This window comes from Pithys albifrons, chromosome 26 (assembly GCF_047495875.1).
Source record: "Pithys albifrons albifrons isolate INPA30051 chromosome 26, PitAlb_v1, whole genome shotgun sequence".
Taxonomy (NCBI): Eukaryota; Metazoa; Chordata; class Aves; order Passeriformes; family Thamnophilidae; genus Pithys; species Pithys albifrons.
In genome coordinates, this window is record NC_092483.1 from 3,028,366 (window position 1) to 3,100,454 (window position 72,089).

The 72,089-nt window shown below is 45.7% G+C and overlaps 1 protein-coding gene across 1 annotated transcript; it reads right to left on the reverse strand.

Moving 5' to 3' along the window:
* Positions 1–3,780: 3,780 nt before the first annotated feature.
* On the reverse strand, positions 3,781–49,996 carry LOC139683010 (transitional endoplasmic reticulum ATPase-like). Its single transcript, XM_071577711.1, has 17 exons — positions 49,767–49,996; positions 46,419–46,530; positions 44,099–44,271; positions 37,004–37,146; positions 35,352–35,482; positions 32,721–32,852; positions 32,128–32,230; positions 25,682–25,815; positions 20,653–20,788; positions 19,165–19,277; positions 17,463–17,627; positions 17,230–17,352; positions 10,608–10,820; positions 8,443–8,751; positions 5,117–5,272; positions 4,622–4,776; positions 3,781–4,221 (listed from the first exon to the last, which is right to left on the reverse strand). The coding sequence occupies exons 1-17, from the start codon at positions 49,781–49,783 to the stop codon at positions 4,116–4,118; spliced, it is 2,421 nt and encodes an 806-aa protein (XP_071433812.1). The 5' UTR covers positions 49,784–49,996; the 3' UTR covers positions 3,781–4,115.
* Positions 49,997–72,089: the final 22,093 nt, after the last annotated feature.

Below are 72,089 nucleotides of genomic sequence, written 5' to 3' on the forward strand. Positions count from 1 at the left end.
TCTCCTCATTCATCCTGGCTAGCACAGGAACTGAGGCAATTACTACCTGTGCTCCTGTCCCATGAAGTGATCGGGCCAGTGCCTTAAAATCTTTTTTAATTACCCTGGTACTTCTTTCATTGATGTCATCACTTCCAACCTGGACAACCAACAGCAGGTAATAGCTTAGGAAGTCTCTTAGTAATATCCCTCACCCTGGCCCCAGGAAGGCAGCAAACCTCCCTGTGGAATGGGTCTGGCTAACATATAGGGCCCTTAGTTACCCGCCGAAGGGAGTCACCAATTACAACAACCCTTCTCTTTTTCCTTGTATCTGTAGTTGTAATCCGTCTGGTAGACTGGGAGTAACCTCAAGACCTTGTAGACAGATCTTTCTCCTGACTCTCCTCCGACAGGCTGTCCGAGTCCAGGGCCATATACCTGTTTTTTAAGGGCACCCCGGTAGGTGAAAGGGGTCTAGAGGGGGTGTTTTTGCCTCTACGACCAGGCACCTGTTTCCATTCCTTCCCATCCATATGATTTGTTCTATCTGCCTGACGGCAGGAGGGGCAGGGCTTCAGCACCTCCTGCTGGGCTTGCTTAGGAGTCGAAAGGGTGTGACTCCATCAGTCAATTTCCCTTTCACTCTCCCTTATGCTTCTGAGCCTTTCTACCTCTTCCTTTAGCTCTGCCACCAGACACAGCAAATCGTTCACCTGCTCACATCGCATGCAGGTGCTTCTCACGCTGTCCTCCGGTAACAGATCCAGGCTCAAACAGTCTGTGCAGCCAGAGGCCTGAGTGGCTGCATCCTTTTTAGAGGTTTCTGTCTGTGGTAACTGGTAACAAGAGCAACAGCTTTCATTTTTTCGGAAGTCATGACTGCCTTGCATTGTGGGGAAAAGGAAAAACAAAAAAGCCCACAAAACACCTAGGCTTGTGCCCTGCCTGCGTGAACTGCCGTGCCACACCCTTACTAGCATGCCATGCCCCTGTTCACCGTGCTCCAGGTCGCTCACACTCCCCAGAGATGTTTTTAAAGCCTTCTCAACCCACTGCTAATGAGCAAGCCCCGCCTCTCTCTCACCTGATAACAGTTGGAGGAGTAGCAGCCAAATCCTAGCAGGAAATGAGCAGAGCACTTCCCTTTTCTCCCTTATCAAGCCTTCTCAACTCCCTGCTAACGAGCAAGCCACACCTCTGACTCACCTGATAACAGTTGGAGGAGCAGTTGCCAAACCCTAGCAGGAAATAGACCTTCCACCCTAATGGACTATCAGCTGGAGGGGTGGAAGTCAGTTCTGAAAAGAACAAGAATTGTTGAAGCACAGGAAATAGATGAATATGGAATATGGGTTTGACGTCATATGGTATGAAATAAGGGGTGGACATTGTGGTAGTTTTAGTTAGGCCTTAGTTTTAGTAGGCCTTGGTAGGTGCTACATAGATATGAAGGGACAGGTATCACCTGACTTAAGCAACCAAAGAAGTATTTCATACTAGCTGATATCAGCTCAAGTATAAAAGCAAGTGTAGGGAGGTGCTTGGGTCTCTTCCTTCATAGCCACTTGTCCGGAGAGGATGTGCTGTGTTGTTCTGGGAGGACTGGGCCCCGGTACCACTGCTTACCGCTACATTGTCTCGGGGAAGTAAACGTTTTTATTGTTAGCTTTTCCCTTTTCTCCTGTTTGGGTATCTCTTGGAGAGGTTAGCCCTTATTGAGGTGTTCGGAAGGATTCAGTTTTGCTATTTGGGTAGGGAGGTGAAAGATTGTTATAATCTTTTACTCATATGTGGATGTGTTATATTGCATTTTGCTTTTAATTTTCCCTTTTTTGTGTAAATATATAAACCTTTCCATTTTAAGTTTTAGTTTTCAGGTTTTTTTCCTCCCTTTCCCTTGGTGTCCCTGTGGTGAGTACTGGGCATTTTTGCCAGGTTAGCCCACTACAGTGGGATGGGTGAAGGGGGATTGGATGGACATTATAAAAACCATGGAACCAATGTTCGGGCACACGCGCATCAGTGTGTATTCCTATAGGCCCTAGGCCTGGAATTAAAGGACCTACCCTTTTTATCTTATCTCATACACTAGTTGTAGTCCTGTTTTCTGTGGTCTCTTAAGGCAACACCCACCAGGATCCACATCCCACAGGTGGCAGAGGAAAAAATATGAGGGTTTCCAGCCCTTGTGATGGATTTAATTAGCATTTGCAATTATCAGATGTGGCAGAGAAGGCTTTGGGGAGCTGGGACACATACACCCTACTATCCTATACACTGCTTGTCCCAGCCCCCCACAGCACAGAGACACCAGGGTAGATCTGCTGGAGACTTGCTGAATGGTCACATCCTCAAACTGGCAGGAAGAAATTCACCCAACACCAGAGCTGGGGAAGGCTTGTGGAAGAGTCCTAGAGAGCTCCCAGCAGATCATCAATAAAGATATTAAACAGGACTAGGCCCAACACTGATCCCTGGGGGATGCCAGTTCCTCCATTCTCCACAGAAGTCAATAGCACATGACCACTCTGTGCATCTTATGGCTGATGCCTTAGGATTTTTATATATTTGTAGATTTTTATATAGCTGTATAGTTTCTCACACTTGAAGTAGCAGCTAACAGTTTTTAACAGTTTCTCACTGTTTGTGCCACATTCCTGAATTTCTGTTTAACTGTCTTTTCAACGGACAAGATAGCAGCAAGGACATAGTGTTTGGGACACATGCACCTGGACCAGAATAAGAAGATATATTGTATTCAAAACAAGATAGAAGGCTCAGAACCCTTGGAGGTGCTCCAACGGGGCAGTTCTAAGGTTGGTACCAGGGGCAAAAGGTTTTTGGGTTGGATGTACCCATTAGATATGATAATTAAGTAGTGGTATAAATTTGTAAAAACCCTATACTGGGCGTGCACCTATATACTCTGTGCACCTGAAAGCTTTCATTAAAGAACTGCTCTCTACTTTATCTATACTAATATGGTCTCAAAAGTTTTTTTCCTCAATTTTAGGCAACATGGCCATTGCCTCAAACAGACTCTCCCCTTCGGTTCATGGCTGAGTCATACGCAGCCTACCACACTGCTCCTGTGTGCAGTGATGGGACCAGACACAGGGCTTCTTTCATATAAAACACTGAAGTACAGCAGTAGCACATTGTTCAGTTCAGAGGAGGGAAAATAAATCAAGGAGCAAGGCAGAAACCTGCAAGCATAAAGGAAGGATAAGGACTATGATCAGCACCCAACTACTGAGTATGAGACAAAACAAGGGGCAGGCTGGCAGCAGAGAGCCATGCCTGTCATCAGAAACCCAAAGGGATGTATGAAACATTGTACGGGAGGGGGGAAAGTCTCTTCACAGAGCCTGATGAACAGTGCTGCATCTCCTCTTTCCTAATCATAGTGGGGTCATGCTGCCCCACAAACTTCAGAGACAGTCCAAGAGCTCCCTTGTGCCTGCCTTCAGGCAGGGCAGATGGAATGAGGATTACTGAAGTCCTTTGCTGCAGAGGAGCTAAAGCAGCAGGAGACCCTACAGCTCAGGGCCAGCATCAGAGAAGCAAGAGATATCTGCTACCAGGCTCTCTTACTTGGTGCTTCTTGCCAAATTTGGGCAGAGGAGAGAGAGACTGACAAACCAATTTCTTCTGTTAACTCAGGTTAAGAGACATAACAAGGAGCAATGTTGAACACACCAGGGAAGCATACATACAGATGGGCTCCACCAGATTGAGGAGTGACACATGGGGTTTACAGAGACAGCACAAGCTACACTGCACCAGTCACACACAAAGGAGTGTTGTGTGATTTTTATTATTTTTTATAATTTTTGTGGGATTTTTTTATACAGGCTAGCATTGTATTCTTTGCTAAAGTTGCTGATTCTGCCACATAAACTAGAACAGAAATTTCTCAGAAATTAAGTCGGTTTCCCTCCTTGTTAATTCAATGTCTGCTTCCCAACTGAACACCGTTCTGAATTTGTTTGCAGAAAACATTCCCTGTACAAAGTCTGATATGCAGCTACACTGTTCTGACTGAAGAATGAAGAAGCCAAGAGTCCACTGAATGTTGGATTTTTTTGCTGTACAATGTGGCCTGACGTGAAGCTGGTCCACCAAGGAGGGAGTTAACCATAGAGATCGTCATCATTGTCTTCGCTGTACACATTGCCCCCGCTGCCACCTCCTGTGCCTTGGTTTGGACCGGTACCACCCTGGTTACCTGATGGGAACCTGCATGCAATGGTGCAGAAGGGGAGAGAAGAGATGCTGTTCAAAAGTCTACTCGTGGCTCAGCACAATCCCCTCCCTCTGCGCCAATCCCCAGTGACACGTAGGACAGGCAGGAGAAATGGGATTAAATCTTATAGCAGATCACACAAAAGGCTTATACAACTTTCGGCTGTCACTTGTGTTAAAGGAAAAAGGGTTGTTGGACTTCAGGAGAACTAACAGAGCAGCTACAATCGACCTGCAGCACAGCCTATACCTGCTGCTGTACATGCTGGGGAGAATGGGAAAATGTAGCAGAAGAGGGAATTTGTTACCCAGAATCCAACAGAATGCTGCCTCAATGCTCTGTTCTGGGGCTAACTGAGCCATGCTGCCCTTCCCCCCACTCCACCATGGTTACCTGAAGCTGCCGAAGCCACGGCTCTGCTGTAGGGTCTGTGCAAACATCTCATATTTCCTAATGTCATTGTCACTGACAGAGCGGCGAGCAAAGCGCATGGCCTCCTCAAAGTGATCCCTGCGTATCTCAGGAACAGGGTCATCCTCCTCCACCTCCTGCAGTGGGACAGAGGACCCAGGTAAGCTGCATGCCCAAGCTCTGCAGCCCAACAGCCACTCAAAGCCTCCTGCTAGATCAGGAGGCTCCAACACCCACCGGAGTTGGGGCTGGAGAGAGACACTGTGGCAGGCTAAATCAGGGCTGCAGCAGGGGACTTCTGAGACATGCTGACAGTGGCGTACCCCAGGAAGGTCTTGTGCTCCCATTCCATGCTCTGTGCCAAGACCCCACTCATCCCCACATGAGGATTATGAAGAGGAATGCATCCCGCCTCACCACAGGCAGAGGTGGGCTGTCTTTCTCATGAGCAGGGAAAGCTCAGTGTGTCCCACTCACCATGGCAGAAGGGTTGGTCTGCCTCTCGCGCTCTCGCCTGATCTCGGTCTCAATGGATTCGCGGATGGCCAGTTTGCAGGCACGCTGGCAAATTTCTGTCAGGTCAGCCCCCGAAAAGCCATTGGTCATCTTAGCTAAGAAATCCAGGTCAACATCCTAGTGGAAAATAAAAAAACAAAACAACAAAAAAACCCCAACAAAACCCCCAAACCAAACAAAAAACAAACCCCAAGAGAGGCCTGTCCTTTACACCTTACACCCTCAGGTGACAAAAAAAGTATCTTTAGATTCCATGGTATAAAGGTGCTGCCTTAACTTTGGCAAATTTTGAAAAGATGAGCTGTTAAAATTCTTGGGTTTGGAAAAAGTTAACCACATACAAAGGTAGGCCATACTCCCTCCCCACCCAGCAAGACCTTCTGAAGCAGCTGTAAATCACAGGATGGTTTGGGTTGGACAGGACCTCAAAGATTATCTAGTTTCAACCCCCCTGCCATGGGCAGGGACACCTTCCACTAGATCAAGTTGCTCCATGCTCCATCTGTTGGAATTTCATATGGTATTTCACCTAAAAAGCAAGCTATATGCTGAACTGCCTATGTAAATTAGTGTAATGTAGCCTTAAGAACTAATTAATGTAATCAGAAATGGCTGCTGCCGACTTTCTCATCCAGATGTGCACGGTCAGCCAATTATGAGAAGTTTTGTAATGTAAAGAGCATTGTTAGCCAATAATCAGTGCCAAAGTGTCAAGCAGCCATGGACGAATACAGTTTTAAAGGTGTATATAAGTGTGTGTGCATATGAATAAAGGGGCCTGTTGCTGCTAACTCCTGTGGAGTCGTCTCTCAGGTCCAAACACCCGTCCCCCTCGGTTACATCCATCCACTCTGGCCTTGAATACTTCAAGGCATGGGGCATCCACGATTTCTCTGGGCAACCTGTGCCAGCATCTCACCACCCTCACAGTAAAGAATTTCTTCCCAATATCCAATCTAACCCTGCCCTCTGTCAATGTGAAGCCATTCCCCACTGTCCTGTCACTACACGTCCTGACAAATAGTCTCTCCTCATCTTTCCTGTAGTCCCCCTTTAGGTACTGGAAGGTGCTCTAAGGTCTCCCCAGAGCCTTCTCTTCTCCAGGCTGAACAGCCCCAGCTCTCTCAGCCTGTCTTCATAGGAGAGGGGCTCCAGCCCTCTGAGTAGGGTCTCACAGGAGTGGAATAGAGAATGCCTCTGCACTGTTCACCCTCAAGAAGAGGCAGGTTGACTTGTGGATTTAGGATATGATTTACTCAGGCCTCAGCATTAGGAGTCAAATGAAACACTGTCAGACTGGAAATGGCGCACAGGCAGACCAAGACAACCAACCTCCTGCTCCTTCCCTTAAACTGAGGGAGTAGTACTGCAACCTCCTTTGAAGCTTTCCTTCCCAACAGCATCTAAAAAGGTAAGCTTGGCATAAAAAAACTTGAGCTTTCACTTGACATCTGCTTTTCTCTTATTAACTATCAGTTGCATTATTGCCCTCTCCCTAGGCAAGGAACATAGCTCTTGCCTGTGATAAAAGTTCAGCAACAATTCACTGCAGTATCATAGAATCGATTGAGTTGGAAAAGACCTCCGGGATCATCAAGTCCAACCCTCGGTCCAACTCCAGTCCCTTTACTAGATCATGGCACTCAGTGCCACATCCAATCTGCGCTTAAAAATCTCCAGGGATGGTGAATCCACCACCTCTCTGGGCAGCCCATTCCAATGCCTGATTACTCTCTCTGGAAAGAATTTTTTTCTGATATCCAACTTAAATTTCCCCTGGCAGAGCTTGAGCCCATGCCCCCTTGTCCTATTGCTGACTGCCTGGGAGAAGAGACCAACCCCCACCTGGCTATAACTTCCCTTCAGGTAGCTATAGGCAGTGATGAGGTCACCTCTAAGCCTCCTCTTCTCCAGGCTGAACAACCCCAGCTCCCTCAGCCTCTCCCCATAGGACTTGTGCTCCAGTCCCTTTACCAGCCTTGTTGCTCTTCTCTGGACCCGCTCCAGCACCTCAATATCTTTCCTGAACTGAGGGGCCCAGAACTGAACACAATACTCAATGCAGAGTACAGGAGAAGGATCCCTTCCCGGGTCCTTCTGGCCACGCTATTTTTGATACAGGCCAGGATCCCATTGGCCTTCTTGGCCACCTGGGCACACTGTTGGCTCATATTGAGCTTCCTGTCAATTAGTACCCCCAGGTCCCTTTCTTCCTGGTTACTCTCCAGCCACTCTGTCTCCAGCCTGTAGTGCTGCATGGGGTTGTTGTGGCCAAAGTGCAGGAGCCGGCACTTGGTGTGGGGGCCCTGGCTGTGCTGAAAGACTGCGAGATCGAACAACAACTCGGGTGGGGGTCTCCTAAGGACAACGTGATGAGGGAGTCGCCCCAGGACGACAACAAACTTAGAGAAAAACAAGATACAAGTCTGGGATGGCCCCCTGGGACGGCTCCTGCCCTTTCCTCGATCAGGATTGGATTCTGCATATGGACAGCAGCTTGTAACCTATGAGATGGCTTGCAGAGACACGTGACACGCACGGGGCGTGGTTTTCGGGCTTAAATGTGTTGCCTACTTGTAATAAAGTTGGATTTTGCTTTCAACATCACATTGGTGTGTGCAATTCTCTCTGGTGGTCTGCAGCAACTTGGCCTTATTGAACTTCATCCCATTGGAATCAGCCCACCTCTCAAGTCTATCCAGATCCCTCTGCAGAGCCCTCCTGCCTTCCAGCAGATCGACACTCCTTCCCAACTTGGTGTCATCAGCAAATTTGCTGATGATGGACTCAATCCCCTCATCTAAATCATCAATTAAGATGTTAAACAGGACTGGACCCAACACTGACCCCTGGGGAACACCACTAGTGACCAGCCGCCAGCTGGATGCAGCTCCGTTCACCAGGACTCTCTGGGCCCGGCCCTCCAGCCAGTAGTTGCTCTTAAATTTCCATTTCCCACCTGTCTTCTAGATTTACTTTTCTTTTAGAGTACAAGGATCTTTTCCATCTAGCCATAACAGGCTTTCCTGTTCCCACACTGTGGGCAGAACTCCACCATGTGACAAAGACCTGCTATGCTTACACATCAACAACTAGCTTCATCACTACCTAGTTTCAGAGCTAAAGCCTCCCCCTACCTCTTCACTTCCATCCTTCAGGGACTGAAGGTTTCCCAGCTCTGGATTGCATGGAGCAGTCACCAGCCCTCTGCTCTATCCCCAGCTTGTGAGGAGCACGTACAGTCTACAGCAAACCCAATCTAGATGCAGTCAAAGTGCAGATCCTACCTTGGCAACTGGTGACTTCCTTAGGTTGGCCTTAAGAATTGCAACCCGGGACTTCTCATCAGGCAGAGGAATGTAGATGAGCTGATCCAGGCGACCAGGGCGCAAGATGGCTGGGTCAATGATGTCTGGCCTGTTGGTGGCACCAATGATGAAGACATTTTTCTTGGTGGACATGCCATCCATCTCTGTCAGGATCTGATTGATAACACGGTCTGCAGCACCACCACCATCACCGATATTCCCACCTCGAGCCTTGGCGATGGAGTCCAGCTCATCAAAAAAGAGCACACATGGGGCTGCTTGGCGGGCCTGCAAAAAGCAAATGGGAACAATTACTCCATGTTAATACCACTAGGCAAGGAGCACGCTGACTTCACTTTAAGTCTACCCTACAATTAAAGCAGCTCAGAGGAGTACACCAGAGCTCTGCTGCAACAAGGACAGCTTGGAGGAGTTGCTATGGAACAGTCTCCTGCCTCACAATTACATTCTCCTGAAAAACAAACTGCACTTCCCCAAAGCTAGGAGCACTTTGAACCAGGCAGAAAGGTGGTGTCCTAGTTCAGCAGCCGGAACAGGTTTATCACTCTGTGAGTGTGACCAAAGCTGTGTATTATCCACTCTCTATGTGATTTCTAATGAACTGTTAACAATGGACCATTTGCAGCAGCTGCCCAGGGCACACCTGACCCCTCAGGCTGCAAGCTGGGTGTTAAAGAAGCCTGTGAGATAGAAGCTGTGATAACTCCCCTCCAGGGAGTCATTAGCACCTTCACACCCAGCCTGAGGAGTCATGTCTGCTAATGGACCATCAATGATTCCAAAAATACTCCATGACTCAGAGTTAGATCATCCATTGTGGAACTCCCCACCCTGGGGGAGGTACTGGGCATTCTCACCTGAACCTGAGGGTATATAATCTTGGGGGTTGGAGACCTCTGGGACCACTCGTCAGATCCAGAGGACCAGAACTTCGACAGAAGGAGACCACCACTCTTGACCAGACTGCAACCATCATCTGCACCAACAGGGTTTTTTTTTCTCCCTTCCTTGTACTTTGGACTCAGGGGAACCACGTGGGTCTCAGCCCAGGGGCTAACAAACACCATTCTGTTTGTGCCTCAGGGTGCTGGGTTATACTTCTGGGTTTTGTGGGTTAAAACCAATTTCTCTTTGTGTCATTGCATTTATTGTAATATTTTTATTAAATTGTAACTCTGACATAATCTCTTTAGTGTTGGGTTCATTTCTTGTGCTGGTTTACCTTTAAACCAGCACAGGTGCTATCTCCAATGCCTAGCTGAAAAGCTGGAGCTAATTTGCCTGGACCAGAACTCTCCCTGCAGGATTTGGGGACATCAACTGGTTATTTAGGCCCTTGAGTATCAGTAGGTGAAAAATATCAAATGGAAGGGGGAAATCCAATCTCTGTCTTTAGCTACCTAATAGGTAGAGTTACAGGGGAAAAGCGAGCCATATCCTTCAAAATGCACAGCAAAAGGACGAAAGACCAGAGACACAAATGGCTGCAAAGAAAATTCCAGTTAGAAAGGGGAAAAAAATTCTTCACAATGAGAGCTCAAACACTAGCACAAGGCACCTTCTTTCAGCACCTTCCCTGAACATAGGAGTGAAGATTCCCAAGATAATCCATGCAGATACCTCCTGGGACAGGAGGTCACACTATCTATGGGGGAACTGAGCAGTGGGAATGAGCTCCCTTGCAAGCCATATATATTGCAGGACAAGAATAGAATAATTTCAGTTGGAAGTGACCTACAAGAATAATTTAGTCCAACTGCAGAAAAAGAAGAACCCATAGCATGTTTTCAAAATCTATAGAAGGTGATGTCTAATGTGGTCTTGAAATAAGTTTTTAGGGATGCAGAGAATATCTATGACATCTTAATGCTAGCCTCCCTGCTAAGACACTGGGGCATTTATAATCCTGTAACAACAGATACAAATTGCAGCAGGAGAAAACCATCTAAATAGCTATATTGCCAAAGAAAATTATTTCCCTAACATCAGGAAAGCAGCCTCTGCTCTCAGTGCAAGCAGGGGAAACAAAACAAACAAACAAAACCAGGCCAGTAAGACAGGTGCAGTGAAGGTTTTGGGGGTACCTCAGCACAAACAGCACAAGGAGCAGAAGATACACTTACCTTGTCAAAGATCTCACGAACGTTGGCTTCTGACTCGCCAAACCACATGGTGAGCAATTCCGGCCCCTTGATGGAAATGAAGTTTGCCTGGCATTCATTAGCAATGGCTTTGGCCAGGAGTGTCTTACCACAACCAGGTGGCCCATAGAACAGAACCCCTTTTGATGGGGTCATGCCAAATTTGAGGAACTTGTCTGGGTGTTCCACAGGATACTGAAAGAGAACAAAACAAACAAAAACCTCTCATGATGAGCCAGAACAGGACTGTAACTTAGAATCATGTAGTGGTTTGGGTTGGAAGGGACCTTCAAAAATCATTTAGTCCAACCTCCCTGCCATAGGCAGGGACACCTTCCACTAGACCAGTTTTGTTTCTGTTCCTACCAGAAGCACTAACTGAAATGACTGACATCATCTACCTGGACTTCTGCAAAGGATTTGATGCTGTCCCAGACAACATCCTGGTCTCTAAACTGGAAAGACATGGATTTGACTGATGTACCACTCAGTGGATAAGGAATTGGCTGGATGGTCACACTCAAAGAGTTCTGGTCAACAGCTCAATGTCCAAGTCGAGACCAGTGATGAGTGGTGTCCCTAAGGGGTTGGTATTGGGACTGGCACTGTTTAACATCTGCATCAGTGACATGGACAATGGGATTGAGTGCACCCTCAGGAAGTTTGGCAATGACACCAAGCTGTGCAGTACAGTCAACTCTGGAGGGAATGGATGCCATCCAGAGGAACCTGGACAAGCTTGAGAGGTGGGCCTGTGCAAACCTCATGAAGTTCAACAAAGCCAAGTGCAAGGTCCTGCACATGGGTCATGGCAATCCCAAGCACAAATACAGGCTGTGTGGAGAATGGATCAACAGCAGCCCTGACAAGAAGGACTTGGGAGTGTTGGTAGACACGAAGCTCAACATGACCCAACAATGTGAGTTCACAGCCCAGAAACCAACTGTGTCCTGGGCTGCATCAAAGAATAGCTAGCAGGTCAAGGGAGCAAACAGCTCCGGTGCAGGCACATCCTGCAGCAGAACAGGAGACTGCAGCAAACAGGGTGAGTTTCTAGAGTCAGAGCAACCCCAGGAGAGCGCCAAGACCCATGTGGAGCTTGCACAAGAGCAGTTGACTCAGCATGGGTGGGGCCAGGAGTGAGGGCAGCTGATTTAAGCTCCTTCTGTCACTCACAGAGGTGAACAGCTCAGGTACAGGAGCCCCCATGGAACATGAATAACCAGGAGCTCTGCAAAAAGAGCAGGCAAATAGGGCACGGCCTGTCAGCCAGAGTGGGGTGCAGCAGCTTGCACTGCAGCTGACAAGAAAGGGCACCTCTCCTTGAGAGGGTCAACACAGTAGCAGTACCAGAGAGCAGCAAACAGGAGAAACAGTTAACACTGAGGGGCAAAGGAGGCCCCTTCTTCCCCAGTCTTAGTAGCGTAAGCTCCCAATGTTATGGTGATGACATGCTGTAGAGCTCGTTCCCCAGTGGATGTTGGAGTTTCTGTATCAGTGATGTCAGAGGCTTCCACTGAGACAGACCTTCTGACAGTAGATGTAGCTCTGCAGGCCTCTGGTTGTAAGGAGCGCCTGGTGCCTGACTGGGAAGCTGTGACTGAGAGTCATCTCCTCTGCAGGTGTGCCCTTGTTGAGAAGCTATGTTGCCAGGTCAAGGAGTTAAGTGAGGAAGTAAGTAGATTGCACAGCATTCATGAAGATGAGAAAGAGATAGACAGGATATTCTCAGAGACCCTACAGTCTTGGGAGTCTCAGCTCCCCTCTACAAAGATGCAGGTGGGCTCTGCACCATGTCTCAAGACATCCAAAGTCAAAAGAAGAAGGCTGGAAACTGGCCACTCTCTGTACGAGGAATGCTCCTGCTCCTCCTGAAGACTTGCCATTAACAAATGGGTTTAGTGCCCTCCAAGCTGAGGAGGAGCTGGGTAAAGCTTCAAGCAAAGCAACTGAGTTGCTAGACCCTGTGCCAGACAAGATCACCCAGAGAAAGCAGTAAGTAATTGTCATGGGTGAGTCCCTACTGCAAGGGACAGAGGCACCTATCTGCTGACCTGACCAGTTGTCCAGAGAGGTTTCCTTTCTTCCAGGGGCTCGAATCAGAGATGTCATGGAAAGACTGCCAAGGCTTGTCAAGGCATCCAACTATTACCCCCTGCTGGTCTTTCACATGGGCACTAATGATACCAAGGGTAACTTGGAAACCATCAAATGTGATTTCAGATTTTTGAGGATGTTGGTCAAGGGTCTGGGGGCCCAGGTAGTCCCCGAACCTGCCAGTTAGGGAAAATGGCTAGAGGAAAACTAGATGCATTTACCAAGTAAATGACTGGCTACATCACTGGTGTTGCAAATAGGGGTTTGGTTTCTATAACCATGGCACCCTGTTTGCTGATGAACAGCTGATTGGGAGAGACAGGATCCACCTAGACATGTCTTTGCCAATAGAATAGCCAACCTGGTAAGGCGAATGTTAAACTAGGAAAGGTGGGGGAAGGGGAGAGTTATAGTGACTGCGCAAGTAGCAAAAGGAGGATTAAGTGGGGATACCTCGATGAAGCACAAACAGCCAGACATTATCACTAGACAGGACTATGGGGCATCCCCTTGCACCTCCACTGGGATATTGACGCACTCAAAATACCTCTATAAAGTGCCTGTACAGCAACACTCGCAGTATGGGGAACAAACAGGAGGAACTAGAGACCTGTGTGCAGTCACAGGGCTTTGATCTCATTGCAATTACAGAGACGTAGTGGGATAGCTCACGACTGGAATGTTGTCGTGAAGGGCTATACACTGTTTAGGAGAGACAGACCAGGAAGACGCAGTGGTGGAATTGCCCTCTATGTGAGGCTACACTTGGAATGTATCGAGCTTTGTCTAAGAGTGGATGACGAGTGAGTCAAGAGCTTCTGGGTTACGATAAAAGGGAAGACTACTAAGGGTGACACAGTTGCGGGTATTTGCTAGTCTGCCTGAGCAGGAGGAGGAAGTGGATGAGACCTTCTACAGACAGCCTGAAGCAGCCTCACAGTCTCAGGCCCTAGTTCTTGTGGGGGACTTTAACTACCCTGACATCTGCTGGAGAAGCAACACAGCAAAGCACAAACAATCCAGGAGGTTCCTGGAAAACACTGATGACAACTTCCTGTCACAGGTAGTGGAGGATCCCACAAGGAATGGTGCGCTGCTCAACCTCATACTAACAAACAGGGAAGGCCTTGTTGGAGATGTGAAGGTTGGGAGCAGCCTTGGCTGCGGTGACCATGAGATTGTGGAGTTCAGTATGGGGCAAAGAAGAAGCAGGGCAGCAAGTCGGATTGTAACCATGAACTTCAGGAGAGCTAACTTTAGCCTCCTTAGGGACCTTCTTGGAAGAATCCCATGGGAACAGGCCCTGCAGGGAAGAGGGGTCCAAGAGAGCTGGTCAATATTCAAGGGTCACTTCCTCCAGGCACAAGAATGGTGCATCCCAATGAGCAAGAAATCAGGCAAAAAGGGCAAGAGACCTACCTCGATGAACAAGGAACTCCTGTCATTACTCAAGCACAAGCAGGAAATGCACAGGAGATGAAAGCAGGGTCAGGCCACTTGGAGTGAATATAGAGAGGTGGTCAGAGTAGGTAGAAATGAGACAAGGAAGGCCAAGGCTCATCTAGAACTAAATCTGGCTGAGGATGTCTGGCCTGGTTTTAGGGTAAGCCTAAATTTAGGCTTTGATTTTTAGAGCAGGCCTTAGATTATCAGCTGACTCGAGTGGTGTCCCCCAAGGTTCAGTACTGGGCCCGGTATTGTTTAACTTATTGATCAATGACTTGGATGAAGAGGCAGACAGATGCCTCCTCAGCAAGTTCACTGACAACACAAAGCTGGAAGGAGTAGCCAATACCCCAGAGTGCTGTGCAGCCCTTCAGAAGGACCTCAACAGGTTGGAGAGATGTGCAGAGAAGAACTGTCTGAAGTTCAACAAAGGCAAATGCAGGGTCCTGCACCAGGGGAGGAATAACCCCAGGCACCAGTACAGGCTGGGGGTGACCTGCTGGAAGGCAGCTCTGTGGAGAAGGAGCTGGGGGTCCTGGTGGACAAGAAGCCATCCATGAGCCATCAGTATGCCCTTGTGGCCAAGAAGGCCAATGGTATCCTGGGCTGCATTACGAAGAGCATTTCCATCAGGTTGAGGGAGGTGATCCTGCCCCTCTACTCAGCCCTTGTGAGGCCACATCTGGAGTGCTGAGTTCAATTCTGGGCTGCCCAGTATAAGAGAGACATGGAGCTCCTGGAGCAGGTCCAGTAGAGAGTGACAAAGTTGATTGAGGGACTGGAGCATCTCTTTTACAAGAAAAGGCTGAGGGAACTGGACCTGTTCAACCTCGAGAAGAGATGACTGAGAGGGGACCTCATCAATGTCTATAAGTATCTGAAGGGAGGGTGCTAACAAGATGGAATCAGACTCCTCTCAGTGGTGCCAAGCAATAGGACAAGAGGCAATAGGCAGAAACTGATGCACAGGAAGTTCCACCTGAACATGAGGAAGAACTTCTTTACTGTGTGGGTGACCAAGCACTGGAATAGATTGCCCAGAGAGGTTGTGGAGTCTCCCTCACTGGAGATATTCAAGAACCATCAGGATGCAATCCTGTGCAATGTCCTCTAGGATAACCCTGCTTGAGCAGGGAGGTTTGACCAGATGACCCTGCTGGTGGTGCCTTCCAACCTGAACTGTTCTGTGATTGTGCCCCCCTGCTCTGCTCTTGTGAGACCCCACATGGAGTACTGCATCCAGCTCTGGGGCCCTCAGCATAAGAAGGACATGGACCTGCTGAAGCAAGCCCAGAGTGCTGGAACACCTCTCCTATGAAGACAGGCTAAGAGAGTTGGGGTTGTTCAGCCTGGAGAAGGCTCTGGGGAGGCCTTAGAGCAGCCTTTCAGTACCTAAAGGGGGCCTACAAGAAAGCCAGACAGGGACTCTTTACAAGGACAAGGACATGTAGTGATAAGACGAAGAATGGCTTCAAACTGAAGGAGGGTAGATTTAGATTAGATATTAGGAAAAAAACATCTTTACTGTGAGGGTGGTGAGGCAGAATGGCCACAGGTTGCCCAGAGAAGTTGTGGACACCCCATCCATGGAAGCATCCAAGGCCAGACTGGATAGGGCTCTGAGCAACCTGGTCTAGTGGAAGGTGTCCCTGCCCATGGCAGGGGGGTTGGAACGAAATGATCATTAAGGTTGCTTCCAACCCAAATAATTTTATGATTTCTGGTGGGTTAAACACAAGATTCTGCCTGCTCAGTGCCACTGGTGTTTTTAAACGGGCACCGATTTAAAAAGCATCACAGCTAAATTGTAAATCTACCTTAAACAGTCTATTTCCACCTATGAATTAAGTACCAGTTCAGGTAGTTTTCCAGCACACTTAACCCCGACTTCAGTCTGCCCTGCAAAACCAAAAGGGAACAGTTCATTATCTAACCTGTTTTCTCTGCCCTCCAAAGATAAGCAAGATGTCTGATGTGAGCATTTATCCTTCACAACAACATCAGAGATAGGCAATGATTTTAATGCCAGAAGTTATACTGAAAAGTAAATTCTTTTATTCACAGACAGGCTGTTTCTACAGTGTCAACTGAAAGCAGGGGTGAATCAAGCCCAAACCACCTCAACGCAGGCTGGTATCAGAAGTTTCCACAGACTGTTCACAACTTTGTTCCAGCTTCTCCTTTCACAGAAGGCTTCACAATTACTTCTCACCTCTATCTATGCTAACACAGATGGAAAGTCCAACTTCAGAGGTTCTCTGTATGAGAATCTTCATCTACTTTCTAGCATATTAAAGCCACCACATAACAGGATTCTTGGCTACTCCCCACTTAAGAGAAGCAGAACTGCTACTGCTCCTGCATGTAGCACAACACTCACCCAAGATGTCACTGTAGATTCAGCTCAGGAAAGCCTGATGCTGCTTCCCAGCACCTCCCTCTCCCCAACTTCTCTAAGATAGAACAGCATGATATTTTCGGTTCATTACATGAAAATACCATACCCACTCTGCATTTACCCTGTTCACAACCCAAACAGGAATGTGCAGAGGTTCTGAATTTTGTGTCCTGGTTCCAGCCAGGATAGGGTTAATGTTTGCAGTAGCCAGGAGAGGCACGGCCAGGACACTGAGGTTATTGTATACCATCTCACGTCATGCGCAGGGGGCAGGGGTGAAGGGATCCCTTCTGGTTGGGGTAGTGTGAAGCAAGCAGCTGGGGGAAACGTCGTGTTCCGCATGGTGAGCACTCATATGTGAATCACTCACCTCTCTTGTACACTCTGTTATTAGTATTGTTGCTGTTACTGTTCCTGGTTATTTTCTTATCTCACTGCTGTTTCCAGTAAATTTTTCTTATCTCAACCTGTGATCTTTACTTTTTGTGCCCCCGATTCTCCTCTCCAACCCATGGCAAGGGGGAGGGGGAGAGAGAGCAAGCAGCGCATGGTTTGGAGTGTTTCAGTGGGAACGCTAAATTGGGAAATATCATTCCTAAACCATGACAATTATTATAATTATTTTTCAAGCTGACTAGGCAAAAATCTGTTGGAAACTCTTACCTGTACAAGCTCCTGGAGTTCTCTCTTTACATCTTCTAGACCACCAATATCTTCCCAGGTGACTTGTGGCACCTCGACCACAGTCTCACGGAGAGCAGAAGGGTTGCTCTGACTCAGAGCCCACTATTGTTTAAAGAAACAGCATTATATAAATTCTAACATGTTATGTTCACTTGCTTCAAATAAGCAATTAGACACTGCACACAAAGGAAAGGAGGACACTCCTGCATTACCCTGAAGTCATCCATGGTCACAGCCAGTGAGTTCATCACTTCAGCATCAATAGTTTCATCTTCTAGGTCTATGAGATCCATCTTCTTTCTGATAGCCTGAAGAGCAGCTTCAGAACAGAGAGCAGCCAAGTCAGCACCAACATGGCCATGGGTCTCATTTGCCACCTGAAAGCAGAGCATTGATGTTATAGTTTCAAAATATCTCATGGAATTTTTTATTTTATTTTTTTTCTCCCTTGCCAACACAGCAGTTAGGGGACTGAGAGCCAGAACGAGATGGCTTGTTGAAGCCCAGCCCCCCACTACCTGCTCCAGGAGCCAGCTAACTGTCTAAAGCCGAAACAAAGGGATAGTTAATAGCTTTGCCTTACAACGTGATAACTGGGGAAAGGACTGGGTAAGGTGTTTTCTTTTTTTGGGGGGAGGATTTCACTCTTTCCCAGGCTTGGGAGGTGGTGAGAGAGAGGTTTCCACATGCTCATTTCTTGCTGGTGCGCTATGCTACACCTTTGTCTTCCGTCTGCTTGGGTGCCCAGCCACTACTTGCTGGGCTGGTGGCAGCACTGGAGGGGGATCCTGGCTCGCCGTCTGACTCTGTGCGTCTTGTGCTGTTCTCCTGAGAGGACAATCACCAGTGACTGGATTCGCTACGGACTCATCGAGGGGCCAGCACCAACTGCAGAGGAGTTTCTAACACCACCCCCCCCCCCCAATGCTTTTGGACAAAAGACAGTGAGAGAGTCCTTGCACTGCCCATGGGAAAGGTTTTGGTCTGTCCCTGTGGCCACCATTCCCACGTGAGCTCTGGAATCAGCACCTCTCCCTGTGTCTTTGCATTTCTGAAGCTTGACAGCGCCCAATGGTGGCCATGAGTAAGTCACTGCAGTCTTTGCCTCCCAAGGCATACTGCAGCCCCTGCTGTTTGTAAGTATAACTGCACCAAAGGGGCAAAGATAGGACTTGATTTGTTTGAAAGTTTTAGTTATGATGTTGCTGTTTGTTCTGTTCTGGTTTTGGTTATACATACATAAATATATACACTTGTAGTAAAGAACTGTTATCCTCTTTTCTACATTTTTTGATTAAAGTCTCTTAATTTCAAAGATTGTCATGGCTTGAGCAGAAGGAGGTCCCCTTCCTAGTCCAGAAGGAATCCTCACTTTCCTTGATAGACATTTTGGTTTCTTTATAAACTGAGACAATTAACTATGACTTGTAGAAATATGAGCAAGCGCTCTGCAAGGGCAATGCATGCTCTGGTCACTCACTCAGAGGTGCAACAAAACCCTGAACGATAGAAACATTAATGCTTTGCTGCAAATTCAAAACAAGTGCTGTCATTTATTTTGCAGGCAAAGACAGTGCTGTTTCATCACCTGCTCAAGATCAAAGTTTCAACTGGAATAGATAGTATGCAGAAAGATAACACTGAAGACTGCAGTTCTTCGTTCAGGACAGAGATTACATCCATCCAGTATCACCACAACGTTCACTCAGCTCTGTGAGCACTGTTTCAGGCTTGCTTTATTTTTAAAGAGAATGCCACAGCAAACAAACACAGGAGGACAGTGGCACTTAGTGAGTGAGCATTTTTGGTCACTGGTAAGCTAGTTAGAAGGAAGCCCAGAGATCACATATTTGCCTAGTTTCACGCTGTCCTGAACAAGCAAAGACAAGCTTTCGTAATAGCATGCCTACTCACTTGTTCCAGATCAACATCATCAGCCAGTTTCATATTTTTTGTGTGGATCTGCAGGATCTCCAGGCGTCCGGTGGCATCTGGGATACCAATATCTACCTCTCTGTCAAAGCGACCTGGGGAGTACAAACACATATTGAGCTGCTGATTCTGCGAACTAAAGGAGCTGTAGTTGCTGCCTTCCTCTGACACAGGAACATGATGATGAGCCACAAACATATTCGATTTCAGAAAACGCCAGAGCTTTGGGTTTCTCTGCAGCATCTATCAGCACAGCAGCAGAGTCAGATCAGAGAAGGCAGAAAGGCTTATAGGCATTTAGGAAAAGCGAGACTACTATATTAACTAAAGTTCAGGATTATATAAACACAAAGGATTTCTGGGGGTTTTTTCCAAGTCTCATTTATAGGAAAATATGCTTCCCCTAACCAACACACCATGAGACATTTTTTTCATTCCTACCTTTGTGTCCTCAGCACAGGAGTCCACAAATACTGAGAGATTTAAATTTTCAGAGCTTTCACAGCAGTACCCAAGTGGTGAAAAGCATGAACTGCCCCAATATCTGGGGAGGCAGGAAACCCATGTATTACTGTGTGGGGGTCGCCCTTTCTTAAGGTATGGTAAAATAGTGACAGTCAAGGAGGCAGAGACGGCTCAGGCAGCAGTTAGACCAGAAAGCTTACACCAAGGATAAAAGGACTTTATTCTTAGTTACAACTTTACTTTTATCTACTATCTCCCACACCGTGTCATCCCACAATTGGTCAGTCAGCTGAGGCAAACATACATGGAAGAATCCTACTGGTCAAAAGGTCTCCTGCATTCTGCAGGTGGTTTCTTCCCCTTTAGGGGAGCACTGCAAACTGCTTTCATCCAAGAATAAACTCTAACCTGCTCCATATCAATTCCTCAAACATTAGGGGGTCCGCAGACCTGCTGAGTTAACCCCCCACATTACTGCAATATTAAACGTACACCTATTGCTTTTCTCTAGTATAGCTGTGCATTCAAGTGCCTCACTGCACATTTAAGAGGCCATTTTTCCTCCAAATTTGACTTTACCAACTGGTCATACAACAGACATTCATTCACATTGCAAAGTTCTGACAACCTGAATCTTGGAAACTACCAGATTTCTCATCAATAAAAGAGAAATGGGACAATTCAGAGCCTTCTGCCATCTGAGGCACAAACAATCCCTTAAGCATTTAGTCCTGAAATAACCTCACCTAACTGAAGTGAAAAAGTATGCTACCCTCTAACTATTTCATTATTTCTACAAGTTCTAATCTAATAAAGCACAAAAGATTATACCAAAAGCTGAAATCGAGAAATTAATTTCAAGCAAGTAACTGGAGAGAAGACAATGACTTATATAACACATAAGATGTTTAATATTAATTTCTACTCAATCTTTCCAAGGCCTCTGAAGCACAGTCCATAACAAAGTATCTGATACACAGAAAAAGAGATGGCAATTGTGGTTACCAAATCGCCTGAGTGCTGGGTCAATGCTATTGGGTCTGTTGGTGGCTGCCATAACGATCACATGTGCTCTCTGCTTCAGCCCATCCATAAGAGTCAGCAGCTGAGACACAATGCGACGTTCCACCTCTCCATGTGTCTGTGAAGAGAGAAAGTAATGATTAGACCAAAAGCTCTAAAACAGAGCACAGGAACTAGTACTACACCATCATCATGGCTAGGCTTCGCAAAGGAAGATTTGGGAAGGGCACTACCCACGCTTCCTGCAAGTGTGCTGGTGGCTAAAAAGGCCGATACGGGATAGGCAAGTCCGGTCGCAAAAGGCACAGCGGAAAGTCTCCTTAGGCGATATTGGCAAGGAACAGTTCTTTCTGTGTTGTCTTTTTTCCTTGAGACTGATTCTGTGTGCGTTCTCAAAGGAAGCAGCAGCATCGTGAATGGTGTGTCTCCATGAATCCCAGTTGGAGGCCAGAGTGGACCATTGGTGGCAGTCAATATGGCCAAGGCCATATTGTTTCAGGGAGTCCTTGTATCTTCTTTTTGGGGCTCCTCTCTTGCAGCAGCCAGTGGCGAGTTCACCATAGAGCACAATCTTTGGGGGGCGGTGATCCTCCATCCTGGAGACGTGCCCTGCCCAGCGCAGCTGCATTCTCAGCATGGCATCGATACTGGTGACCTCTGCCTGCTCAAGAACAGACACATTGGTCACGTAATCAGACCAGTGGATGTTTAGGATTGTAAGGAGGCAGCAGTGATGGAAGCGTTCAAGGAGCCGCAGGTGGTGGCGATAGATGACCCATGATTCAGAACCGTATAAAAGAGTAGACAGTACAATGGCTCTGTAGACACTGATCTTTGCACTTTTCTTCAGGTGTTTATTGGACCAGACTCTTTTATGGACTTTTCCAAAGGCTCTGTATGCCTTTGCTAGTCTGTTGCCTATCTCTTTGTCGATCTTGCCATCTGAGGAAATGATACTTCCCAGATAGGTGAACTGCTGGACTGACTTAAGCTCTGAATTGCCTATGGTGATGTGGGGATGATGGAAGACTTCATGAGGTGCAGGTTGGTAGAGAACTTCTGTCTTCTTCAAGCTGACTTCCAGCCGAAAAAGCTCAGCAGCCTCTGTGTCTTGGGTTGAGCTGTCAAAACGCCAACTGCCCAAGACAGAGAAAAAGTGTTCCTCCCCCACACACCAGCCAAGGGAAAAAGAGGGAGAGAGGAAAAAAAAACCCTTCAAACTATGTTTATGCTGAAAATAACTACATGTATTTATACAGAAAAGAGAAAATTAAGAGAAAACTATAATATAACACACACTTACTTGTTATATATATAACAAGTAATAACAAGTAATAACTTCCCACTCCCCAATTAATACAAAGCAAAGTCTATTACACTAGATCTATAAGTACTCTAAGAGACACATAGCAAGAAACAGAAAGAGTAACAACAAAATATTTCTACTTCCCTGAAACTAAAACAGAATACGATGTAGCAGCAGCAGGAGCAGGGCCTAACAGAAGAGAACTGCAGCAGTCTTCTCTGTACTCCAGCCATAGTGGAAATGACCAAGCCACTCCCACACACTAGATTTTACACCCTTTGAGATGATGTAGTATGCTATGGAATACAATATTATTGGCTAGAAGAAGTCAGCTGTTAGCTAGCTCAGCCCAGCTCAAGTTAGCTGACAATTTCAGGCCTAGTCTGAACTTTAAAACCTAAAGTTAGGCCCACCTGGCCAAACCGATAACACTCTGCAAAGCAGGATATTAAGTGCTGCAGAGCTGCTTCTATGTGAGCAACAAGGGCGGCACTGCCAGCAAAAAGCAGCTCACGGACAAGGTGATTCAGGGTCTTGGTGTGGGCCTTCAGTCGCCTTAGGTTGAAGAGGCTTCCATCGGTACGATATCGGATGTAGATGCCGTTTTCTTCATCGAGGTCTGCTGTGGCTCTTTGGAGCATCATGCTGAAGAAGATTGTGAATAGAGTTGGTGCAAGAACACAACCTTGTTTCGCACCATTGGTTATTGGAAAAGGCTCAGAGAGTGCATCGCCATATCTGACTTGTCCACTCTGATCCTCATGTAGCAGGATGATCATTTTGAGGAACTTGGGGGGACATCCTAAACGTTCCAAGATCTCCCACAGGCCTTTTCTGCTCACAGTGTCAAAAGCTTTGGTGAGGTCAACAAAGGTTACATAGAGACCTTTGTTCTGTTCCCTACACTTCTCTTGCAGTTGTCTGAGAACAAATACCATGTCTGTGGTGCTCCTATTGGCTCTGAAACCACACTGGCTTTCAGGTAGAAGTTCTTCTGCAATAGCGGATACTAATCTGTTCAGAAGTATTCTTGCAAAGATTTTACCAGCAATGGAGAGCAAAGTAACACCTTGGTAATTTGAGCAGTCTGATTTTTCTCCTTTCTTCTTCTACAGGGTGATGATGACTGCATCACGGAGATCTAGTGGTAGTTCACCTTGTTCCCAGCAATGCACAACAAGCTCGTGAAATTTAGCATGGAGTGCTTGATCTCCATGCTTCCAGATTCCAGGTGGAATTCCATCAACCCCAGGTGCCTTGCCAGTTTTCACCTGCTGTATGGCCTTAAGTGTCTCTCCCATAGTAGGGGCTATATCCAATTCATTTTTCACCAGTTGTTGTGTAATGTGCTGAATTGCTGAGCCTTGGACTACGTGGCTGGCACTGAACAGAGTATGAAAATGTTCAGACCATCGGTTCAGGATGGAGGTTTTATCTGTGAGAAGCATTTGACCATCTGCACTGAGTAGGGGGCTTTGAAGCTAGTGTGTGGGTCCGTACACTGCTTTCAGGGCCTCATAGAATCCTCTGTGGTCACCCAAATCTGCACACAGTTGAGTCTTTTCTACTAGGCTGAGCCACCATTTGTTCTGGATGTCTCAAAATTTCTGTTGGAGCTTACTGCATGCAAGACGAAAGGCAGCTTTTCTTACATGGCAAGATGGCTGAGCAAGGTGTGCTTGGTGAGCAGTTCTCTTCCTCTTCAACAATTCCTGGATCTCTTGATTGTTTTCATTAAACCAGTCTTTGTTTTTCTTGGAGGAGAACCCTAAGGACTCTTCAGAGGACTGCAGAATGCAATTTTTAATATGTTGCCAAAGTGCTTCAGGAGAGGGATCTATGGGATGATCTTCAAGTCCAGTCTGAAGGTTTACCTGGAAGCTGTCTCTTACTGTAGCTGTTGAAGATTGTTAATTTGGAGCCTCCTCCTTGGAATGCCGCCTCTCTTAGGTTTGGGCTTGAAGTGAATATTAAGTTTACAACGCACAAGGCGGTGCTCTATTTGACATTCTGCACTAGGCATCACTCAGGTATGACGGACATCACCAACATTTCTCTGTTGCACTAAGACATAGTCAATGAGGTGCCAGTGCTTGGATCGAGGATGCATCCAGGTTGTCTTCAGGCTGTCTTTCTGTTGAAAGATAGTGTTGGTGATGGTGAGCTGCAGCTCTGCACAAAACTGTAGCAGGAGGCGTCCATTGTCGTTGCAGTTTCCAATGCCATGCTTGCCCAGTACTCCTTTCCAGGCTTCAGAGTTCTTACCTACTCTGGTGTTGAAGTCGCCAAGGATTATGATCTTATCATCTGCAGGAACCTTTTGGGTGAGGCGGCGCAGATCGGTGTAGAATTTGTGTTTTTCCACAAAGTCAGCTTGGAGAGTTGGGGCATATACGCTAAAAAGAACAACATGTTGCTTGTTGTGTAGTGAGAGGCATAAGGACATAATGCGATCAGAATGACCTGTTGGTAAATTTTCAAGTTTGGAGGCAATGGAGTTTTTAATCATGAAGCCAACTCCTGAAAGGTGTCTTCCAGTTTTGGGTTTTCCTGACCAGTAGAGTGTGTAGCTGGCACCATGTTCTTTAAGGCTGCCTTCCTCATGAAGACGAACTTCACTGAGAGCAGCAATGTCGATGTTGAGTTGTGACAGTTTGTGGGCAATTAGAGCAGAATGATGCTCAGGACGTCCACTGTCCTCAGTATCAAGCATGGTTCTGATGTTCCAACATGCAAGTGTTAATTTAAAAACACATTTGGAGGCAGGTGTATGCCTTTGTCTCTTTGGCTTTGTTTGGCCGCATCAGAAGATGCTGGTTGGCCGTGGTTAGCCAACTGGGTGAGGAGATGAGCTTTGTTTAGGCCACCTTTTCTAGGCCCCTCTCCGTGTGGAGTAAGAAGTGCTCTCCTTAAAAAAGGCTGCTTGGTCATTCAGGATGCTGCCTCACCAGACTGTGAATGTCCGGGGTCAGTCTTGAGCGATCAATGTCCTGAATCGCCTGCATGCAGGGTTGGGTCTGTGGCTTCCAGTGCATCTTATCACCTGCCATTATGACCCTCGCCTGTCGCTAAAAGGCTTTGCAATGTGGGTAAACCCTTCGAGCCTACGCAATGGATTTTTTTAGGTGAGGCAAAGTGTGTGCAGAACTGGCCCCACCCCTTACTCCTAAGGTTCATCTGCCACGGCCTAGCGAGCTTGGATGGTGACAGCAAATACCTCAGGACGTAAGTTTAGTTAGAGTATCCTTCTCTTAGATGGATGGCCTTACAGGGCTAAGCAAGCTCCATCTGCCCAGGTTTTGGAGTTAGAGTTGTCCTTCTCCTAGGATAGTTGCCAGAGCGCTCGCGAGCCCATTCTGCCCATGGACGCGCTTTGTCTTATCCTTCAGCTGAGACCTGTCTGGCATGGGAGACCCTACCAGAGGCACATACCACCACCAGCATAGCACACAACCTCAGGAGGGTATGCAAGCTTCTCCCCCGCGACAAGGGAGTGTCCCCAGAGAAGAGTACTACACCAGAGCAGACAGATACAACAGATGTGAGCTGTTAAGAAACATTGTGAGCTATATCATATTCTTCTGATATCCAACTGCTTTCAAGCATTAAGTTAAATACTGCTTTACCCTGTAGTAAAATGCAGAGATTCATGTCAGCTGCTACCAAAAAGGATGTCCTCATTTACCTTCTAAAGGCTTCCTTTACCTTTTCTCTCTTAGGAGCAATGGCATCCAGTTCATCAATGAAGATGATGGCAGGAGCGTTCTTCTCTGCTTCTTCAAAGGCTTTCCTCAGGTTGCTCTCAGACTCACCAGCCAGCTTGCTCATGATCTCAGGACCTGAAAAAATAATGGCACTGTGGCACCCAGAAGAGAGGCAACTAGCCCCAAGGCATGCAGCTTATTTTTTTTTAATATAAGGTTCACATGTGAGTATCTATATTTCAAGCCAAAGCTAATATTATCAACCAAGTTCATTAAATTTGCATCTGAACAGGCAAGACCAGCATGAAGAATTACTTTCTAGCATCATTTTGGTGCTTTCAGTTTACTCTAACAGAACGCAACACTAGTCAATGAGCTACAATTAGCTGCCTCTTTCCTTACCCTATTTCACACTTGGTGAGCTTCTCTGTAATGTGCCTCCACACACAGTTAATGCCAGCCCTAGCTTGCAAGGGAAGCAATCAAATTATGTGGTGATGAATTATCAGGGTAGGGAAAGAAAAAGCTGTAAGATACTTAAGCTGTCTTTAACATGCATTACACAGGTATACGTTTACCTCTAAGATCCTATAAATGAGGTCCAAAAAAAAAACTGTTGGCAGGAATGGGTTAAAAAGCAAAACACTGGTGAGTGCTCAAGTGACCTTGCAGCTGGGAATTGTTGTTACAGTAAAATCAAAAGTGAGCAATTCAGATCTATAGAAAGCCCTGTGAGACTCAGCTATCAGCCAGAAGCAGCAAAGAGCTCAGCTGCTGCTGGCTGATAGGGAGGAGGCTACTCCCCAAGAATTCACATAGTAGGAATTCACAGGACTCTGCAGGGACACGAAAACAGCCAGGATGAAATAATATAAACATGGGACTTGTGAGAGATAGGTTTTAACCAATTGAAGTATCTGGCGTGGTGGTGTGTTAACTCTTTTAGCTAATAAGCTGTAGTCCTAACCCTATATAAACTGTGTACTTTGTGTAATAAAAGGTCTTCACTATAAACTTCATAAGCTTGTTGGTGAAGTCCTTTCTCTCCGCCGAAAATTGTTTACTTTAACTGGCGCCCTAATATGGCTGATACCCTCGGGCACGAGGAAGATAATTCCCTCAGCTGGCTGCATTTCCCTACCCCTGCACTCTGAAGAAGCAGTAGGACACGAGGATGAGGCGGAGAAGTTTCCAACCGAGAGGGACCACTGCCCCAGTGGTCAGGCAGGACCGCTGTGCCCCGCGGAGCCTGAGGCAGAAAAGACGCGTCATGGAGCGACAGGAAAAGTCGTCTGGAAAATCTTGCTCAAAAATTCAGGTGGGCAAGCAGTTGGGGAAGAGATGGGGATAAGCTCTTCCGATTATATCCTTTCTAAGGAAGGGATTTGCCATAATTATTGGCCTTTAAAGTAGTTTTGAAAGTGGGCACAAGATAGAGACTTTTTTCCCGGTGTTACGGCGTTTAAGCTGTTTACGTGGGAAACTCAGAAATAGGAAGAAACTTGCAAGGGATGTGTTGCGGGACATTAGAACCGAAGGGACCGCCGCGGTTTTCCGCGCTGGCCGCGATCGGCTCTCGCTCCCACCGCCCCCCCCCCCCGCGGGCCGACCTGGGGGACACCTTTGGAGGTCGTGCGCAGGCTCTGGCGGACGCCTTGCCTCTCCCCCCGATCCCACTGGCTCTCGCTGTGGCTCCGGCTGCGAGGGCACTGCCCTCCCCCGCCCCGCGTCCCGCGTCCGACTCTTCTTGCTCCCGCCACCTCCACCCTCCCAGTCCTGGCAGCCGCTGCGCGGGTCCAGCTCCCATCGCGTTCGGGGAACGCTGCATCCCCCGCCGCTCCCGCTCGCCACCCCCACCCCCCGCCGTCCCCGCCGCCCTGCGAGGAGTCCCGGAATCGGCAAAAGACAGAAAGACAGCGCGACACGGGAATTGGGAGGAGAACTGTGCTTGCAAAAACAGAAAGCCCCGTATTCCAGCTTTTCGATGCTGAATTTTTGCTGCGAAATTTGAAAATGGCACTGCCACTCTGAGATGGGAGGGGCCAGTCCCCCCTCCGATGGGGAGGGAGGTGGGTCCCTCGGCTATATCACCGTGGACAGGCGGAGCTTTGCATACGACATCAGCTCCTTGCACAGACCCCTGGGTAATGTAGTCTCGCAAAGGACTCTGGTTGTTGTGGTTTCAGCATATCCCTGACAGTCTGCAAGCCTGTCAGTTGACCAGAAAGCAACTTGAGTGACCTCGCTTTAACAAACATCAGCCCAGCTTGCCTTTGAGACAACGGGACACAGGCGCCTGATGCCCTGTGTCACAGCCTTACAATACATCATGCACAGACAAAATGCAGCATCTTTCTCCAGCAATTCAGAGCGCAACAGAGAAGCCTAGGAGAGATCTGTTGAACTGATTTCTCTGTTAATTTTGGCTTTTGTTAAATGGTTATAGAGTGTTCTAAGCTTTTAATAATTTGGAGAAAAGTTTCTATTTTTGTCTCCACAGGTTGAGGTCAGCGATGGATAAGAACAGCCAGTTTCCTCTGACTGAATCAAGATCAGTTAGCTGAACATCTGAGTGACTGATTAAAGCTTTTAATTTGATCCTTCGGATTCAAAATTCATAACACCTGATAGTGATTGATGTGTTTCCATTTGTTAGTATTAGGCATTTTCAAAAAGCTCTTTTTAGGAGTGCCAAAATGAATTACAACACATAATGGTTTTAGTTCTGTAGCATCAGATTGGTTAGGATATGTTCTTTTAAATACAAGAATGCATATTTACCACAAGTAACACTAGAACTGCAAGACTTAGAAGTGTTAAGATCTGTTTTTATGAATATAAGACTTAATGCAACATAACAGGTTTATAGAAATAATGTTGTGTAGTGTTGTTATATTTCTGTTAAGGTTTCTTAAGTTTCTTGATGCATCGATGACAACGCCTGCAGGAATGTTTTTCATTTGTTACAGATAATGATGTTAAGCAGATAGGATAAAGTTTCTTCTTTTGTTAAGATAGTTAAGTTGTTAAGCTAATAGAATATTATTTTTAATTTGTTAAGGAAATAAGGATTTTAGGTAAAATCGAATAGTGTTTTTAATTTGTTAATAAATTAAGATGTGAAGCAGAATAAGTTAAGATTTAAAGTGTTGAGTTAGCAGAGTAATGTTAATTTGGTTAAGGTTTAAGTCATTACAATGAGGTTGCATTTATAGCTTTTAAGTGTATTGTCAATTAGTACTTTCACTACATATTCTAAAAATAAAAAGGGGGAGAAAACTATGGAAAAAGCAAAAAGAGAAAAAGAAAGATGATAATAAATAAATAATTTTATGGATTTCAAAAAAAAAATCGGGGGAGAACACTAGTGACATTAACATCAGAAAAAGAATAAAGTAGTAGAAGTGACAGAACTGCAAGTAAAAACCAAGTCAAGATCAACAAATGATAAATGAAGTTAGCAAAACAAATTGCTCTAAAAATGACTTACAGATTTTTTTTGGTGAATTTTTTGATGGTGACAATTGTGCTGCAGTTAACATCAGGTACAGTAGCTTTCAGCTAAGGGCCCAAGCTGAAGTGCTGCTGTTATCAGATGCAGTAGCCTTCTCCTAAAAGTCCATGCTGAAGTGCTATTGCTATTTTTGTGGCACAATTACAAAGAATTGTCAAGACGCCAGGATGTGTGTGTGTATCTATTCTCTGATGTCTGAAATGACTGATGAATGCATCTTTAAAGACCAAAAAACCAGCTGTAGAATGTAGATGCCTTGCCTTACCACTGATTTAAATATGCATTAGGCTGCATTATTGCAAAATAAAGTAGTTGCTTTTAATTTTCTTTGCTTTCAGCACAGCTTGTAGCTCAAGGCCTTAGTTTTGAGGAATTTGATGGATGTGCTGCATGAATTTGTCAGATCATTCAGTGTCTTTTCATGCAGATTTAAGATAGCTAAAAGACTATATGAAAAAGCTAATGGTAACATCATCTGCTTTTGATATTTGGTCTAAAAGGCTAAGATTTAATGGTTGGTTATTCAATTTTCTGAAAGAAGGCCTAACAATTGTTTTAGTCACTGTACTTGTCTTAGTTCTATTGCTTTGCCTATTGTAGTGTGTTGTAGACATACTTCACAAGTCAATGCTATAAATCTGAATTGCTCAAAATAAAGAAAGGGGATTTGTTGTTACAGTAAAATCAAAAGTGAGCAATTCAGATCTATAGAAAGCCCTGTGAGACTGAGCTATCAGCCAGAAGCAGCAAAGAGCTCAGCTGCTGCCGGCTGGTAGGGAGGAGGCTACTCCCCAAGAATTCACATAGTAGGAATTCACAGGACTCTGCAGGGACACGAAAACAGCCAGGATGAAATAATATAAACATGGGACTTGTGAGAGATAGGCTTTAACCAATTGAAGTATCTGGCGTGGTGGTGTGTTAACTCTTTTAGCTAATAAGCTGTAGTCCTAACCCTATATAAACTGTGTGCTTTGTGTAATAAAAGGTCTCCACTATAAACTTCATAAGCTTGTTGGTGAAGTCCTTTCTCTCCGCCGAAAATTGTTTACTTTCGGGAATAACCCTTGATAAGCCTGTGTGAACAGCAGCCAGTGATCCTCTGTCATGGACCAAGTTTAACAGTGCCTGTTTCTCTGCTTGTACACCTCTGCCCAGGTGTTGCTTCGAGGATCCCCCCAGTTAGCAAAGTAATGGAAATAAATTTACTCTTTATGTTTTAGCCATGGGTTTGTGGTTCTCCTGGCTGCCTGCCTGTGTTGACTCGCACACCAACTAACCAACCAACCAAAAAAAACAACACCCCAAACCCCATCTCCTCTCAAAGGATAAGTAATAAAAATGTGTAAGCACATTAATCTCAGAAGGAAGGACATTATTCCCCTGAGATCTCCTACAATTGCTGAACACTACTGCAGGCTCACAGATTTATTCTATTTTTACAGATTTCCCATCATGCTGAAGGGAGTGGTAATGAAGAGAGCGTATGCTTTTAAGAGATCCAAGAAAAAGAAACCTGACTCTTAGAAGCGCAAGGTACTAAGAATGTTTCATTACAGGTAACTCGCCAATTCATACCAGCTCTATCTACAACACTGCCTGCAGCTCCGTGCTTGGGACTAGCAGACAGAGAATGCATCGCTAACTCTGACAATGTTATTTTTATTATGCAATAGAAATACAAATGTCTAAAGAAATGTTCAGCTCATTATCATGCCGTAACACCTTCCACACACTTAGAAAGTGTTGGTACAGTAAAATCAAAAGTGAGCAATTCAGATCTATAGAAGACCCTGTGAGACTGAAGGCAGCTAAGAATAAACAAGTCACAGCTGCTCGGAGGAGTTAGTTTCTCATAGGAGCTCCTCAGGTTTCTCACAGCACACTGGAGAGGTTCTTGAAAACATCTAGGAAAAGTTACTATAAACATTGGACTTGTGAGATAATGGGTTCTAACCAACTGAAGTTTCTAGCGTGGTGTTGTGTAACTCTTTTTAGCCATTAAGCTGTAGTTCTAATGATATATAAACTGTGTGCTATGTGTAATAAAGGTCTTCACTATGAATCTCATAGATTGTGTGGAGTCCAGTTCCTCTGCCATTTATTTTTAGTTTACTTTAAGAAAGTATATGTAAAGGATGACATATGGCTAAAAATGGTCCATTTACATCTGATATCTTGAGATACAAAGCAAGTCACTTCCCTACTGCTGTTCACTGCTATACTGTGCTATATACTTCTTTGCTTTCACCTTCATGGGTCTAAGTGATTGAAATCAGAGAAGAAAACCAGCACTCAAGTACAAATGTTCAATTATTTCAGCACTGACTGTAAAATGGGACAGAAAAGCAAGGAGGAAAATTCCAAGTGTGATCCTTACAGGACATAAATCAGTATCCACCTCAACTACTACAAGTGAAGAGTGATCAATAGGAGGTTCTGTCACTTGTAGCTAAGTCACAAGGTACTCATAGCTTTCAGGATACTTCCACCCAATTAATGTTATGTGAAACTGAACAGATCTTGTGCTTTTCTTGAGGGAAAACAAAATCCACAGCAGATCAGCTGCTTTTCTGAATGGAACATGCTGGCAGCAACAAGTGTCCTGCAGTCATATACATAGAATAACTTCGCCACTCCCAGCTCTGCCCTCACCAACATAAATGAACACTCAACTACACAGACTCCAGGTCCCTGTATTGCAAAGCTGTCTTTCCAACAAGCCTGCTACAAAACAACCAAGCTTATGGGAAGAGCCACTACCAACACTTCCAAATGGCCTCCAAGTTTCCCCAGAGGCACACTTCAAAGAGGTAAGGAAGGATGTCAGGGAGATAATAGGGCTTTACAAGCCCTATTAACACCATTCCTTACCATAAGATGGATGAATAAGCACACAGCAGATCGGGGGCCAAAGCAGCCACAAAACTTACCATTGATCAGGAAGAAGAAAGCCCCTGTTTCGTTGGCCACCGCTCGGGCAATCAGTGTTTTACCAGTGCCAGGAGGGCCATACAGCAGGATCCCACGTGGAGGCTGAGGACAAAGGCAAGGGACTTAGGTGGTGAGCTAGTATGTGAATGCCTAAGTAGCTCCACAGTGAATCTGTAAGCATTTGATAAAGCCAGTCCAAAACTGTGATACAAACTCATGCAACAGCTGCTATCCCAGCATTGCTATCAACACTCTTACTACTTTGCATGACAAACAAAAACCTTGCCTTTAACTGACAGGACTGATTCAAAGCATCCCTCTGCTTTGCAAGTTGTCAGTACTTTAATCTGTGTCCAAAGCATAGAAGGAAATACTTTCCTAACACCAGCACTTAAAAAACAAAAAACCCCAAAAAAACAAAAAAAAAACCAAAAAATCAAAAAAACTCAAAAAAACCCACACAAGGAAACCAAAAAACTCCCCCCCCAAAAAAAAAATTACTTATTCCCCTCCCAATATGTCATGAACCTCTGGCATCAAGTCACCCTCAAGGGAAAGCCCACTAACCCACCTAGTGCACAAGGGGACATACCTTCACCCCTATGGCCTTGAAGAGAGCAGGGTGTCGGAGAGGAAGTTCCACCATCTCTTTGATTTGAGCCAGCTGCTTCCGGCAGCCACCAATGTCATCATAGCCCACTTCATTCAGTGACTCCTCTTCATCCTACCCAGAAGGAAATACATTAAACATCTGAGTGAAAACAACAGCTCAACAATCCCTCCTGGTCTACATAACTCAGGTTTTTGCTCATTGCCATTTCTTTGATTCTCACTTTCAAGTCTTCCTGGTGTCTTCTACAATTGTTTCTTAGCGCTCTCTTCCCAGACATGCAAAGGGAGATGCCTTGCTAAAGACTACCATCTTGAATGACAGCCTCTGCTGCCAGGGTCCCTACAAACTCTAGTGCAAAACAAGTTGTGTGACCCTCTGATGTGGCTAACAAAGATGATAAGACAATGAATTCCAGTATAAAATATACTTATTCCTTAAACTGTAAGTGGCATTTCTAACTACCTGACATACCCTAGCCACCATACAGTTCTCCAACATGGTGTTTTCTTTTGGGATTGACTCAAATTAACAGAAACTGTTGAGATCCAGATGTGCAGAGAAGCCCACTCATAACCAACTCTTTCAGTATAGCTCTACAGCATCCATTTATTTGGCTGTCCAAATTTCTACTGGTCTTAGTTATCTGTAACATTAGGCCACACTAAAATAATAACACAGCCTGGAATCTCAGAGGGACTCAGTCCAAGCCCCAAAAACTGGAACTACTACTTCAAGCACTTTGCTCAGGGTCTGACCCTATCAAGTGCTGAATGTCTCTAGGTTTGGAGATTCCTGCCCTCTCCAGGCCTTTCTCCAGGGCTTGGAGAAGCCTTTTTCTATTGGGAATTTTCCTTGATCCAGCTTGCATCATTGCCTCTAGTTCTGTCCCTGGGTGCAGCTTTTGGGAAAGCCTGACTATCCACCCTTTCCCATCAGGCAGTTGCCAGTAAGCCTGACCGTTTGCCTTCCCTTCTCCATACTGCATGAACCCACTCTCAGCTGTTCCTCATTTATTCTGACCTCTAGCTCCTCATCATTTTGGCTGAACTTGCTCCTATCTGTCTCTGTCCTGTCCTGAAGAGCCCAAACTGGACTCATCTAGTGCCCAGACACGAGCTCAAATATCAAATAGAGGTGAATTTTTCAAAAGGCAGAGCTAACTACAAACTAGGACTCACCCTGATCTGCAGGCAGTAAAAAGGCACTTGCTTTATGAAGCATATAACCACCTTAGCCCATTTCTCTGAGATTTCCTACTCTATAACAGTAAGGTGGCCAAGACCTGACAGACAATCCACTCAGGTTGCCTCAAGCTTGGGACACTCAAGGCTAGACACCTTAAGGGACTGGGAGGAGAAAAGAAAAAATAAACAAACAAATAAACAAAAAAAACATCTAGAGATTTCAAATTTCTCACTGAAAAAGTACCAATTACTTTCTTTTCACATGGCATGAAATTTAGCAACATTGTAGCCTTCCCTGCTATGGATCAAGGGAACATCAGAATTAAAAGATGAATCTAAAGTCTAGCATGAGACATATGGAAGCATATATGCAAAACCAGCTGCTGCCAAAGTATGGCATCTCATTGGCAAACCTACACACTGGTGCTATCTCTGACTACCTTCAGCAGCAGCTCACCTCCTGAAACCAGAGGTTTTAATCATTACACTCAATACACAAAATGCCAAAACAGGAACTGAAAACACTGCTGCTCTTAAGGACTGTCACCGAAACAAATTTTGGACAGAGGGGTGTTGTAGTTTGGGATTATTATGTAAATTCTCTCCCCTGCCACTAACTGCCCATGCCAGCAGTTAACAAAAGAAGCAGTTAACTACTGATCACTTGGATGGGGGCAGGTTTGTCTCTTTTGTTTTTTGGGGACATTTTTTTTTCTTAGCTCCGTGGAAGGCAGGAGCGGTGGCTGCCGAGGAGAGAAGTGGCTCTGCTGGCACTGCTGGGGCTTCTGGCTGAGCTGCTGCTTTTTTTCTCCTCGCCGTGGCTGTTTCTCCCAGTTCCTGCATCTGGGATCCTGGCCTCTGTTGCAGTCTGACCACCGCCTGCACTGACCACCGCCTGCACCGTCACAGCCTGCCTGCCCCGGCTGGGGCAGTGACCCAGGAGAGAGAGAGGTTTGCAGCTGCTTTTGCAGGACATGTGGTGGTTCCCCATTTTCAGCTTTCTTTTTCCTTCATCTGGGACAAGAGACACAGAGTTCATCTGAGAGCTAACCACTCGTCTGTCTCGCTGGAGAGGGACTGGGAACTACTGGGAACTCACTCTGCAGCCAGCCGGACTGTGACATTTGACACTGCTTAAGTATAACTTTTCCTCCTGGAGGAAAACCTGCTGGGTTTTGTTTTTGTTTTTTTTTTTCTTTCTCTTGTGGTGTTGGGGAAGCGGTTTGCACTAGTCTGTTTATATATAGCAGTTAAGAACAGTTATCCTCCTTCTATTAAAATTCCTTTTTTCTTAAATTTGATAAAGAGTGACGTGATTATTGTGGAGAAGGCCCCCTCCCCCACTTGTGGGTAAACATTTTGGGTTTTTTCCCCTCAAACCAAGACAAGGGGATTCAGTAGAACTGCACAGCAGGGTTCTACTCACCTCTCGTTTGATGGGCTCTCCTTCACAATGGATCACTGTGTCTGGAGCCACTATGCAGTACGGGCTTGGATCTGTCTCCACCACTTTGAACTCCACTGCACGCATCCCTCCACGCACCAAGAAGATGTCACCTGTAAAATCACACATTTCAGGAGCCTGCTGCAAAATGCCAACCATTGTACTACAAACAGCCCCAGAGGACAAAGAAGTGGATTATGCAGGTATACACTGCTGGCATTTTTTAACACTGCCCTGCATTTTAAGTTCAAGAGCTGCATGTACAGTGACCACCCAAGCACCATCAAATTTCATCCAGAAACAAACAGCAAACAAAACCAGCAAACAATAGAAAAATAATACTCTGCTTAAATATAAAATTCAAAGGCAAGGAATCATGTTTCTTTTCCATTCAGTTTCAATTTAACATTTCTAAAAAAGGCAAAAAGCCTTGACTTAATTGAACTTAATTTTGAAGTTATTATAATTAGCTGTTACTAGTTATAACTGGTTGTCTCCAGAAGCAGAACATATGATACTGCACTATGACTCCTGGCTAAACTGGGCTACAGAAGCTGGATAAATTCAATTTGTGCATATATTGTATTTGTTCCAGCAGAAGTGCTACTAGCACAACTCTAAAAGTATGTTTGTTTTTTATGCACTTTCCCAGTTATTAATTAAATTACTTTGAAAAAGTGCATTTAGTCAGGGTGCCAACTAGTATATCCAACTGATTGATTAATATGTGGGCAACTCCCCAATCCCATCAAGTGGTAGCAACTCAGGAGAAAAATCTCATTAAAATGAGTTCTACCTGAGCCTTTTCTGATGTTCTCCCATCCCACATAGCAAAAAAACACAAGAGAATGTCCTGGTTTCAGCTGGGATAGAGTTCATTTCTTCTCAGTAGCTGGCACAATGCTGTGTTTTGGATTCAGTATGAGAATAATGCTGCTAACGCACTGTTTTGGTTGTTGCTGAGCAGTGCTCACCCTTAGTCAAGGACTTTTCAGTGTCTCATGTTCTGCCAGTGAGGAGCTACACAAGAAGCTGGGAGGGAGCACAGCTGGGACAGCTGACCCGAACTGGACAAAGGGATATTCCACACCATAGAATGTCATGCCCAGTATATAAACTGGGGGGAGTTGGCTGGGAGCCACATATCGCTGCTCGGGGACAGGCTGGGCATCGGTCAGCAGGTAGTGAGTAACTGTATCGTATATCACTTGTTTCTCTTGGGTTTTATTCTTCCCTCCCTCTTTCTCTCCCTCCAATTATTATTAAAAAGAATATTATATTCTGTTTCAATTATTAAACTGTTCTTATCTCAGCCTATGAGTTCTATTTTTTTTTTCTGATCCTCCTCCCCACTGGGAAGGGGAGAGGAGGTGTGAGCGACCAGCTGTATGGTACTTAGTTGCTGGCTGGGATTAAACCATGACAGAGAACTATCAAGCTGTTCTGCCAGCCAGCAACAGATATCACTCTTTTTTTCTGAAGTTTAGAAAAAAATTAAATCAGCAACAACAAAATCTCACTCTACAGTTGTCAGTCTAACGCTCCATGGAGATCTGTACAAGATTCCTTTTTATTCAGTATCAGGACTAGCTCACACTTGCTACCATCGGGACTTCAATAACAGGTGCTATTACCTTTCCTGATGGGTCTGTAAGCTTCCAGGAAGTATGGCTTGAGATAGACCTCAAACAGATTCCCTGTGATCCCTTCTACTGTGTCATCAATTGGCAGAACATGGATACGTTTGCCGTATTTCACATCTGGGCAAGGCTGGATGCTGCAACAGAATAAAACTCGTTAACCACATCATGCTAGACTTATACCCAATGTCGCAGCCAGGCCTAGTGGAGACTGCACACACCAATGTGATGTAAAGCAAATCCCAAGTTTATTCAAAAACACAGGTATATATGTGACCTCAAGTGACCCCGCCCCAGGTGCGGTGGTCTGACTCCAATTGGTTGAGGCTGGAAACATGTCCTTTTAAGGTGAAAACGAAACCTGTAATGTGGTCCTTGAGACCCACCTGAATCGGGCTGCAACATCTCCCCCTTTTGTTTCAAAGAACAAAGCAAAAATGCAAACAACAGAATACACATCATGCATATTGCAACTTGAACAGAAAGGCTGAAAATTTTGAAAATTGAGAAATAACATTTTGAAAGTCTTAAATTTTGCTAATTCAAGACTTAACAGGGTATTTGCAGGTTACACATCCCTACCTCCCCCTCTCTTTTCAAAATAGACTTTTGGAAGGAGGTACAGTAACCTTTGTAAACTAACACAAACCAATACATGACTAAGACATGTATGTTTGGAATTTGCAAACTTACAACTAGTGCAAAACAAGAAACTTTTCTTTCACGCGTGAAATTGTGGTCTTTTTGTGCAGTCGTCACCGCACAGACCACTGTAAACAAACTACAAATTTTATTAAACTTTGTGCAAAGTGTCTAAGAGTGCAGAGTGACTTCCCTTAGCAAAGAAGCAAGTTCAGTCCAGCTGAACTAAATCTCCTTATGTTCAAGGTCCATTCTCAGAACTTCTGTGTGACCATCACAGAGGCCCGAGAATGAAGCTTTGATTTTTAGTCCTTATACACTCCTGGTAAAGCAGTAAACAAGTGTGAATTCACAGAGGAAATTCACAAAGGCTAAACATAACTACTTACATTCTGCAAAAAATGTTCAGCAGCTGAGGGGACAGGTATCCTTACCCCTGCAGCCTGCTGGGCAACTTGGCAGTGCAATAAGCTCAAAACTGCACTTTAACTGAAAATTTTACAGAATTTCAAAATATAGGCTAAACAACATGCTAACTTGAACTGGACTGTTCTTGTTTGACTGGACAGTTAACAACTAGTCCTAGGATACTGCTGCTTGTGGTTGTGGTTGCCATATGGGGAAGGCAGCGTGGCTCCAGTTTCCATGAGCTATTTGACTGGCTGCGCCCCATGGCTTGCAGCCCCTCTTGTTTTTTGGAGGCCCAGCTCCCCACCCCATGTTTGTTAGAGGAGTACCATCCTTTTTATATTTAGAATGACAATCCTGGGCTTTGTGACCAAGTCTGTGACAACGGTTACATTCTCCAGTGAAGCTTTGAGTTCTGCTATATTTTGGTTGTGCTGGACAAGATTTTGTTGTTAAATTCCAGGGTCTTTTCCCCCTTTTTTGGGTGGATTGTTTGCTAAGAACTGTGGCTAGAGCAGAAGCATGTAGTTTTGCTTTTTCCTCCTCTTCTACCCAGGGCAATCTGGCACAGGCTTCAATTAACTGTACCAAAGTAGCTGTAGCTGGTAGAGAGGCTATGAGCTGTTTGCATTGAGGATTGGCATTATTGATTACCAGATCTTTCAATAAGGCTGGTTTCATGTCAGGGGTAATATTTGGAGCAGCATCCGAAGCTTCTGTTACTTTATCTACAAATTCCATGAATGTCTGGCCAGGTTTCTGCATTATTTGCATGTAAGGTAGAGAAGGTTTTCCCTTCTTAGGCAGATTAGAGAATGCAGTTAAAGCAGCATTCTTTGACTGTTGCAAAATATGAAAATGTAATGCAGCTTGTGCTTGTGGGTTTTCATAAGCTCCTGATCCCATTAGCTGGTCTAAAGATGCTAATCTTAAGGGATGTCCAGTTTCTAATTGTATATTTTTTGCCTGTTGAGAAAGCATTATCCATACATTTTGATTAGTAACAGCAACAAGACAAGTTACAAATGCAAGAGATACACTTAGATACTCTCTGGATTTAACTACCCTTTGAATTATGGTGGCTAGATGCTTTTCATCTGGCTTCACCATAGCTGTGAAGGCTTCTGAAATGGTCTTTTGAGTTACCAGAGGCTTCCTTGTTCTAGGAAGGTTAGAAAAGACAGCTAAAGCAGCATTTTTGGATCTTTCAAATCCCTTTTTTACTACATCGTGATTCCCAGCTCCCCCCAGCATGTCCCAAACAGAGGCTTCTTTGTCTGTTGCTCTCCATTCTGGGATACAGCTGGTGGGTGTGGCTGTCGGTGATGGAGGCTGCAGGTACCAGGTTGCCGGCGCAGGGGCAGTCTCTACCGGCACGGGGGATTCCCGTGCCGGTGCTGGCAGCTGCGGGCAGCGCACGGCTATCGGGGAGGGAGTCCCCGCTGGTGCTGCAGAGCTTGGGTCCTGCGCGCCCAGCGCTGACGCTTGCGCTGTGAATGGCTCACAGTGAAGGGAACGACCAGGGGGAGCTCCGGTGGCTCCGCTCCACTGGAGAGGAGTCTCTCCCCTCTCCATGACGTAGTCGATCCACGCAGGAGGTGGTGGGGGTGGCGCGGGAACTGATCTGCCTCCGGAGCGGGCGAATTCGGAGCCGACCCCGGCCCCTGCGGGCTGCGGCGGACCCGCGCCTGGCGCATGCGCTGTGATTGGCATGCAGTAGGGAGGGGGGTTGGGCGGTCCTGGCGCCTCGTGGTAAGGGCGCGCCGTTCCTTTGTTTGATTTCGCGGGCTTTGCCATCACGTGGTCTCTCTGTTTTCCTGGCCACGCGGTTATGCCGGGCGGCTGTAGCCCTGCTGGAATGTCTGCCTCAACAGTCTCCCGCCGCAACGGAGCGACTCCGGCGTACCCGCAGGGCGGCGGGGAGCGCGGCGGCGGGGCGACCCCAGCCCCGAGGTACCCGCAGGGCATTGGAGGCGGCGGTGGCGGAGCCGGCGCTGAAGGTGGATGGACAGGGGGAGAGAAACTCCACGGGGTTTGTCCCCCCCTCCACATGTCTCTCTCGGCTGAGGGCATTCCCCATCGCGCCTTCTCGGAGTTAGGATTTAAATAAAACTCACTCACGGTTTGGTTTTCTGCGGCGTGTCTCGTGGGGTTCCAAGGTTGCTGCTGAGGTCCGGCCGCTTCTACAGCGGCAGCCGGTGGTCTCATTCGCTGTGCACAGGCTGCTTCCTGGTAGTTGTAAGGCGGTGCAAAGACGACTTCTTGGCTTTTCGCGGTGACGAACGGCGTGGAAAAGCTTTGATTCCATGGTTGCTGTGGTCTTGCCGGGTTTTCCGGAGCGGGAGCGGGCAGTGCCGCGTATGGGTACGGCGGCGGCGTTTCTGTGAGCGGCGGTGCCCACGGCGGTGCAGAAGGGTGTTCAGGGGAAAAACTGCTATGTAGAAGCTGACTTTTTTCCCTTCTCTCCGGTAGATCGAGGTTTTTACGGGCTCGTTCTACCTCTAACAGCATTTTCCTTACAGCTGCATATGACGAAATGTGCGTCAAAAATTCTTCGGGTGCAGTTTGCACTAAATTCCACAAATCTGCCCCAATTTTATCACACACTTCTATGGAAAGTGTGGAATTGGCATCTGTTAGGTGCCTTCGAGTGAAACACCAATCCAAAAATTCCTGTAAGGCTTGTCTTTCAATGTTTGTTTTTGTAACACGAGCTAGTTTTTCAAATTTATCAAGCAATAAGTTCGTTTTAGTCGAGTTGGAGTTTCCCATGTTTCTTTAACTCACCGGTTCGAAGGTCGTGGTTCCTTCAGTCCACGTTCTTCCAGCAGCTCTCAGGGCCACTACACAAAACTCCCAAGTTTACAGGAGACAGAAGCTCTCAGGGGCTTCTCCACAAAGCACCCAAAAAAACTGGGGCATAGCAGCTCTCAGGGGCCACTTCTTAAGGTTCTAGGCAGGCCTGCAGGTGGGTTTCATGTTCTGAGACACGTTGGGGTCCACCATTTGTTGCAACCATGCCTAGAGGAGACTGCACACACCAATGTGATGTAAAGCAAATCCCAAGTTTATTCAAAAACACAGGTATATATGTGACCTCAAGTGACCCCGCCCCAGGTGCGGTGGTCTGACTCCAATTGGTTGAGGCTGGAAACATGTCCTTTTAAGGTGAAAACGAAACCTGTAATGTGGTCCTTCAGACCCACCTGAATCGGGCTGCAACACCCAAGTCTGGAAAAGGCAGTGATGTCCCTTCCCAGGCCAGTATAAATGCCAAAAAGGACCATCCAAAGCCCTGATGAGACTTCCCATATGCATAAGAATGCTGACAAGGCAAAAATCATGTCCATTAGAGAGCTAGTCTTCACAACACATGCTTTCCTTCACTCCTCTCAGCCCTATCCAAAACTGCTGGAGGGTTTCATACTACCCCCTGCTCTTCTGTAGCCCCCCTTTGCCATCCCCAAGATACATTCATAAGTTACTACTGCAGCCTAAAGACCTGTGAGAGTCATGAACTAACTTTTGTTTCAACACATGCTCCTGCACCTGGGTCAGGGCAATCCCAAACACAAGTACAGGCTGGGCAGAGAAGACATTGAGAGCAGCCCTGGTGAGAAGGACTTGGGGGTGTTGGTGGACGAGAAGCTTGATGTGAGCCAGCAATGTGCTCTTACAGCCCAGAAAGCCAACTATGTCTTGGACTGCATCAAAAGCAGTGTGGCCAGCAGGTTGAGGGAGGGGATTCTGCCCCTCTGCTCTTGTGAGACCCCACCTGTAGTGCTGCAGTCAGCTCTGGGGGCCCCAACATAAGGAGGTCATGGACCTGTTGGAGCAAGCCCAGAGGAAGCCACAAAGATGCTCAGAGGGCTGGAACACCTCTCCTATGAAGACAGGCTGAGACAGTTGGGGCTGTTCAGCCTGGAGAAGAGAGGGCTCCAGGGAGACCTTATAGTACCTGAAAGGAACCTACAGGAAGGCTGGAAGGGACTTTTTACATGGTCATGCAGTGACAGGACAAAGAGGAATGGCTTCAAACTGAGAGGGGACTGATTTAGATTGGATAATAGGAAGAAATTCTTTACTATGAGGGTGGTGACACTGGCACAGATTGCCCAGAGAAGTTGTGGATGTCCCATCCCTGGAAGTGTTCAAGGCCAGGCTGGATGGGGCTCTGAGCAGCCTGATCTAGTGGAAGGTGTCCCTACCCACGGCCAAGGGGATTAGAATTAGATGATCTTTAAGGTCCCTTCCAACCCAAACCATTCTATGATTCTATGAGCTACTGCTGAACTAACCGGAAGGGAAAGGGAGCTGGGGGAAAATCTTTGTTTCTTCCTCATAACTTAGTACAGAGAATTGAGCTCCTGTTGCTGATAAACCTGATTGTGAGGAAAGGTTCTCAGTACCAACCAGGGATAGCCAGGTGTCTATCAATCCCCCTTTGTGGAGACTGACATTTAGGTTGAAGTCTGAAGGCTCCTTTCCCTTTTTAAATAAATATCTCAGCTATTATTTTACAGTGTAGGCCAACAGCCTACTGTAGTGACACCTCAGAATATCAAGCTGTAGCAGAGAGGCAGAAAGCTCAAACTGGCTTTGCCAGCTAAAAAAAGCCTACATGGAACTGCAACTGAGCATGCAACTTTTCATATACTAGTTAGAGACTATTATGAGATTCTTTAACCACATGCTTTACAGTGAGGATATAGCAGAAGGGTAAAGACAGACTGCCCCACAAAAGGAAAACAGCTGACAGACTACAAGCAGGAAGCAATTAGTGCATGAATCCGGATTTTGGCAGAAACCAGGCCACAGAAATTAACACAATAAGTACTTAAAGATCAGCAAGAAAAACTTTGAAGGCAAGAGGTGTGAAAATCCTTTGACCCTTGCAACAAAGCCAAGACATCTGGAAGGCTGAGAACCACTACAGACACAGTCCCAGCAGAGAAGGGGATAGCACAGGCTGAACTGTCACACTAGAAATTACTCCAACAGTAACCTCATATAGGGTTAAAGTAAGGATTCACGTTTATTTTAAATCAACAGAGTAGTTCAAAGCACTGTTCTGTTCCAACTATAGCCATGTTTAAAACTTGCATATTCTAGTGGTAGAGAGATGGGTGGAACAGACTTGTTCCTCTCCTCTACAATTCATATGAAACACATTTTGTATTTAAAGACTATTCCAGATATCACTCCAGGAAGTCTAGTATCAGAAACCAGGCTCCAATTTTCCCAGAACATGCACAATATTCCAGATTAGAAAAATGCTCAGGAGAAAGAGCTGTCAGCTCTCACATATTTAAACCTGCAAATTAGCATTTTTATGTTTAAGAAATGCTGACACATTTTTTCTCTCCACTCCCATCATTGAATGAAACCTGCCTCTTGTAAGCCAAAATGTATACTTCAATGCTTTCCCACTACCTTCTGCAAGTGTTGTACAAAATTCCTGCAATACTTAAAGCATTCCTAATTTTAAAATTATAACAAAAATTGGAATATAAACAACCTTCAGGGATTTTTAATCTTGCTATTTGACTGCTTCAAGTTTTAACTTCTGTTTGTTATAGGGCAGATCAGTGCTTGAGCTAACCACACTATAAGATCAATTACGATATTGCTTACTACTTTTCACAGTTAACTTTACCAGCACGAAAAATTTAGATGGGAAAAAATTGTGAATTCATCTGACAATGTAAATTTGGGAAGAATACTATGACAACAGTGGAGTAAATTGAGCTATTTAATTTAACAATAGGATCTGGGCTTGTGAAGGTCCTGAAGAGACTTCAAGAATCTTTATCATAATTTTTAGTATTAATCTGAATATGCATACAGCCAGAAACACATGCAAAAATAAACTGAGACCCCTGACGTAAGACACAAACTTGAAAACATTTCTGTAATCTCTGGAAGATGTGAGAATGCTTCCTGCAGACCCTGTCTCTGCTACAGACCAAATCAATTCAAAGCCAGTGCACAAATTTAGGCAACCCAGGGATATGCAACCATTAGCAAACTAGTCCTCACCTGATCACATCACCCAGGCGCACTCTCAAGTTGTTACGAACAACCCTATTCATGCGAATCTTCTCATCTGAGCAGGTGTCATCTGACAGAACAATGCAGACTGCTTCTCTCCTCTTCTTCCCTTTTAGCAGGACAGTGTCTCCTCTGAACAGCTGGAGTTCATCCATTTTTGCCTGTAAACAATAACAGCATTAGAACAAGCTTTTAACAAAACAATTGGAGGAAGTAGTGACCTGCTGAGCCACTTAGACCCTCACAGGTCTATGGGGCCAGATGAGCTCCACCTGAGGATACTAATGGAGCCGGTGGAAGAACTTGCCAAGCCGTGCTCCATCATTTATCAGAAATCCTGGTTAACCGGGAAGGTCCCAAATGACTGGAGGTTAGCCAATGGGATGCCCACCTGCAAGAAGGGTCAGAAGCAGGATCTGGGGAACTACAGGCCTGTCAGCCTGACCTCAGTGCCAGGGAAGGTTATGGAACAGATCATCTTGAGTGTGGTCACATAGCATGTGCAGGACAACCAGGGCATCAGGTCCAAGATAGAAAGGCTCTGCAGAGGGATCTGGACAGGCTGAATTGATGGGCCAAGGCCAATTGTATGAGGTTCAATAAGGCCAAGTGCTGGGTTCAACCCTTGGGTCACAACAACCCCATGCAACACTACAGGTTTGGGGAATCATAGAATCATAAAATCAGTTGGGTTGGAAAAGACCTCCGAGATCATCAAGTCCAACCCTTGGTCCAATCCAGTCCGTTTACTAGATCATGGCACTCAGTGCCACATCCAATCTCAGTTTAAAAACCTCCAGGGATGGTGAATCCACCACCTCTCTGGGCAGCCCATTCCAATGCCTGATTACTCTCTCTGTAAAGAATTTTTTTCTGATATCCAACTTCAATTTCCCCTGGCAGAGCTTGAGCCCGTGCCCCCTTGTCCTATTGCTGACTGCCTGGGAGAAGAGACCAACCCCCACCTGGCTACAACATCCTTTCAGGTAGTTGTAAAGTGTGATAAGGTCTCCCCTGAGCCTCCTCCAGGCTAAACAACCCCAGCTCCCTCAGCCTCTCCCCATAGGACTTGTGCTCCAGTCCCTTCACCAGCCTCGTTGCTCTTCTCTGGACCCGCTCCAGCACCTCAATAAGAAGAGTGGCTGGAAAGCTGTCCAGTGGAAAAGGACCTGGGGGTGCTGGTCAACAGTGGTTGAACATGAGCTAGAAGTGTGCCAAGGTGGCCAAGATGGCCAATGGCATCCTGACCTGTATCAGGAATAGTGTTGCCAGCAGGACAAGGGCAGCGATCGTTCCCCTGTACCCGGCACTGGTGAGGCCACACCTCAAGTACTATGTCCAGTTTTGGGTCCCTCACAGGAAGGACACTGAGGTGCTGGAGCATGTCCAGAGAAGGGCAACAAAGCTAGTGAAGGGTCTAGAGAGCAAGTCATATGAGGAGTGGCTGAGGGTGCTGGGGTTGTTTAGACTGGAAAAGGCTCAAGGGAGACTTTATTGCTCTCTACAACTTCACAGAATCACAGACTATTCTGAGTTGGAAGGGACCCACAATGATCATTGAGTCCAACTCTTAAGTCAATGGCCCACATAGAGGATTGAACCCATGACCTTGGCATTACTACAACCAAGTTTTAACCAAGTGACTACCTGAAATCAGATTGTAGTGGAGTGGGGGTTATCTCTTCTCCCAGGCAACTAGTGACAGGATAAAAGGAAATGGCCTCAAGCTGCACCAGGGGAGGATCAGGCTGGATATCAGGAAGAATTTCTTCTTGGAAAGGGTTGTTAAGAATTTGAAACAGACTGCCCAGGGAAGTGGTAGAGTCACCATCCCTGGAAGTGTTCAAGAAACAACTGGACGTGGCACTTAGTGCTATGGTTTAGTTGACATGGTGGTGTTGGGTCAATGGTTGGACTCAATGATCTTGGAGGTCTTTTTCAACCTTAATGATTCTACGAATTCAAGTATTTGAAGGAAAGTTACTTGACTTTGGAGAATTTCATGTTGGAAGCAATATTCTAGATGTACAAAGATAGGAGTTTCCACTACACTAATCAAGAGCTAATCCTAAAGCCAGACTAAGGGCATGAGCTCAACTGAATCCTAAAACTTAGAATCAAAATGTACTTTATCATTCATCAATAATTATTATGTGATTATTTATTTAACCCACCTCCCTCACTTGTAACTGCTGCAGCTTCTGACACAAATACTTAGATTCATGTTGCAAAGTTACATTTCAAGTTAATAGACAGCAACATCTTGCAAATTACCAGATTAAATGCTTTGCTTTTATAGGTGACACACCTGGGACAGTGACACAACACTGTTGTCTTCATTGATGGCTTCATCAACAATTAACCGATTGGGCCTGTTCTTCTGCTTCAGAATAGCAGTTGATAAGTCATCTGCTTTAGAACTAGCAAAGAAAACAGAAGTTAATGAGTCCAAGTGATATTGCTCCCGCCTTTCACCCCCACCCCCTGTTTTATTCTCCATTTTCTACAGGTTTCTTTGTTGTCTTGTCTTTTAGAAACTATACTTGTTTGTAACTGTCGTGGTTTCAGGTAGGATAAAGTTAATTTCTTCTCAGTAGCTGTTAGAGAGCTGTGTTTTGGATTCAGTATGAGAATGGTGTTGATAACGCACTGATGTTTTGGTTTTTTGCTAAGTCATTTTTATCCTAAGTCAAGGGCTTTTTTTCTTGTCTCATGCTCTGCCAGTGAGGAGGTACCCAAAAGAAACCAGGGGAGAGCATAGCTGGGACAGGTGATCCAAACTGGCCAAAGGGATATTCCATGCCATAGAACGTCATGCCCAGTATATAAATTGGGGGGAGTTACCAGGAAGGGGTGGTCCAATCTGGGTTCAGGAAGGGGGGTCTGGCATTGGGAGGTGGTGGTGAGCAATTGCATTGTGCATCACTTGTTTTTCCCTTTTTATTATCGTTATTATTACCATTACTATATTTTTTTTTCAAATATTAAACTGTTCTTATTTCAACATACAAGTTTTAGTTTGATTCTCCTCCTCATTCCACCAGGTTGAGGGTGGGGAGAGGGGGGCTTGAGCGAGTGGCTGTGTGGTGCTTCATCTCCATCTGGGCTTAAACCACGACAGTAAGACAAAGGATGATATTATTCCTAGGCACCAGTTTCAGGAGTTCAAAGCAGAATGCTTTATGTCACTAAATATAACTAATTTACTAGTCCAATGGAAATAGCTATGAAGCAATCTATAAAAAGAAGTAGTCAGTGAGATGCTGCTGACTCTAAGATGTTTTGCCTGAAAGAATTAGTCAGACTAGTCTGAAATCACATGTAACCACTTCCACATAAACAAAAGTTCAAGTCCATTTGGTGTCAAATTCCAGATAAATAGGGGAATTAAAGGACAATGCTGCAGCTCCTCTGAAAGGAAGAGGTGTAAGAGTTTAGCCTGTCAAAGCCTATTAGTTAAACCTAGCAAGCCAGTAGAAATATTCAAGTGCTCATGAAAAATGGGGTTTACTTTTTTTTTTAGGATATAAGCACCTTTCCATAATACTTTCACAGGAGTCACTATAGCTCTAGCCTACTATGCCATAAGATATGTGACAGATAATTCGTTATCTGCAGACAAAGAAAAAAAAGGTGTTAAGAAATTATAACAGCCACACAGGAGAGTGATGTTATTTCTCCTACAGACAAGAGTAAGGACTTTGACAGACAAGCACTACCCATCTTCCAATAGCAATTTAGAATATTATTATCACCATTTGCCATCTTTCCTGGGGGTTCATAGAATGGTTTGGGTTCCTGCCCTGGAAGTGTTCAAGACCAGGCTGGATGGGTCTTTGAGCAACCTGATCTAGAGGAAGGTGTCCCATGGCAGGGGGTTGGAACGAGATGATTGTTAAGGTCCCTTCCAACCCAAACCATTTTGTGATTCTAGGATTACATCACTCCATCACTTTTCTGTGTCAGAGCTCTCCTTGTTCAGCATGTGATAATGCCCAGAGGCTATGCATTGTGGTAGACAGTATGAAGTGTGAGATCAGAAAGTAATTACTGATTAGTGACTCTTCTGAAAATGAACTAACTTGTTCCTGCAAGTCTATGTTAAATATACAATGAAAAGTCACCAACTCAAAATTATTCCAGCTTTAGTAATAAAAGTGAAAACAGTCATGCTTTCTGTATGCTGGTGTACCTTTTTATTAATACCTTCATGAACTCACTTCCTAGATAAAACCTGTCAGGTTTTTTTTACCACTCTGAACATCCATATTACAGTCTGAACTACTTTCTTTTGGTAAGTATTAAAAAGAAAAAAATCCATAAAAATCCCTTGAAGCAAATGAGTGAAATATCTGATGACTGGAACAGCACATGACAACCAAGCAGTGAGTTTATACCCATGCTCAAGATGCCAAATTTTCAAATACTGTTTCAGACAGGTATACGCACAAAACCAAGAATCTCTTCAGAAACACTCTTGCAATGCTATACTCCATGCTAAAGCTCAGTTCAATAAGATGGCTGCCAACAGCATTGGCCCAAAAATTGTAGCTAAGAAGTAACTGTTTTCCAGTTGCAGAGTAACTTTTTTTTAGATTCCTATGTGGTGAGAACAACTTTGCAGAACTATAAATTTCTTTTTAAAAATACTGTTCACATCACTCAGACTCAAAATATGCCTTTGAGACCATCACTTCTATCACAAGCTCTAACGCAGACACTGAATTCTTGGTACACCTTGCTGGAACTGACATAGTAAGAACAAGTGGGTCTAAATTGCAGAAGTTGCAAAAGAAAAGGAGAAGATAAACCACAGACACTAAAGAGACTGAAAGAGCCTCTGGCAAAGCCAACAAGTCACTTGAAGTATTCCTGGATTTGGAAATTAGCTTTAGGTTTTAATTTTAGTCCTCTCAAGGGACTATGAAGTGACTTGCACACGTGGGCTGGGAGCTGAGAGGACAGTATTACTCAACTGATTTTTGAGGAGCACAAAATATGACCCTCAGCCTGGAACTGAAAACAGTGAGGCAAGACACTAGAGACAAAAATATAGCTGATTGCCTCAGCTGCCACAGGGGCAAGCCCAGTACAACATATCATCTAACACCAACTCTCTTCCAATCCCGACCCGAAGGCCGCTGCAGACCTGCGGGGAGGAGACTGGGACATGCTTCTCCCCCCTCGCCAGCCGCTCTGCCACTTACCCAGGCGCTCCGGGGCCTGGGAGACAAAGCCCTCCCTGGCTGAGGCCTAGCCCAGGCGAGACGGCCCCGGCAAGGCCTCGCCTCCCATTACTCGACACTTCCCGCGGAGGCCCGGCAGGCGGAGGCGGAGGCGGAGGCGGGGGCGGCGGGGGCGGCGGGGGCGGCGGGGGGGGGGCGGGGGCGGCGGGGGGGGAAGGCGCCTAGGGTCCCCCTGCGGACTACCGCCTGGCTGGACGAACACAAAGAGCGGCCCATTCCCTCCCGGCCCCACCCCTACCTCCTAAGAACCTGAATGACACAGCGGGATCGGGGGGAGGATCGGGCCCAACGTTGAGCCCAGCCTGGGCAGCGCCGCGCGGAGGCGAGGTAATGAGATCTGGGCCGAGTCGGGCCCAGCGCCACCGCAGCCGGGCTAGGCCGCGGCCTGCTGGCGGACAGCCCACACTTACTCGGATCCTGAGGCCATGGCGCTTAGAGGAAAAGAGATGAGGCGGCCGGCGACAGCTCCTCAGGGTGGGCAACAACAGGTCTCAGACAGACTCGCGACGGTGGTACGTCAAGACGCTTCACACTGACTGAACCTCAGAACTGACTCATCGGAAAAGGAGACTCCACCTCGCGCTGCCTCACCTGCCTAACAACAGCGTGCGCTGACCAATCGCAAATTTCGTCCGGCCAGCATCTCAGCCAATCGGAGAGGCGGAACCGAGGGGACGAGGAAGAAAAAAGAACGCGCGCTCTCCCTCCTCTGTCCCGCCCCTCTCCTTTCCCTTCCCAATCCTCACGAGCCAAGCGCAACACCCGTCAGCCAATCGCAGCTTCTTCCTTGCCGTGGCTGTTCTACAGGGCAAGACGGGTAGAGCAGCCAATGGCAAAAATCCACCAACGCTAAAATCCTGGCGGAAAGTCCCACTATGACAGCCATCCGAGACACCTTCGCCTCGCGATTGGCTAGCGCCCGAGCAAAGGGAAATGCGTGGGGAAGGTTGCAGCCAAGCAGAAGGGGTAGGAGGCGGGTGCTTAGGGAGCAGCTGGATTGCGCTGAGCAGACCTGGGCTCAGCTGACGGGACCGCGCGCATGGGCGCGGGCAGCGAGGCAAGTTTGGCTCGGTCGGAGGCGGTCTCTTGGCGGACTCGGCGAGGCTTTGGGGGGACATGCTCCAGAGGCTTGATTTCCCCCCGAGTGAAAGGGGGTGTGTGGGGACCCAGCGCTTCCTCTCCACCCAAAGGTACTTGCAGGACTCCTTTCCCTGATTAATTTATTTTTGGCAGGTTTTTCTTTTCCCTGACTGATTTTTAGCAGGACTGCACTGCACCGTCAGGCCCCACCGCAGGACTCATGTTCCCAGCCAGACCCTTCCCCATCAGGGGTTTGAAGCTCTAGTTCCCCTTGAACCCCCTGAAACAGCCATCCTGCAGCTCTTTCACCACCAGCCCCACGACCATTTTTTTGTCTGACTCACATCCCCACCTGGGTGGCATTTCCTTGAGGCCAGAAACATTGCTGGAACTAAGTGGCATTGTACCCACAGCCTCAGCCCTGCTCATATCAGGAGGAACCAGATGTGTCTGATGCTTGTTCTCAACCATCTGCTGCTGGCAGGCACTCCCTTGTTTACTCCTAGATGCTTATGAATAATTTAATGATCTGGTGTTCTCTTCCAAGGAGCCAACTAGTACTTAATCCCTGCCTCCTCTCTTCTGCCCTCCTTTTTTTAAAACCCATGCAGTAAGGTAGGACTGAAGAAGAGCAGCTGTGGGGCTCTCCCAGCCCAGGGGAGTCTGTCTCTATTGAATTTAACCTCTGTGGTTTAAAAATGGTACTCCCCAATTCAGTGCCCCCACCAAGACTCCCAAACCACACAGCACTCTCTCTTGCTCCCCCTTTCCACTGCAGCGAGATGGAGTTAAGAATTGGAGGCACAAAAGGTGAAAATCACAGGTTAAGATAACAATTTATTGGGAACAGCAATGAGATAAGAAAATGAATGGTAACAGCAACAATATTAATAAAAAAAGTATAAGAAAGGGAAAAATTCCATCCGCCACATTTTCTCGACTGGGAGGGACCCCTTTTCCTCCAGAGCAAGAGAGTCCCTTTCCCCTACCCCTGGCAATGACATGAGGTGATATAGAATAACCTCCCTCTTGGCTACTGCAAAAATTAACCCTGTCCTGGCCAGAACCAGGACATTATCCACCCCTTATTCAATACTGTCTACATCATGCCCAGGTCCTACACCTTCCAACAATATACATATAAACACAAGCACGGGTATCATTTCCATACTCAATGGCCATCTGTCCAAGATGTCTGTTGAGTTCATTTAGTCCATGACTGTGGGTTCTATCCATCCTAGATGTCTTCCAGGACAGGAGGGTTGGCTGGTTGCAAGCTGCATCAGGAGCTCACAACTGGTATATCTGTAGCAGTCCATCCTCATTGCCCATGGTAATTATGGCATACAGTGGCAGTGTCATTCAGCAACCAATATCATACAATTCAACATTACAGACTGTTCTCACTTAAAAATCAAATCCCCTTGAGGTACACATCATGTTTCCCCACCTCTCTGCATTACCCACCAAGTGCACCCAGGCCCTTGAGCAAAAAGAATCCCATGGATAAGTTTGCCTTTGCTTGAGGCAGGACTAGTCCAAACTGTCTTCCCTAACATGTTCCTCACATGCACAACAGGAACTTTATCCCATTTTATGGTACGTGAAGGTTTTGATTAGGCAGGGCCAACTCAATTGGTAGAGCCTCTAGGGTTAACTACCCAGGTGGCCTTCGCCTTCGCTAAATGTAGATCCCAATGTTTGAAGGTCCCACCACCCATTGTTTTCAATGTGGTTTTTAACAGTCCATTGTATTATTTGTTTTTCCCAGAGGGTGGTGCATGATAGGGAATATGATATACCTACTGGTATATACTCTGGCCTATGTGTCTATGAGGTTATTTCTGAAATGAGTCCTGTTGTCCAACTCAGTTCTTTCTAGGGTGTCATGTCACCACAGGGCTTGCTTTTCAAGGCCCAAGATGGTGTTGTAGGCAGTGGCATGGGAGACAGGGTGTGTTTCCAGCCATCCAGTGGTTGTTTCTACCATTATAAGCACGTAGTGCTTCCCTTGGTGGGTTTGCGGGAGTGTGATGTAATCAGTCTGCCAGGTCTCCCCATATTTATAATTGGACCATCACCCCCCCATACCACAGAGGCTTTACACGTTTGGTCTGCTTGATTGCAGTGCATGTTTCACAGTTATGGATAGCCTGGGAGATAGTGACCATAGTTAAGTCCACCCCTCGATCACAAGCCCATCTCTATGTTGCATCTCTTCCCTGATGACCTGAAATGTCATGGGCCCACCAAGCCAGAAATAACTCTCCCTTATGTTGCCAGTCCAGATCCACCCGAGACATTTTAATCTTGGCAGCTTGATCCACCTGTCCGTTGTTTCAATGTTCTTCAGTAGCCCGACTCTTGGGTATGCATGGATCTGCATGATGGACTTTTACAGCCAACCTCTCTACCCGGGCAGTGAAGTCTTGCCACAATTCAGCAGCCCAGATGGGTTTACCTCTGCCCTGCCAATTGGTCTTTTTCCATTGGTCCAGCCACCCCCACAGAGCATTTGCTACCATCCACAAGTCAGTGTAGAGGTAGAGTCCTGGCCATTCTCTCGTTCAGCAATATCTAAAGCCAGCTGGATGGCTTTCAGCTCTGCAACCTGACTTGATCCACCTTGTCCCTCAATAGCTTCTGTGACTCACTGCGTAGGACTCCATATGGCAGTATTCATATGATATGCCAGGAACCATCAGTGAAAAGAGCGTATCACTTTTCATTTTCTGGTAGCTGATTATATGGTGTGACCTCCTCAGCACATGTCACCTTTTCCTCCTCTGATGATGATAGTCCAAAATTTTTGCCTTCAGGCCAGTTTGTGGTGACTTCCAAGATCCTTGAACGACTGGGGTTTCCTATTCGAGCTTGCTGTGTGATCAGAACTATCCACTTACTCCACATAGCATCAGTGGCATGATGTGTGTAAGGGACTTTCCCTTGACTATCTAGCCCAGAACTGGCAGTCAGGGTGCCAGGAGGAGCTGTACTTCAGTGCCAATTACTTCTGAAGCAGCTCAAACTCCTTCATAAGCTGCCAGTATCTTTTCCAGTTAGGGTGTAACAGGCCTTGGATCCTCCAGAACACCAGGGGTTGTCCTTGAATCTCCCCTGGTACTTTTTGCCTGAGGTTCCAGAAAGGACCATTCTCCCCGGCTGTGGCGGAGAGCATGTTCTTCACATCCTGTCCTGTCCTGACTGGCCCAAGGGCTACTGCATGAACAGTCTCCTGTTTAATTTGTTCAAAAGCTTGTTGTTTTTCAGGACCCCAATTGAAATCATTCTTCTTCTGGGTCACAGGATAGACAGGGTTTACAATCTGACTATAATCTGGAATATGCATCCTCCAAAAACCCACAGTGCCTAGGAAAGCCTGTGTTTCCTTCTTGCAGGTTGGTGGGGACATAGCTGCTATTTTGTTGACCACGTCCATTGGAATCTGACAATGTCCATCTTGCCATTTTAGTCCTAAAAACTGAATTTCCTGGGCAAGTGCCTTGACCTTACTTTGTTTCATGCAAAACCAGCCTTGAGGAGGATCTTGATTATCTTCTCCCCTTTCTCAAAAACTTCCCCTGTTGTGTTGCCCCACACGATGATGTCATCAATGTATTGCAAGTGTTCTGGAACCTCAGAATGGTTTGGATTATTTTCTTCCCTTTCTCAAAAGCTTCTTCTGCTGTCTTGCCCCACACAAAGATATCATCAATATATTGTAGGTGTTCCACAGCTTCACCCTTTTCCAGTGCAGTCTGGATCAGTCCATGGCAAATAGTGGGGCTGTGTTTCTACCCCTGGGGCAGTCAGTTCCAGGGGTACTGGATGCCCTTCCAGGCGAAAACAAACTGTGACCTGCACTCTGCTGCCAAAGGAATGGACAAAAATGCCTTAGCAATGTTTGTGGTAGCACCACTTTGCTGCCTTGGACTCCAGTTCATACTGAAGTTCCAGCATGTCCAGCACAGAAGCACTCAGTGGTGGTGTGACTTCATTCAAGCCACGATAGTCTACTGTCAGTCTCCACTGTCCATTAGACTTACGCACTGGCCATATAGGACTATGAAATGGTGAGCAAGTCTTGCTGACCAATCCCTGGCTCTCCAGTTCACAAATCATCTCATGGATGGGGATCACAGAGTCCTGGTTGGTGTGGTATTTTCAATGGTGCACTGTTGTGCACCTATTGTTTTTCAACCCTCAGCAGTCCCACAGCAGAGGGGTCCTCTGAGAGACCAGGCAAGGTATTCAGCTGTCTAATTTCCTCTGTCTCCACAGCAGCTATCCCAAAAGCCCAATGATGCCATTTTGGGTCCTTGAAATACCCTCTCCTGAGATAGTTTATGCCAAGGATGCATAGAGCCTCTGGGCCAGTTCCAATGGGGTGTTTCTGCTACTCATTTCCAGTCAGGCTGATTTCAGCCTCCAAAACAGCTGTTGGGATCCCCTTGTCATTTCAGAAATACAGATGGATTCTGCCCCTACATATTTTGATGGCATGAAGGTACATTGTGTGCCAGTGTCAGCTAAAGCCTTATACTCTTGTGGATTTGATGTACCAGGCCATCGGATCCACACAGTCCAATAGATCCGATTGTCCCTTTCCTCCACTTGGCTGGAGGCAGGGCCTTATAGTACTCATTGCTCACATCTTGTAGATATGAAGTGGAGGTCCCTCTAAGAGGATCAGAAGTAACTTCAGCCCTTCTGTTCTCTCTGAGGACTCGCCCATTGAAAAGTGGAGTGGCATTTATCCTTGAAGAATTTCCTATGGTGGTCGTTCTCCCTCTCAACCCACGTATCCATGCTGCTAGGGCAGAGGGGGGTTTTCCATCCCATTTTCTCATGTCCTCTCCGTGGTCACACAGGTTGTCTTGGTTTGAGATAAGCAACTGCCAACCCCCCCAAGCACAGAGAGAAAAGCCTCCCTCCTAACACCAGGGAAAGGGAGGAAAAGAGAGGGGAAAGAAAGAAACACTTCAAAACGCATTTATACTAAATCTACATATATTTTTCACAGAAAGAAAGAGACAATTAGAAGAGAGTACAAATATACACTCACACAAGTCTGCAACAACAAGTTCCCCACCTCAACTTCATAACAAACACACAAATTCTACTATCTTAACTACACATTACTTAAGAAAAGACTTATTCCCCAGGGAGACAAACTCAAGCAGAAAGGAGAGAACCCGAACAACACATTTTACTTTCCTGAGATACCCTGTGAGCCAGTGGTGGGCCTGGTCCTCTCCATCCCCCCCCGGGACAGCATCGTGCGTCCTCCCAAGAGGAGGGCTGAGAAGCGACTGCTTTAACCGCTCCCACACTGGTTCCTACTTCCCTGGAGATGATGTCATAATGTGGTATGGAATACGAAGTTACTGGCTAGAAGAGGTCAGCTGTTAGCTCAGCCCAGCTCAAGTCAGCTGACAGCTTCGGCCTAGTCCACACTTCAGAGCCCAAATCTAGGCCCACCTAGGTGAACCCATAACACAGGTGAAACCACAGGTTACCTCATGGTGTGTCCCCTCTCTCTGGAGCAGGGGGGTGCTTGCTCCCAATAGCAGAGACTCTGGTTCATACTGACAGGGCATGGGGCATTTCCTCTCCAACTTGCTCAAGTCTTTCAAATCTTTCTGCAGTCTTAGACAGCCTTTCCACAGCTGAGGCACAGGTTGGTAGGGAGGAAAAAAGACGATCTTCATATTCCCAGAGTCAGGTAGTCACCTGATGCACTGTTTGTTCTCCTTTCATTAACATCAATGCCAATGAGTTGGTGTACGATGATGGCGCGCTCTGTACTGAAGAGAATAAGGCCCAAAAGACCCCCGAGTTTTGTGAAATATCCTGCTCTGCCTTGCTTTCCAAATGCCTAAGCCATGTTACTAAGGGAACATAGCAAGAACTGCTAGTTCGTTTTGTTATGCTTATTGGACCTGAAGCCTAAGCACTTGTTAGGGACTATTGTACCATGTAGTAGAAAATCATAAATCAAGACAACTTAGACACATGAATAGGAGAAAATGGTAGCAAGCCAAGATTTTTGAGCAGAATTCTGGCAAGGTCACTTATGAATAGAGAGGCAGAGGGTCAAACTGAGGAAGAAGAGAAAAAGCCCACCAAACCGAGGCTGAAGACCAGAACAAGCCACCCAAAAGGCTTGCCAAGAGAAGAGTCTAGAAAGCTCTGCCTGTAGCCATGTCTATGCTCCGCCCAATCATGAATATGTCGGATCAAAAATTACTCCAACAGCAGGGAAGCTGACCAGAATATCTGCAAAGCCTTGGAAAAACACCAGAACCAAAGAAGCCTCCCCAGAGGATAAGACAATCTAGCTTGCAAACATCGCTTATCTCCTATCTTTTGCATTTAAAAAGAAATGCAGTCTGTGTGTGTGTTCCTTGCTCTGTACCAAGACCTGTTTTGCAATATTCTTTGTTCCCCTCTCCCTTGTGTTCATGAATAATGGATTTGCTTTAGATATCTGCTCTCCTCAGGATAAATAAACAGTAATCCCTTAGTTAGCCTGGATCCTCCTGTTTAACATAAAACCAGACCCTTAAATATACTAACCCTATATTACACTGGAAGTTTTTACAATAAATTGTCTTTATTCTTCCCTCCGAATAAAGTCTGGTTTTGACCATCACATGAATATGTTAATCAAACATTGTAATAAATGAATATGTATGTTAAGATGTTGTAATCATGTACTGGAACTGTATAAATTCACCTGTTTTAGTACTGATGCTGGGAAGTGAGTTTGAGTGGCACGAGCCCCTCACTTCCCTGCACAGAAATAAATACCTTGCTGTTAATAGACAAAAATTTCTCTTAGCAGTTTTCTTTATTTCCAACCTTTTTCAGCTTCAGTACAAACTTTTGCCACATGGATTGTGTAGACTGGACCTCATCTGGATCTACAGGGGACTGCTTGTTATTTGAATTCCTTTAGATTACCTCTAGCACAGCTAATTCTCTCAGGTACTGGATACCTTTCTCCATGGTGTTTCACCTGCTTCGGTGCACTACTAGATCATCCTTTAGAGAATACCTTTCGATCAAGCTTGACAGGCTGAGAGTTTCTGTCCTCTTCCAATCCCCCTGGGTTACACACCAGATCAGTTATTATTGGGTCAGAACCACCTTGTGGGGCTGCGTCTCTGTGAGTGTGTGTGTAGGGGAAGGACCGGGCCTAGGCCTACAGGCACATCATAAGGCCTGCTGAGAGCATATGGCTTGCGGCTAACATGGCCACAGGAGCCATGTGGCTGGTCTGTCAGTCGGGGAAGGCCTGCCTGGTAACCCGCTTACACCACACCCCCCAGAGCTTCTGATTGGCTGTGGCATCTCTCACTTTGGCTAAGGGGACAGTGAGTGGTCAGTGAACCAAAGGTTCTGTCTAGAGGGAGTGACCACAATTGCCAGAGCAGATAAAGAGGCATGCATGAGATCTCCATTTTGCTCTGGCCTGTTCTCTTTGAAGTTGTCAACATGTGACCCTTGAAGTGGTAATTGTTTTTCCTGCCTTTTTCTCTCTTCATTCTTTCTTCTCTTACTCTTTCTTCCTTTATTCTTCTCTTTCTCTTGTGGGTAACCTAAACGCCTATTTTCTGTACCTCACTTAAGTGACATGGAGTTTATGTTTGCTGAGTGCAACAAAGGTTCCTTACAATAGCAATGCTTGGTAGTCCTGGTAATCTGTTATAATGCTTTTGTGAAGTTGCATGTTTATTTCTGTAAAACCCTTTTTGCCAAAACACCTATTTTTTCACCAAATTAAAAGAAATCTCTTAAAGAAAAATGTGTAGTTTTTCTCCGGATGTGAATTCAAGGTATCAAAGACTCAAAAACTTTGCAAGAGTTTGCATAAGCAAAATCTCTTGAAGCCTAAAATTAAATGTACACCCAGTAAAGCTTGGAGTTTCATGATTGGGTTTTAACACCTTGTCAATGCCCACATCCTGGGACAGGGGTCTCAGTTGCTTGGCTTCACTACCATCTAGGTTCATATTGTGGGCTGCGATATCCCAGCATTGGAGCAGCCAGGTCACCAGGGGCTCTGCTGACTGCCAACTGAAATCTTTTCATATATCTCTCAGCTCATCCGGGGAAAGGGATTGGGTGATTATCTCTGGTCCTGCCTCTTCCTCCTGTTCTGAGGGCCCTGCTTCCTTTTCATCTCTCACTATGCAAACTGATTTGGTCTTGGATTTCTTCTGTATAGGGGTGACTGCTACTGGCCAAGTTGTTCCTCTGGTAGAGCTGCAGTTTGAGTGATCACAATGCCTGTTGGTCTGCTTTCTTCCTCCTCCCCCTGAGGGAGCTGTCTAGTGATGAGCAGTCTCTGTGAGGATTAATAAGAGTTTTTGAGTTAAGAAAGGCCTTTGGAGCTGCAGGCAGTGTCTGAGGCCGAGTAGCTGGTACCTTTTGGTGCAGAGATGAGAACACTGAAAATTAGTCCTGTGAGAAAAACCAGCAGGCTAGCAAAACCAAAATGAGATAAGGAGGTTTTGGGAGAAGCTATTCATGAGAAAGGAATGTTGAAGAGATAAATTTCTCATGGGTGAGAGAACATCTGGGCAAAGAGTGACATCCAATTAGAAGCTATAATGAAGTCTATGGACACTGCTATTCAACCTGTCGGGCTCAGCCCCCAGGGCTCACACCCCCCATGTTCGTTCCCCCTCTCTATGTGTTTTTTCCCTGAGGTTTTCCATGCCGTGAAGGTACATTGACGGTTTCCCTGCATCTGAGAGAGGTCTACACCCCTTCCCTGCCCTGCTGCAGCAAATCCCACCGCTCCTGCGGTGGCACAGGGCAGCAGGTGCTCCTGAAGCCCATGTGCCCCCTGCTCACAGTCTCGGTATCCCCTGGGGTTCCTTCCCCACCCTGGCTGTCCCCGTGTGGTTTATCGAGCCTAACCCTGCCCCCAGATGTGCTGTCCAATCCCCTCAAAACCCCGCCCCTATTGGGACTCTTATAACCAGACCCCGACTGGAAATAAAGCGCTTCCGACACGTTCACCACCAACTCTGTGTGTGTCTGAATTATCTCGGGAGCCGCGTCCCCAATTTGGTCCCGAGACAACCAATGGGAGGTGGCCATGGGTGGGATTTTACTATATATATTGTGTAACTTGTAATTAGAGTTTGTTTGCCTTTTCCTATTTTTTTCCTTTTTCTTTCTTCATGGACTGATTTAATAAACTATCTCATGTGTGACACCTGTGACCTGTGTCCCTTTTTGGCTGCCACGACCTACTGCGCTAACCACAAGTCTCTGATAAATAGTAGCCAGGGCCCAGCACATTGCAATGAGTTGCTCGTCTCTGGAGTTGCCACAGCATTCTTCTTGCAAATATTCCATCACTTTATCAGGGTCTTGTAGTTGTGCAGGGGTGAACTCCCAAACCATTGGAGCAGAGAATTTCCCCCAAACCTGGCCCATGTCTTCCCACATTCCATGCCACTCATGACTGTCCTCCCTCTCCCTCAGGGCAGATCTCTGAATGACCTTCCTAGAAATCTGTGTCCTGACTCTAAATGTGGTGTGGACCACATTGAGGAGACCTGGCAGACCAAGCAACAAGAACATGCTTTCCTTAACATCCAAAGGGAATTCAAAATTCTCAAAAGCTGTTGTAGTAGGCCTGAAGGAGGAAAAGGGGGTGAAAAGCTGGGTAAAGTCATCCTCCCATGTTTCCCTCACAGACTGGGTATGATTATTAATGGACTCCCAAAGGTCACGCCCCGAGATAAAGGTAGGAGAGCAACACTGAATACACATCCCAAATGACCCTCACTGCCCTTGATGTTATCATGTCATAAGCTGCTATCACACAGTACAGCAACAAAGCAATCCTGATCCCTCTTCCTGCTCTAAAACATATCATCACCAGCACATATGGGAATATATCCAGGGTTACGTACCACACCCACATGAACAGACCAAGCATCATTGTGACCAGTGGCTCTGGACCTAATACAAAAAATGCTTAAATCAAATTTATTTCCAACCTTCTCTGGGCAGACCTGTTATCTTAACCCTTTGTGCTGCACCTTGGGTGCTGATTAAGGCTGTCGTGGTTTAGGAGTGGTATTCCTCAATTCAGTTCTCCCACTGAGACTCTCCCAAACCACACTGTTCTCTCTTGCTCTCCTTGCCCCTCCCCCTTCTCCCTGCAGTAGGATAGAGTTGAGAATTGGAGGCACAAAAGGTGAAGATCGTGGCTTGAGATAACAATTTACTGGAAACAGCAATGAGATAAGAAAATGAACAGTAACAGCAGCAATATTAATAACAAAAGGTATAAGAAAAGAAATAATTTACATGGAAAGCCCCTGACAGTAAACAAATACCAGGCTGCTCTGTCCACCATTTTCTGGACTGGGAGGGACCCCTTCTCCTTGGAAGCAAGAGTCCCATTCCCCTGCCCCCAGCAATGACATGAGGTGATATAGAATAACCTCCCTCCTGGCTACTGCAATATTTAACCCTGTCCTGGCCAGAACCAGGACAGCATTGTCCCCCAACATCAGAGTTTTCCATCCCCTCTGTTCATCCTTCACTCTCCAAGATTTTTTCTGAAGGAATTTCAGGGCAAAGTCCACTTAAGGCCCCTTTGGCATTCAGAGTAGGCCATAGCAGCTCCTATCTCACACTTCTCCGTCATGTCCTGTTTCCCTCAACTCACCCTTTGCCTTGCAGTTCCCAACCATTTCTTCCCCCTTGTGTGAGACGAAGCTTGCCAAAAGCTTGGCTAATTTGGTTGTGGGACCTTCCTCATCCAAAATTATCTGCACCAAACACTAGGCAGGAGCAGGTGTCCCTTCACCCTTGCTCACTGTCACACAAAGGGGCCCAGAGCCACACAGTGCATTTAGCACAGATCACCCCAGGGATGCAGGGGACACACAGGTGCAGGTCTCAACACTGCCACTTTCCCTGGCTAGTGCAAGGTGATAGAAGTCAGAACTAGAGCTGTGTGCTTCAGGCAAAACAGCTTCTCTGGGCTCAATCCAGTGATTGAGTAAAGCACCGGTATATAAAGCACGGGTAGAACACGCATTTGACAAACCCTTTGCATAATGAGTCCACCTGGTTCTGACACTGTTATAAATGATCACCCAAATAACCAATCATTTTGATATAAAGGGTAGTTTAATTTTATAAGTAATGAAAGCTATAGAGTAAACAGCGTGGTGCTGGGTGCACTGGGAGTCTCTGCTCCATCAGTGACACACATTTGAGTTCGCAGGCTCCTTTTTTATACAGTCAAGGCAGGATTATTTTTAACCAGTTCCAATAAATGATTTTCTTCTTTCTCCGTCTTGAGATCCTTTCATCTGATTCTTCCTGTTGCTTCTCCCTGGTCGTGGGGGCTGGGTTCTTCTTTGGTGTGATTTGATGCTGTGAGAGCCCCCCCCCCAAAGCAGGACTTTGAGCCACGTTAGTGTAGGGTAAGATAAAAAGTAAAGGTCCTTTAATATCACAGGCCTATGGCCCACAGGAATACATGATGACATGCATGTGTCCCAGTTCTTGTTTCCATGGCTTTTATAATAAGATCCCTCCAATCATTGCTTTACACATTTCTCAGTCCAGCCCTGGTTCCACCCCTGGTCCAACCCCCTGGAATTGGGTCTGTGGTCGTCAAGACCCTCTGTCTTCATCCTCTCCTCTTCCTTGGGCACACAAAGGTCCTTTGGAGTTCATCCAGTTCTGACTTCTGGGTCACTTTGACCTGTGTTTATGTTTCGTTCTGTAGGCCTTCTGATATCCTTCAGCTCTTTACCTTGGTAAGGAGTGTAAACAAGATTAATTAACTAAAGGAATTTAAGCTCCCTGTTCTGGGACAGGGGTAGTGATAGAAAGGCATTAAACTTAAACTGTTAGAAATATTAACCCTCTAAAAATCTACAACTACTGTGTTCCTAAAATCTACAAAATGTGAAAATCAGAACAAAAACCCCTTCGGCATCAGATTCTTAACTTAAAATTTAACTAGAGACAATCTTGTTAGTTAAGCCTTATCTGTTGTTTTGAAGTGTTTCTTCCTTATCTTGATTGGGTTTACTTCTCCATTGTATTTAGGTATTCTGGGATTATCTTTGGTCTGCACTGTATTTATTTTACTTCAAAAGGCTGCTTGGTTATTAACTGGCTTTCTTCTTTTACTCCCTTTTTGTATGTTAAACTAAGTTCATGTCTGGCTTATAGTTGTTCTGTTGCTAAATCTTTACAGCATATTCCACAACACCCAGATTCAGTGCTTCCAGAATCCCACTGAATGATTTGGCAAGCCATACAGTATACTTTATTATATTTTTGACACGAATTAGGCCTACATTTCTCACAACACCAGCTCCCTGGAGCAGGGAACACAGAGCTGGCCCCACTGCATACAGCAGCAAAGTCAATGCCAATTTCAAAGGAATGAGGATATCTCTGTCCTTGATCTTCCACAAACTCAGACCATAGCCCACAGGCTCACAGCAGCTCCAGGCAGCATCAAGGCCATGACTGCAAATGTTCACTCTGGAAAAAGAACACAGTAAAAAAATAAAGCCTCAGATCTATTAGAAAAGGAGATCTATTCTGTTTCACTCCTTTGGGAATCCAGCTTTATCCAAGAGTAATTTTGAGTCCTGAAGGCCTTAAAGGTCTCATGCTGACCTGGTGCGGGGAGACTTCAGCAGGTGGGGATGGGGAGACTAACTGGGTTAGCTCAAGGAGTCCTGGCTTGTAGTCCCAAAGTAATCCTGTATGCTTCTGGCAAGAGACTCACTGTGTGGGAAGGTCATGTGCTTCAGACACTGTTGGGAGCAAAGGGTTAAAAGCAGAAGAATGGTGAGGAGCATAGTAGATTTGCTCAAGTGACCTTGCAGATGGGAATGCCAAGGCCTGGAGAACAACAGTATGGGAAACTCCATATATTATGCCTACTGCTGTTTATCCTCTGTCTGTTTTGAGAAGTAGAATCTCTATGTAGAGATAAGGTAGGTGTTTGGAGAGACTTGGAGGCACTCTCATAGACATGCTTGAGCTCCCTGTTCTGGGAGTGAGAAAATCAAAGCTCAGATATCAAAAAAAGCACAGGAGAGATCACAGCATGGTGGTAAACTACACATGTGTGGACCCTTGATAAATTGGTGCAAACAGCAGGCCCGCTGCCCACTAGCACAGACTGAGCCTAATGGTGCCTGTGTTCCCACTTGTGTGTCTCTGCCCAGAAGTTGCTTTGGGACCCCCCGGTGTCTGGGTTTGAGGGGAAAAAACCAAAATGTTTTACCCACAAGCAGGGGAGGGGCCTCCTCCACGATAATCACACCACTCTTTATCAAATTTAAGAAAAGGAATTTTAATACAAGAAGGATAACTGCTATATATATATATATATATATATGTAAACAGACTAGTGCAACCCACTTCCCCAACACCACAAGAGAGGAAAAAAACCCAAAAAAAACAAAACAACAAAACCCAGCAGGTTTTTTCTCCGGGAGGAAAGGTTATACTCAAGTGTTCATATCACAGCCCGGCTGGCTGCAGAGTGAGTTTCAGTCCCTCTCCAGCGAGACAGACGAGCAGTGAGCTTTCAGATGGACTCAGTCTCTTCCCCCTGTGTTCCCCGTCCAAGAAGCAGAAAGGTACGAGCAACCAGCAGCAAATCCAAGGCAGGCAGCAGCAGCAGCGCGGCACGAAACGTAGTCCGGAGTAGGCAGCGGCAAGACAGCCAGGAAAACCCCAGCAGTAACCAGCAGGGCAGCCTGCCTCCTTCAAGCCCCCACTCCCGCGTTCCGCCGAGCCAAGACTGGGGAGAATATCCAAAAAAACCCCCAAAAGAGACAAACCTGCCCCCACCCGAGCGATCAACAGTTAACTGCTTCTTTTGTTAACCGCTGGCCTGGGCAGTTAAGTGGCAGGGGAGAGAATTTACATAATAATCCCAAACTACAACACCCGGTTAGCAAGGTAATGAAATAAATTTACTTTTTGCATTTCAGCCATGTTTTTGTGATTGTTTTGGCTGCCTGCCTGTGTTGACCAACAGACATGAAACCAGGTAGAAAGGGAAAGGTCTGAAGGCGAAGGGAGTATTGCAGCATTAACTGCAGCATTCCCTTGCCGTGGTCTGACTAGGAAGTTCACTCTCTGTACACTGTGCAGAGACCCCAGCTCTGCCCCCAGCTTCTGCCCTCCTATTTGCCATCACAGAACCAGGCTTTGGCTTGGTGTCAGCTCTTTTGCGCCCTGGAGAGTCCTACAGAGCTACAGCCCATGGTCTCTCAGAGCAGACGTTCCTCATACACATTGGAGCTGTGGGTGCAAGCTAGCAGTTGCTGAGCTAAGCTGTCCACACAGTTTGAGATCCAGGTGTCCTGATTTCAGCTGGGATAGAGTTAATTTTTTTCTCCGTAGCTGGCATGGTGCCATGTTTTGGATTCAGTATGAGAATAATGCTAATAACACACTGATGTTGCTGAGCAGTGCTCACCCTTAGTCAAGGACTTTTCAGTGTCTCATGTTCTGCCAGTGAGGAGCTGCACAAGAAGCTGAGAGGGAGCACAGCCGGGACAGCTGACCCAAACTGGCCAAAGGGATATTCCACACCACAGAATGTCATGCCCAGTATATAAACTGGGAGAGGTACTAGGAAAGGGGGCCAATCACAGTTTGGGGGTGGGGTTTGGCATTGGTGAGCAACTCTATTGTCCATCACTTGTTTTTCTTAGGTTTTATCTCTCTTTATAAAATTTACTATTATTATTTTTATTATATTTTACTTTGTTTCAGTTATTAAACTGTTCTTATTTCAACCTACAAGTTTTCATTTTGATTCTCCTCTCCGTTTCACTGGGATGGGGAGGAGGTGGGGGTGAGTGAGCTGTGTAAGGGTAGAAGACCCTTCCAGAAGATTTACTGCAAGGAGATCAGGGCTTGTTTTGCTTAGGAAGACTTTCCTGCTTGGAAAAGGCATTTTTCCCAGAGACAGTTTTAGATGTTTTCTCCTCCTGCATTCCAGAGAAACTCTCCCTGGTATGCGAAAAAGATAAGTCCTTGCAGACATGTGAAGGCCCCCACAGAGGGGGGGGCAGGAATGATAAAAGTCCTGAGAAGAAGAGGGGCATGTCTTTCCCCAGGCTTGGTGTTTGAAACACCGTTAAGGTTAATGTTCTTTAAGTCTAGTGTTGACTTTGGAAATAAATTTTCCTACAATCCTTCCACTGCCTGGTATTTTGGAGGTACCTGCACGTTATCTTGCTTCACAGGCTGTGGGCTGTTTACTTGCCAGCTAGGTTTAAACCATGACAGTCCTTTTTGGTGCCCAATGTGAGGCTTGAAGGGTTGAGATAACAACAGATCTGACCAGAGCATGTGTCCTAGTTCAGCAGCTGGGACCAGTTTATCACTGTGTGGGTCTAACCAAAGCTGTGTATTCTAAACCCTCTATATAATTTCTGATGAACTCACCCATTGTGAAAATCCTTGCACTGGGGGAGATACTGGGCATTCCCACCTGAACCTGAGCATATATAATCTTGGTGTTTGGGGACTTCTGGTACCACTCATCAGATCCTGAGGAGGACCAGAACCTCAACAGGACTGCGACCGCCACTCTTGACCAGACTGCGACCATCATCTTCACCAACAGGTTTTCCTTTCCTTTTACTTTGGACTCAGGGGGAACCACGTGGCGCTCAGCACAGGGGCTAATGAACACCATTCTGTTCGTGCCCCAGGGTGCTGGGTTACACATCTGGATTTTGTAGATTGTGGTAGTTTAAGCCTTAGTTTTAGTTAGGCCTAAATGTAGGCCTAAATTTTAGTAGGCCCTGATAGTGTTATGTAGATTAGGAGGGACAGGTGACACCTGACTTAAGCAACTAAAGAGATATTTCATATCAACTGACATCACAGCACGTATAAAAACATGTTATGTACTGGAAAGTAAAATGTTTATTCTTAGTTTTCTCTCTGCTTAGGTCTGTCCCTTGGGGGATTGAGTTCTCTTGAGTGATTTGTAGCTAGAATGGTGAGATTTGTGTTCGATAGGGAGTAGGGAGTTATTGTTTGTTATTTCTAACTTTTGTGAGTGTGTTATATTGTAGTCTACTTTTAACTTTTCCTTTTTTGTGTAAATATATAACTAGTTAAGTTCAAGTTTAAGTGTCCAGGTTTTTTTTCCCCTCAGCAGGGAGGAGGGAGCTTTGTCCTTTGGTTTATACTTGGCATTTTGCCAAAGTATTCAAACCAACACATGGGTTAAACCAATTTTTTTTCTCTGTATCATTGTATTTATTGTAATCTTTTTATTAAATTGTAACTCTGACTTGTAATCTCTTTTGAGTTGGGTTCATTTCTCCTGATGGTTTACCTTAAACAAGCACAGCATGTTAAAACAAGATTTTTATAAACATTCATTGTACTGGTTTAATAGTCACTGGTTACAATGTGGATTTATTTCTCTCTCAGTTGTTGCATTTTGTCTCAGGGTTGTGTTCTATGATACTGGTAATGCCTTACTTGCAGTATGTGTTCCCTGGGGTGATTTTTATTGTCCTTGAGGCCTCGACTATGATGTCATGAGAGAACCCAAAAACAGGACTCCAAGCCAAGTTAATGTGGGATAAGATAAAAAGGTACATTCTTTAATGTCCAGGCTTAGGGCTTTTAGGAATACATTATGACATCTTGGAACCCGAACACTGATTTCTATGGTTTTTATAATATTGTCCTTCCAATCATTACTTTACACATTTCTCAGTCCAGCCCCAGTCCCACCCCTGTTCCACCCCCCAGGATTTGGGGCTGGGGTCGTTGAGACCCTCTGTCTTCATCAGTTCTTCTCTTCCTCTGGCTTTTGGAGTTCTTCCAGTGTTCTTAGACTCAAGGTTGTTAGCTTATGTTTGGTCTTGTTCTGCAGGCCTTTCTGATAGTCTTCAGCTTTTCTGCCTTGAAGAGAGCCTAAACAGCTAAAAGAATTTGAGCTACTGATCTGTGGTAGGGGTTAGGATATATAAATAATGAACTTAAGCTGTTACAAATATGAACACTAAATTTGCTACAGTTACTGTGTTCCTAAAATCTACAAAATGTGAAAATGTGAAAATCAAAATCCCCTTTGGCATCAACTAAGATTATCATTGTGGGGTACTTTGTAGTATTGGCTTTTGATATCATAGAGTTGCTGGTCGGGACATCAATCTGCTGTATGTATTCAGCATTGCAGGCACCTCTGTGCTTTGGGAGTCATCTACTGGGAAGAAATAATAATCACACCTTTGGTGTTTTCTCCTCAGAGAGCCAATCTATGGGGAAGATACCTTCCTACATCTTTCTTCCCTCCTTCTTTCCTTCTTTCTCCTCCAGGCTGATTACAGCAGCATTTGAGAATTTTAAAGATTTTGAATATCCTTTGAATACCCTTGAAACCAACCTGGTCCTTTTGCATGTTGCTGCATATGGTTCAGGTCTTGTTTAAGGTCAGACAGTTAATTAAGAACATCACTCAGAGATCTGCCCTGAGGTTGGATAGTTTGGAGTAGCGGGCTGTGTGGGATAGTATGAGAGAGTAACTAGGGCAATGGACACCTCCAAAGTGTTTGCACCTTACTGTCGCTGGAGTAGTGGAAGGCTTAGACAAAATTTATTAAAGAAGCCCTACTGTTGGAAAACATATATTTTCAGGCTAGCAAGCCCAAGACAGATTCACAGGTGCCAGCTTCTAAGATAAGAATGGAATTTGTCTAGAGACCTTGAGCTCATGCAGGCGAGAGAGAAGCCTGCAGAAGCTCAGCGAAAGAATGCATCTAAAGAGCTCTTTTTCAAAATTAAAAATAAGTTACATAGAGACTGCTTAGATCCAGCAATTTTGTGAAATATTTATTACTTAATATTTAGCTATAGCCGTATGATGTTAGATAGTTTGGATGGTGTGTATAGGTTTTAGAATTGTGTGTAACTGTGTGAGAAAATAGTCCTGTGAAAAGTTCGTCCTGTAGTTGCAATATCTCTATGCAGAAGTAGATAAAAAATGTTAATGTAAACATAGTTTGGCTTTCTTTCCACAATTCCTCAAGTAACTTTAACCCATGATGAAGAGGACCTTGAAATCAATTACCAAAAAAGAAAAATTTAAAATTAGATGCAGTTGAGTGTTTTATTCAACAAATAGAGGTTGCTGCCTCTCAGGCCCACTGAAAACTGTGTCTGTGGAGAAACAGGCATCATGACACCCTGCCATTGAGTCACAAGGTGCAGAAAGGACTCCTTTGCTTTCTAAACTCCTTCTCAGAGAGGAGCCTGGGTGTTACTGAATCCAGTCTTAGCCTCAGATTTTGTCAGCGGTTTAAATTTAAGGAATTATAGAGGTGTGATTGAATCACTTTGTCCTGCAGGTTTTAATGATGCAAATCAGATATATTTATATGAAATGAATCATTTATTATGACAAATGAACAGAAAAATGAACAGATGAAAGATCTTAATCAGAATTATTTGCTGCACAATGTAAAAGCTAAAGCATACTAGTAGAGTATATAATAGCATAAAATAGCACTGTATCAAAGCAATTATATTAAGACAATTGTATCAAAGCAAGCAAAAAGAAACAATCTTTAAAGTAGAGATTTGTAAAAGAAAAGGCTGTTAAAAATTTGCGTGAGTTCATATATAAAATCACGGTGGCTAAACCAAAAAAGGCACACTTCGTAGATTCCACACAAAAGATAGTTTATTCAAAAAACTCCATGGAGAGACAAAAGACAGGCTAAAAGATCCCAACTAAACTTTAATTACTCAATATATAATCCTAAATCCCGCCTATAGTCCCCTGTCATTCGTTGAATAGCCGTGTCTATACACCTTACTACAGCTTCTCATTGGATGCTACTCTGGTGCAGCTCCTTCTTCTCTCCTGTGAGAAAGTTATACTCCCCAAATTCTTTCTCATGGCAAGCTGACCCGATAGTCTCTTTATCTCACCTTGTTTTGACCAACCCGCAAATCTTTCTCACAGGACCAATTAAGACTGCCAGTGTTCTCATCCCTGTAGGCCTCTGACAACGTCAGAGACTTTTCTCACTTTAACAATCCTACAGAGATTGATATAACTCACCACACGACAAACACGGGCAGATCTCTCTCTTTCACTTAACCCCTGGGGAGTAACCATAAAGAGGCATTCCTGCTTCACGGGAGAAGCTCCACACACTTCAAGAAAGTATGTGGAAGAATCTGCCATATGAAATTTGGACTGGGCTTTTATAGTTATAAAGTGATGGACTGCTAGTTAGAAATTTACAGGCCATCACGCAGCTTCTCTGTCAAATCTTGCTTCAAAAAGCAGGATGTGTTTTTGTAGTTTGGTGAACCAGGCTGGTTTTAGCATAATTCAACACCAAAAAGAGCACCCTGACACCACCAGTGACTCACCACAGATAACTTGCATGATAGCTTGCATTGTTTGCATTTCTCTGACTGGATTTTAGATCTTATCGAGGTAGAACATCCTGCAATGCTTAACCCTGAGCAAGTGCAAAATCCCGAAAAACTAGATTTTAGCTGTGATCCATGTGAGCGTATTACTGCCTGGCTGCTCTGATGCTGGGACAGCGAGGCTAGCTGTTTGGAATTAGAGGGTAAGGAAGCCAGGCAGCTGGGATCACTTGCTAAGGAACTCCGCATTGACAAACTGATGGGAAAAAAGACATAAGCCTTAGCCTCTGGAGGTGGCTCCTGGCAAGTGTGAGGGAAAGGTATCCCTATAAAGACGATATTCCATGTCACCCAGGCAAATGGACTGCAGAAGAGGGAATTGGCCACAAGAGTAATGATATATTATGACACAGAAAATGCACAATTCCCCACGGATCCAGATGAAGTCCAATGCCTACGACCCATGTGGTGGAAATTTATACAGAATGCACCAACGGCACATGCCAACCCCTTGGCATCATTAATTTGGAAAGATGATGCACCACCAACAGTGGATGAAGCAGTTTGTCCACTCCAGGTATATGAAGATAGTATTTCTTCTTCCCTTGTCTCAGCTGTGGAAAAACTATCAGATAAATTGTCCCAGGAGTTCCAGCAATCCAGAGAGGATCTGTCCTACTCCCCACCTATACAGGCTGGTATCTTAGCAATTGATAGCAGGAGTTCTCTTGCTCAAGAGAGAGGATATAGAAGGTACACAGCATGGGGTACCCTGTGATTTCACTTGCGGGACCATGGAGAGGACATGAGGAAGTGGGATGGAAAACCTATCTTAATCCTAGAGGCACAGGTGTGGGAATTGCAGGGAAAAACAACCACAAATTGATGTTTTTCCAGGAAAGTAGCTGCTCCAGTCTCCCGTGGACAGATTTCCAGGCAGAATGGAAGGGCTGATCATACTATTGACTCTATGGAAAGAACTTTTAGTTCATTTCTACAGGAAGTTAGCAGGAATCTTGTGATCAGTATTAGAGGGATCCTGCCCCTAGCTGGGTGGAGAGGGATAACTGGGTTTACTGGACTGTGTGGATCCGATGGCCTGGCACCTCAGCCCCCCAGGAGTACAAGGCTTTAGTAGACACTGGTGCACAGTGTACCCTCATGCCATCAAGCTATGCAGGGACAGAACCCATCTGTATTTCTGGAATGACAAGGAGATTCCAACAGCTGACTGTATTGGAGGCTGAAATCAGCCTGTCTGGGAATGAGTGGCAAAAGCACCCCGTTGGAATTGGCCCAGAGGCTCTGTGCATCCTTGGGATAGACTATCTTAGGAGAGGGTATTTCAAGGCCCCAAAGGGTACTGGCAGGCTTTCAGTATAGCTGTCTTGGAGATGGGGGAAATTAGACAGCTGAATACCTTGCCTGGTCTCTCGGAGGATCCTTCTCTTGTGGGGTTGCTGACAGTTGAAGAACAGCAGGTGTCAATCACTACCACAACAGTGCACCGGAGGCAATATCACACCAACCAAGACTTCGTAATTTCCATCCATTTAGCTGATTTGTTGACTGGAGACCAAAGGAGTGATCAGCAGGACCCGCTCACCCTTTAATAGCCCCATATGGGCTGTGCAAAAGTCTAGCAGCTAATGGAGACTGACAGTAGACTATCGTGGCCTGAATGAAGTCATGCCACCTCTGAGTGCTGCTGTGCTGGACACACTGGAAGTTCAAAGGCAGCCCAGTGGTGCTACAACTGATATCACTAATGCATTTTTCTCAATCCCTTTGACAGCAGAGTGCAGGCCACAGTTTGCTTTCACCTGGAGGGGTGTCTAGTACACCTGGAATCAACTGGCCCAGGGGCGGAAACACAGCCCCACCATCTGCCATGGACTGATCCAGACTGCACTGGAACAGGATGAAGCTCTGGAACACCTGCAATATATTGATGATATCTTTGTGTGGGGCAAGACAGCAGAAGAAGTTTTTGAGAATGGGAAGTAAATAATCCAAATCATTCTGAAAGCTGGTTTTGCCATAAAACAAAGTAAAGGGACTTGCACATGAGATCCAGTTTTTAGGAATAAAATGGCACAATGGGCACTGTCAAATCCCAGTGGATGTGATTAACAAGATAATAGTAATGTCTCCACCAACTGACAAGAAAGAAACACAAGCTTTTTTAGGTTTTGTGGGATTTT

Coding starts and splice junctions, on each gene's coding strand:
- LOC139683010 (XM_071577711.1), bottom strand. Junction 25,816..32,127: donor TTTCTTCTTCCTGATCAATG/GTAAGTTTTGTG, acceptor TTATTTTTTCAG/GTCCTGAGATCATGAGCAAG. Junction 8,752..10,607: donor TTCGTGAGATCTTTGACAAG/GTAAGTGTATCT, acceptor TGCTTTTTGCAG/GCCCGCCAAGCAGCCCCATG.